Below are 62,174 nucleotides of genomic sequence, written 5' to 3' on the forward strand. Positions count from 1 at the left end.
TGCTGACTGAAGAATCATCTCCTGAGATTGCAGTAATTTGTCTGCATGTGTAGATGGTGGAGATCCACACAAGGACGTACAGCCTTGACGGGGAAACCTGACTTTATTGCTTTTTAGAAATCAGATAAGCAAGCAGGAGTCAAAGTGAGGAGGATGGCTTTAATGTAACAGATAGTGAGAGGTAACATCAAACTATGAGCCCCCAACCTGGCTACAGTACTGTATGCTGGGGCGCAGCAATAAAAAAACAGTTTTGCTGCCATTTTTCTCAGAGAGCCCTGAACTGAATCTGAGATCTAAACAGCTACTCTGATTCCAGCGGTGTTGTGTTGCCTCTCAGTGCTGAAGTGAGCAGCGGGGATTTCTGCCGCCATCGAGTAACGCCAGAGGCATTTTCCACTCAGCAGTGGCTGACCGTGTGGATATGTGAGCTCTGTTTGGCCTTGTGTACCCTTCTCAAAGCGATAAAATTTACACTCTCGACCGGACAAGCCCAACTGGATTATCTTCTACTACATTTGAGGCAGGGACCTGAACACGTAAAAGCTTTGCCTCGCTGCTCACATAGCTGTTCATTTTTTAGCAGTTAGTGATGAACCGAACAAACCCCAGATATACAGTCAACCATAACTTTGTAGTTACACATTTTGGGAAATACTTCTTGCCAATGATTACAGAGACCTTTTTACAGTAAATATGTAGCCAACAGCTGGTTAGCTTAGAGTATGCAGCTCTTAAAATGACTCAAGAGTAAATTATGGTAATTAAGAAACCAAAGTGCCTCTCTTTGGCGAGTGTTATTGCATGTGCGGACATCATGTGTCATACGAAGCTGACAAAATTGGACCAAAATGGAGATATACAGAAGCAGAAGATTTGAATGGATTTCTTAAAATCAAAACATCAACATGAGGAACATCGACAGGTCCGTGTCTGGACTATTTCTGGAAGGTCAGAGGCTAAAACGTGGAGGATTCAAACTCTTTCAGTGTCATTTTCAGACGAGCAGAGAAGAAGAAGTGATTAAAAGTGAGTGTTCAACGCTCTTCGTCTGTAGAGGAAGTGTTCAGCCAGCAGGGAAAGAGAAGAGAGGAAGAGTTGAGTGGAGGGGAGGAGCAGCAGTCAAGGCCTTGCCAGCCGCTCTGTTCTCACGTGGGGTGGCTGTAATTAATTTGGACACTCGGCTGCTGGGTGGCATCAGCAATAATGTATGTGTGTGTGTGTGTGTGTGTGTGTGTGTGTGTGTGTGTGTGTGTGTGTGTGTGTGTGCGCACAGGCCTTTTATCAGCGATGACATCCCCCCGCCCTCCTACTGTATGTTGCCCTTGAGGTGGCTATTTGCATTAGTGTCAGAGCAGGGCACATAAGCTAGCTGACACAAAGACTCACACAGTTACACACACACACACACACACACACACACAAGAATTTTAAGTTTTCAAGATACAGAGTGTTACAAATTTAAGACAATTTCTAATAGAAAGACAACATTCAGTAGGATTAGTTCTGAATGTAATATTGAAGTGTGTTTGTGAAAGTATTCATTGATCTGCTACCTCTGCAGAACTGCAGTTTGAATTTAAAAACACAGCTATTAAAACTACATTAATTCCCTTTCAGGGCCATAGGGGGGCTGTAGGCCTGCAGCATACGCCCGGAGACAGTAAGTAGAAAGTTAAGAAACATCCTATATACACGTCACCAGTCCATCACAGAAATAAACAATTATGAGTGCGAGTGATTGATTGATAAGCAGTTACCCTGACCTGCATGTCTGTAGAGATAGAGGAGAACAGAGCAAGCAAGGCATCAATCCCTTGGTCCTCCTCGTTATGTTTTCCATACTGCACATCTCAGACGAGCTCGGTAAAATATTATCTGGAGAGTAACGTCTCCGTCAGGGTGTGTGAACACCTTATCTAGTTAATGGAGAAGGATAAAACCAAACCCAGAGATCCACCTAATATGCAAAGGCTGCATTATCAGTCATAGGCCTACAGAAGATAATCATTACGCTACATGCATGCTACAGTTACACGTTATGAAGCACGCATACCATTAGGCATATCAATGGATACAACCAATGTGTAGATTAAACAGTCATATGCGTTACTTAGAATAGCTCACTCTTCGGGCCCCAGTGCAACCGGACTGCCAGCACTGTTGATATTTAGATATTAAGTTCAATACTCGCACTCCTTTTAGCTCCGCGTTGGTCTTCACCAACCCCTGAGGGAAATCTCTCATTTAGTTCATTAGCCGGCTGCACTATGCTCACCAAATAGCTGCTAAAACAGCAAAGCTGCAGCTCGTAAAACCCAAAACAATAAGCTGAACTGTTTTATAGTGCGGAGAGGAATCACAGTTTGGTGATAATTCACTACGAGTAAAGGCTTTAACAGACAGGGGGCCTAACAAATAAACAACACGAAAATGCATCGAAACTATTCATGCAGCAGCGATGCAAATTTGCGACACTTTTCAATAATAAGTTTGAATATATTTGCGCAGGCAGAGGATCAACTACCAGGATCCTATTGACCCAGAGCAGCGTCTGTCTGACGTAAACTGTTAAACGAAAGCTACAATGAGCTATTTTATTGAGTTGTTGCCACGTAATATTCACGTTCTGCGTGAAAGTACTCATGACAAAAACAACGGTTCAAAAGAATATTGACATGCAAATTACTCACACGAAACAAATGCCCCGGTGTGTAAAGGCCTTAACCCCTTTTAATATAACATGATGTCTTTTGATCCATATGAGCCATGTAAAATCCATATAAAATACTCATTAGTGCAGGTTTAACTTCTGCAAGGATTGATGGAGTGGAGCAGACGATCTCTCATGAAACGTCATGTAGTGTTGATGACCATCCGTACATCTATATATATCGTATAATAAGGCAATAATTGCAGCCAAGTGCAGTGTAAACCAACAGCAGCTCAGCACTTAAGATGCGATTACAATATAGCAGGCTGTCACATAAACCCAGTACTTTGAGTTCAAATGTTTCTCTAATGCTTAGCTGAGTAGGAATAGCTTAGCTGATGAACATGAAAGTTTAGCTGAAGAAAGATTCTTTCATACGGTGATTTTAGCTTTGCAGGAAGCAAATGCAAATCCATTTCCTCAGAGGGACTCTACAGAGTACACTCGCCTCTTTCCGGTGACATTTTTCTGCTGTTGGTGGCTGAGATGGACGTGTCAGCAGGTGGGTGACTCTCCCCACCAACTCTGCAACTGCAAATAACAATTTCACACTGGTGCACTCAGTTACTTGGAATCTGAAGTTACTTCCATGTAGACCATAAAAGAGCCGGACCTCTGCCCCCACATGGGGAGTACAGCCACAAAAGTCATGATGATGTTGAATAAGGGTGACACAACTGCCATTGATGATTTCAACACACTGCTGTCAGAGTCCAGAGTGAAATGTCTAAGCTCTGCTGCCTTGAACAAAATTCTATGCATCACTTATGAACTACAAAGAAGTCCAGCGTCAAAACATTATGTTCCTGCAGCTACTGTATGTAGAATTTTAGCTTCCAGTCCAAAGTTTTTGTAGCACAGCAATTTAGTATTGCACTTCCTCAAAGTTGGGGCACTCACAAGGGAAAGATTAAAAAAACAGAAGCAGCAGAGGCTGAGACTTTTATCCCCCAGTGGGTCAAGCATCTTAAAACACCAAATCGTGCATTTCCCATAATGCAATTCGATAGCATCTTTTATTAGATCCCATCGCAATGGCACGCCCACTTCTTTCAAAACCTATACCCTCGGGTTTTTTTCCCATTACCGTGATCTTTCGCCAACTTTAACCACACAAGTGCTGGTATTGCCTAAAGCAGGAATTTAAAAACATTTTATTTGGATGTTATCCAGTGTTTTGCAGAATTATCCAAAATTGAAGTTCTTCGGGAGAGGATGCTTTAAATGCATGCTTACTTGTGCCAGAACGGCTGTAAAAAGACTGATAAAAGGTCACTTAAACCATTAACCATGATGGGACCTTTTTTTTTTTGCATTGAAGAAAAATTGAAAATGTGTGTAATATTTGGGAAAATGTGAGTGTTCACTGGCATAATATCTGTCAAATCAAAGTGAAAATGTACCCTTATAGTGCCAGATTCTGGATAACAGGTCTGGCCAGCAAACTAATCTTATGGATATTCAGAGTGCCTCCTAATGGTCCAGTAGGGATCATGACAAGCTGTAATCGAGTGGGACTGCTGTCATTAGTATATCGTGAAACAATTGAACATCCGAGTGTAAAAAAAGTAAATAAATAAATAAAAGGGCAGAAAAGCGGTAGAGCATAAAAGAGGAAATGTGCCACAGTCCTAATTAGTCAACCTTGGGCCGTCTGATGAAGGCCAAACCATCGACAGAGGCAACGTTTGTGCCTGCAGGCGGCCAGAAAGGGGACACACTGACACAAAGATACACACACTCTCTCTCTCCCACATACACACACATGCACAGCTTTAATTAAATTGACAGATGTCAAAGCTCTGATCACGAAAGCAAACCGCCCTCTTCTCTCCTGTCATGCATCCGTCCATCTCTCCTTGCATCCGTGCCTTTTTTCCCCCACCCACCCCGAGCACATGCATGGTGACCTGAGCCACGAGGACAGCGCAGTGGTGTGACAGTTGACAAAGTGATATCCTCTCTTCCTATACCTCTCTCATTCTCACACACACACACAAAACATACACACTCTGTCAGGCACACATGCGAGAAAGTGACTCCAGACAGCTATTGATCCGTTATGTAGTTGATAGGACAGCTGATAATGAACTTCCTGTTGAACAAGACAGCAAATCTGCTCCAAATGTCCCGAGCACATCAACATTTTCTGACTGATGTTTTTCTTTTTTTTTTTTTTTTTTTAAATAGTCTGAAGTGACTTTTCAGAGCTCGTCTTTTTGCAGCACACACACAACGTCAAACTGTTTTAACGTTGTCATCCATTTTAGCCGTGATTCTCCTCAACAAGGACACAGCAGATGGTAGAAATGTTTAAACAGTCGATGCACTTTTCTTACCTCAGCTTCCCCTAAACGATGGTTCGCTTGTTAAAGCACCATAGCTTAAACTATAAGTGATAATGAGCTGCTCTATGCTCTATATCAGCGATTCCAAATTAGAGGTATGAGCACCCCGAGGTCTGCAAGTAGCAGGGCGTATGTGGAAGGATTGTGAATTAACTCAGCTGATTTGAAATGTAGAAATTATGGGTTTTTTTTATGAAACATAAAAGGTATATCCACATATTTGTGTTTGGGAAGAACAGAAAAACCCCACACACAAGTAGGATTACAAACGAGGGAGATGTTTTTCACACCAACCTGAGTCAGCTGTTGATTTTGTACGACATCATATAATCAATTATTTTACATTTTTACAATAACTCCATAGAAACTTAAATATTTTCAAAAGGTTTAGTAACTTTAGATACCATATCTGCATTTCTCTTCTACGCATGTCTGCATGAAAGGACTCAAAGGCTCTCTCTGTTAACTAAGCCAGAAAAGATATTGAAAGAAAACCAGACAGCGAACCATATTGCTGGCAACATGTTTTTCACTGTGGACAAAGACATTCCATACTTATTGTGTGTATTTTCAGTAAGATACATCCTTTATAGAGTTGGGTCTGCATTCGTTCTGTGCAGACTCGGGGTGTGCTCTTTGTCCATCTTGTGTCTGAACAGCAGCATGCATGTTGAAATAAATCTGCCGTTATTAAGAATTCGCAATGTGTTCTGCATGATTCATTTCTTCTTGGTGTGATTAAAGATTCTCACTTTTGGTTGTAAGATCCAGTGAACACTATGTGCTGCAACTGAGACTAAAATCTAGTTAGCAGGCGACAGAGAAATCTAAATACAAAGCTGCAATAGATGAAGACTTAAAATAACAAGTTTTTGTCAAGTGGTAATTGCACGAATTAAACCTGAACAATCCAACTGAAAAATATAGCTCTGAAAAAGATGTTGGTTCCTACAATTGATAATGCAATATTTTGGGACTATTCAAGAGGTAGCCTACTGTGATCTATTCATTAAGATCTGCTAAATGAGGACATTCAAATGCCCAATCCCAATCTCCACCCTTACTGACTCACAGACTTTGAGGCGCGCTCTCGCAAAGTCCGTGAGGGTTTAGTTCTGTCCCGCTGTTAAATCATCGAGTGTTTGAGGCTCTCTGGCAGACATTTTGAGCCCTTTATGAAAAAACATGAAATCAGAGGATATTTATTTATTTATTCATCAAATATTTGATTTCGTCATTGAAGCTGTTTTGACAAAAACTAGTAAATAGAGTATATGAAGTCACCTCTCATCTTGTGAGGAAAGAGCCTGGAAGACATTCAAATCAGAGAGTACATAATATAAAATAAATACCCACAATTATACATCTTATTTTTTGTCGTCATAACATGATATGTTGCAGCAAAGTGCTGTCCCATTCCTATTTACACAATTTCGAGCCCTCACGGTCTCTCACCACTTATCAGGTAAAGTCAGTAAGTCCTTGAGGGTTCAGGGTCTGAGGCTTCAGGGGGGACACTGGGATTGGGCCAAAGAATTTGGGTGCCTTAAAGCCCTCCTGACAACAACAAAGTAACATACTTAATGGAAAGTTAAATCTATGTTAAAGAAAAACTTATTATCCTCCTTAGAGAGCACAGTCCAACTAAAACAAGAGATGATGAGAAAAGGAAATGCAAAAACATAACGCAGGAACAGCAATGCATTGCAAAAACACGATAAAAGACTCAAACTCACCAGAAGTAGAAGAGGGAAAGGGTAGTCCAGCCCACACAGTTGATCCCCAGTCCTCTAATCACTTGTTATGGTCCTCACATCTCACAGAATGAGATGCCACCATAAAGAAATAGCCAGTCACTGATATTTTAGGATTACTCATATGTCTCCCTCCAAAAGCATTTTTCCTTTTCCCCACACCTAACAATTACCTTTCCTTTTTTTCTTCAGGCCACACCCTCTTGCACCTGTGACGCTGGAGCAACAGGTGACATGGGGCACGTTCAACAAGAAAACATTTTGCATGGTTTTCAGATTGAACGACATGTTTCCTCAAAACGGTGTGCAACTCTTTGAGGGACGTTTTCTCTTGTTTGGTGGCTGTTTCAGAGCTGTGGCCGAATCAGCAGTGACGTGTATGTAAACCCGGATTATTAAAAAGGCAGTGTGCACACAACAGGGTGTTCAATGCACCACCGTTCATTAAAATAAACGTTTTGCAAGGTTTTATTGGGGCTGAACGCACCCCTGATCAGTGTTGGCTTCAGGAAACTATATGCGTTGCAAACAAATAAAAGCATGGGTGGCAAGGCTAGAGGATTCACTTTGAAAGGTGTTTTAGCATTCAATCATCTATACATGTATGTGAAGTACTTTATGTTTTAAATTTAATTATAGAACTGAAAAGACAAACAAAGACAAACATGATAATTTCTGCCAATACAAAGATATTTATAGATTTACAGAATTTAAAGAATTGCCTACTTAAGAGTATAAAGAAAAGTGATTGGAGCTGAATCAAAGTTAATCGGATATCTTGATTCAGGTAAACCAGTGACTCCAAATGAAGAGCTGCAAAATGAATCTTGAGATGATTGACAGGAAAACAGAATAAGTATGCAACACAAATTAATTCTGATATTTATTAATGATTACTGAATAATTTTAGCTCTTTGAGCCTCTAAATATTATTCAAATAAAACAGAGGGAAATCCCACTATGGTTGCCCTGGTAGAAACATGAAAAGCAAAGATGATGGGTCAAGAACACATTGCTTCACTTTTAGAGATCACAAATCAACTGTGATGTAACGGGTGGCGAGATGATAATCGTGATTAGGACAGAAAACAAGAAAAAACTAATTTCCTGCTTTGCTTTTTAATTGTTTTTGCAGTATTTATACAAATGAAACCATCTAAAAAGGCAAAAATCTAACTGGTTTGAATTTTTCACAGCTCATAAATATGGCTACCTGCCAGAGGGTCAAATTATTAGACTCACGGAAAGCAGTTATACTCTAAGTACTCACCTACTATATGAGGATGACCCCCCCCCCCCCCTTTGAGTGTCACATTAGCTTCAAGAACAACTTGTCAGGCACTTAGATAGATGACCTGAAGTGTTGATGAGCTCCATTACACTCTCTGAAAGAACCCAAGTGATCATGAAGATAAGGACCTCTTCTTTTGGCTGTGCAAAAAAAAAAATAAAACGACTTCTCTTTGTCTCGCTCTTCACCCTATTGTCTTCTCTCCTCGGAGCTGTTTCACCATTGAGGTAATGGAGCAGAGTCTCGAGTGTGCATGTGACAGGCACAGAGAGTATGCTCTAAATGGCCCTGGCACCTCTTCTGAATACAGAGAGGAGCCCATCAGTCTTAATGTCCAGCTGCCCGTCCAGCAGCAATGACACTACAGTACGGATATCTGTATTGGTGTAAGTGTGTCCTGATGGGACCTTCTGCCAGAGGGGAGCTAATGGGATGTTTTCCTGTCTTTCTCTTTCTCTATCTTCATCCGTCCTTCATCCTTTCTCTCTTACACTTTCTTCACAGTCTCTCCTACAGACAGGCTTGTATCGCTTCACTCTCTGACTGACAGACGACATGCTGCACAGTTAATACTGCACACTGGGCAGCAGCTCAACGGAAATCTTAGATATTCCTGCAGGATGTGCCGCAGCCGAAGACCGGCTTTAGTAAGAATACACTTTATTTTCCAACCTGACTTCATGGGGAAAAAAAAACTGAAACCAAGCAGAATTTTAAAAATGTATTAATTTTGCCCGGCTGCTCTCTCTTCCTTGACGATAGCAAGCTCTTAATCCACTTAGCGGGTTTATTTTTTGTCAGTTAAAAAAAAACCCCACCGGTAGTTTTTAACTTGTCAGATATCATTCACTCCGCCCTCAACAACATGCATAATCTAAAATATGAAAAACATGCCTCTTATCAAAAATACCCTCTAGTGATAGCGAGGAGAAAATAAACCATGCAGACAGGCTCAGATAATATACAGTTCACAGAAACACACACACAGACGTATCTTAAACGTGAATCCATAAATGCAATGTACACGCAGGGTTTCGGAGAGCTTTAGCGGCTGGTTTAATAGACAGGGATTTACCTTCAGGATTTATCATAAGAGCCCTGTAATAGGAGAGACAGAGAGTAACAAATAGTAAACTGTGAGCAGCACTGAGCTCCAGGCGAGAGGAAGCGATGTGTGGGGAGAACTAAATTATAATTTCAAACATTGCTTCCACCCCCCCTTCCTCCCCCCTCCTTCCTCCTCCCTCTCTCACAGTTATTTTCAAGCATCACCCCTCCCCTCCTCTATTCTCACCTCTCCAGCCTGAAGTGGAATTCATACTTCCGTGTTGCAAGAATGAGATCTGAGGCTGAGTTGAGTTGAGACCTCATGTGCCAAATGGGACAGCCATTTTACTGTCAATTACTTCAGGCAGGATTGTAACTGTTCAAGTGTTGTGCTGGCATTGGGCCTTTTTTAAGTTTATTTCCAACGAAAAGTGAAAATAATACATTTTCTCTTAAAGCTTAAGTGCTGTACATGTGAGTTCCACACATGCATAACACACCGCTCTCAGTGTGAGTGATTGAATATGTATGTGTATTTCAAAAAGTATTGTGCAATGTGTTACATCCCGATAATCAATGTATTAGACATTCAATCATAAATGTTAAAAACTGGCATATTGTTTAATTAAAATTCAGACATATTAAAAATGACCTTAGTTCGACTCTTACATATTTAAATCTTTACTCCGAGATCACAAAAAGTTATTACAATTCATCCTGAGGGGGGAATGAATGTCTGTATAAAATAGTAGTTACGATCCATCCAATAGTTGTGGAGATTTGTCAGAATGACAAATACAACCCTCATAGAGGAAAAGTCAGGGGATCAGCAGCGAATGTATGATATATCACCTGGGAACCATGAATAATTGTGCTAATCTAGATGTTGAAGTAACTAGAAACTTAGCTGCTAGTGTGGTTAAAAAAAATCCCAGATATGACACTCTCTGAAGAAGTTCTGTGGATATCATCAAAAACAAAAAAAACAGTATAACGTCACATGTTGCTAAAAGTTCATTCTTAACCTTCCTGTCTTTCAATCGCATCTCTGGTTCTAGAAAGTGGATCTTGGCTAAGAATTTGTCTATATCTTGACTTAACTAGCTCTGTTACAGTGGCACAGATGCTGTTTTAAGTGCATTTTATGCCGCTGGGAGCTGTGTGCTGTTTATGCAACACACTCAAGCAAAACATTGCCTGCAAGTGAAAAAGAGACGGAAGACTGGGAGGACGAAACAGAGATTTGTGTGTGTTGTGTAATCCACGCAGTCTATATAGAAAAAGATGTATTTACTTCATAACCTCTTGTTGCATCATAAGGGGACAACGCTTGTGCACATTCATTTAGGTATCTGGAGTGCCTTTTTTAAAGCATGTACAACAGGCGGCAACCTCCGGTTTTGCTGAGTGAAGCCAATGCGGAAGTGTCTTAAAACTTGCATTCTCTCTACTGACCAGCAGGGGGCGAATCCTCCGGTTGCAAAAAGAAGTCATACTGTATAGAAGTCTTTGAGAAAATGACTCAGTAAACAAGAGTTTATGGTCTCAATCGCTCAAAGTCTTCTTCAATACAGCATGGTGTTCATTTAGTTAATTAAAATAGACCATAAAGCAGAGTATGCTTTATCGCAGGTTGCTGTTGCTACCAGAGCCGCATACGTCATCTCTACGTCAGTCCTCAGCTATCCAAATACGGTAACTTTTGTTTATCGGTTGCAAAAAAAAAACAACATGGCAAAAGTCGTAATCCAAGATGGTAGTCCACAAACCGATGGATGACATCACGATTGCTACGTCCTTTTCTTATATGCAAATCTGCGATGTAAGCATGTTTTAGGACAAACGCAAAATACAAGTTTGAACCTTAAAATGAGCATGACATGTCCCTTTTAAATCACCGTATGAAGTTTAATCTTACATTTAAAGCAGCTCTACAGTACAAGTTCATCTGAGTGCAAGTCATTGGAAACAAGTGTTACGCTGACAAGGTCAGGCTGGGACATTTGATAAGCATTTTTAAATATAACATTACACACACCATATATCCTTTTATATGATCTGTGAATGGACTTCACAGAGGAGGATGTCCCCTTCGTCCTTGGTTTAATGGCTCTGTAAGCTGATAGAGTCATTGCTAAAGACAACGTAATGTGCCTGCTCGTCTCCTCTCTCTCGTTCTCCACACAGTCGAGCAGCAGCAGCACGTATATGCTTGCAAGGCCATCACCGTGATTTCACTGCAGGGTTCATCGTGAGGAAACGACCCATGGAACTTGAAAAGGTGTCGTTTGAGAGTAAATAATATTCCAGCTCTTCATATCACTTCTACAAACCTTCAGGACACGGCAAGCGACATTAGGAAGCAATGGAAAAGGGCAATTTCGACAACAGTTATTGCCAACAATATTTTTACCATACATATGAGTGTTCTGCAATACCCATAATATTACTCACAGGGATATTTTCTAGGAGCAGCCTCAGTCTTACATATATTGGGAGCATTAGTTTGGAGCAGTAACATCCCCTCATATCCAAATACTGTTGACCTCTATTATGAGAATAAGAATGAAACAGTAGCAGCAGCACTAGCAGTTAGCATGCACAACATGTATTCGACTCCATTGAGATGGAAGGATAACGGTGCTACTTTCTTCACTATTATCTGTACTCAGCGGAGGTATTTAGCCTGACAACCCCTTCTTTGAAAGCGATTGATATTTTATACATATTCATGATTCCCATGGTGTATCCTTCTCATGACCTTGCAATCACTGACTCATCTGCAGCGGGTATGGTCTCGCGCACACACACACACACACACACACACACACACACACACACACACACACACACACACACACACACACACACACACACACACACACACACACACACACACACACACACACACACACACACACACACACACACACACACAAAGGGCCTTGATCTGAATAACATGTGCAGCCCAGAGCATTGGAGCCATCAAATGTATAGTTCTTCAGTCAAATCCAATTACTTCTTGTGTGGCTTTGACCACATGGAAGGAGGACGGTGAGCAGAGATGGACGGATAAAAGGTAGAGTTATATCCAGAGAGAGATAATTGGTCAGAATATGTTGCAAAGGGGAAACTGGAAATGTGTAGAAAGCAGGCAAAGGTGAGATCAAAGGGGATACGGACCATGATACAAAGAACAAGGAAAGAACGAAAGACAGTATCTAAGACTAATACCGGCCTGTACAGTTTCAGTGCTGTAAAGTTGATCAAAGCACCACTCAAGTTGTATTTTGTAATGTGGCATAGATACATGTCAGCAAAAGGGAATTCAGGAAGATAGAGAGGGCAAAGGGGGTTGACAAAGATATAGAGTATAGCCAAGGCTACAAAAAAAAAAACATGACACCACTTCTGTGGCCAGCAGATTGTTGTGTTGCCTGCCTGTTTTGATCATTTGAGGTCAATGGAAACGAGTGAATGCAGTGGCCCCAGTAGTGCAGTGCAGCGTGCCAAGAAACTGTAGCTGACTAGGAGGGCATGGGTTGAGCTCCTCTGAAGAGCATTTCAACCAACATAGAAAAACGTTTCCATCAATCGGATAGAAAAATACATTTTTGACTGTCAAGGATGTGATTTAAATCACAGGAGGACCAGCAAGTTTGAAACAGTAGGTTATTGTGGCTGTAATTATTACTGAGGTGGGGGTAAAAAAATAGACAAAGAGTAGGTAATGTTAAAATCACTCCGCCTCCCCTAGAGAAATAAAACCATGTTACCAGCTCTGTGAGGCTGTAATAAGACAAAGTGATGCCTTAACCTACATGCTGATGTCAGCATGCTAACATGCGCTTATTGACAGTGGAGTGCTGCAGGAATGAATCCTAAAAACAGGAAATTAGTTAGCATTTTTCCCTATGATGTAAAAATCATAAAATTGGTGTTCAATTGTAAAGATTATCTTGCTGAACAACACCTGCACATATCATAATCAAAGGGAAACCAGTGCGGTGCTAACCTTCGGGGTTGGCCGACAGAATAATGTCCTCCCTGCAGCATTGAGCACTCGATAAGATGCCGATGTTGACAGCAGGTATGATGTTTACAATGTTCACCTTATTAATTTAGCATGATAGCATGCTAGCATTTGCTAATTAGCACTAAACACAAAGTCCAGCTGAGGCTGATGGGATGTCATAAGGTTTTGCAGAAACGTATTCATAAACTGAAATATAGGATCATTTCGACCTGATAATTGTGGTAGATTAAAGTCAGGAGATCACCAAAGTCAGTCAGATTCATCCTCCAGGGAACTTGAGTGTCTGAAACAAATTTAACGGCGATCCATTCAATAGCTGTTTATATTTCAGCCTGGACCAAAGTGGTGGACCGAGAGACTTACCATCCTCGAGTCATGTCGCTTCCATGGCTGAAACACACAAATGAACAAGTGACAGTACGCAGTTTCAACCACAATTGCACACAGAGGAGTGACAGTATGTCTGTGATGTAAATTGCTCCTGGAGGGACGTATTAATCTGCTGCGAGGCGGTTGTGTGGAAATGTAACACGCCTGTGCAGATTTGGAGGAACACAGTAGCCTTGTAGAGATAACTGTCTCTGTCTCAGGCCAGCAGTGTCACAGCCACTTGGGGGTTTCTGTCACCTCTGATTTTGCACAGACTGCCTTTCTGCACGCGTGTACTTGTGAGTAGCGATTAACATTTAAGGGGTTGATTACAATTTTGACTCGGGAATGGGAGGGGAACAGGAAGCAGATGTCAGGTCTTGCAAATATCAACAACTCTGTCTCTATCTCTCTTTATCTGTCTATCTTCCCATCGAGGCAAGTCTCCCTCCGGTGGGAATACAGTGTTTAGCTCCCAACTTGTCACATTTTGTAGCACTACAAACTGTGCAAACAAAAAAAAGGGGGGGGGGGGGGGGAATCAGTAAAATTATGAATGAACATGCGCAAGTAACAGCAAATCTTTTAACAATCTGACACACTTAATAACATTAATATGACAAGGAAAATGTGGTTTAAACGACAGATATCTCATCAGTTTGGCCGTCATTATACATGAGTTATAACTCAAATTACTTCTTTCTCTTTCTCTGCTTCACTTGCAGTCAGAGTGCATTAGTATGCGAGCCACTGAGTGCAAACTCAGAGTTTTCACATTATGAATATTTCCATTGCTGGATTTCTTTATCTGCTAGTGTCTGAGGGTTGTATCCCTGCTGAGGACAGCAACAGAATGCCGAACGATTGCAATATGCTGGAGATCCTGTATGTTGATATTATCTGTCAGGTATAATTCCTTTTACACCGGAAACTATAGTCGACTGAGAAAATCGACTGCTCGGCCGTCCGTGTGAACTTCAAAAGATGCAGCGTAAAAGTTAAAACAGCACGTGTCTGATTAAATCTCCCAGTTGCAGTTACAAATCTTAAATTTCCTGTGAAGTGAATGGATTAGATAACCCATGAAATTAGCACTAAACAACAACAAGAGCTGACGACTGTTGCAGGCTGTCAATTCCTCTTGCGACACAGCTAGTGGTTATTCAATGTGCTCTAAGTGGAACTTCATTGAATGGCGAGGGAGCTGAATAAACATTTACATATATGCATCTCAGCTGTAGACGATCAGACGCTCTCACAGACGCGCCGGTGTTGCTTTCACATGTGGATTTATATTCAGAACTGACAACAGTATGGATTTCTCAGCCTCTCTCCCATCAAATATACGCTCTGCTCTGACAAAGATCTAACACATCTCCCAACTCTGGGAGAAAACTCGCAGACATCCTTGACACACTGCTCAGTCCCTGCTGTTTTCGATTGACAATGCCGCACTGTGACAGAGAGAGAGAGCAAACTAATACTTGCCATTCAACCAGACTGGATAGCAGGAGACAAGTGATTGCACAGTTGACAGAGGTAATTCTGCACAGATAGGGGCTGGAAGATGAGGTGGTTTAGGATAAATAACAGAATACAAATGCTGCGTGATTGATAAATGCTCTATGACAGCATTCTGTCTTGTGGTGGGAAAAGATGCCATTCTAAATCAATGAATGACAATAACTACAGCAGTGGAACTTTACAGAGGGAGGAGAGGTTTACAGAGGAACAGCTTTGCAAAAACTTTTTACAGTGGCAGGTGGATAATCCTCTCATTAAAGGAATAGTTTGACATTTTGTGAAATGTATTTATTTGCATTCTCGCCGAGAGATACACCGCTCTCATGTACGAGAAATACGAAGCAACAGCCAGCAGCTGGTTAGCTTAGCTTAGCATAAAGACTGGAAACAGGGGGAAACAGCAAGCATGGCTCCGTCCAAAGGTTACAAAATACAGTATGCCTACGGAGCACCTCTGTTTTATCAAACTATTCCTTTAATGCGAGGGTTATCCAACTGAACTGTTTAAGAATATAAAATAATGTGCTGTTGCTTTTCTATACAGGTTTTTGCAAAGATATTAAACATATAACTTGAGCCTTCAGAGGTGCTGGTTGGGAGGATTTTCTCACCTTTGGACAGAGCCATGCTAGCTGTTTCCCCCTGTTTCAAGTCTAGATGCTAAGCTACGCTAACCTGCGGCTGGCTGTACTTTCGTATTTAATGTACAGATATTAATCTTCTCATCAAGAAAGCAAATCAGCATATACATCAGTACATTTAAGTAGGGTGTCACTTCAGAAAAAGCCCAAAAGGAATGAAGAAAATATTCCACTTTATTGTAGATCAGTTTTGAAGGAGTCAAAACATTTATGACCAAACCAAACACAGAGACTCCTGAAAACGAATCGTGGATATTAAAATACAGAGAGCAGAAGACAGAAAAGGACAACAGTACAAAGGCCGAGTGAATTTCAACAAACAACCAAGCAGTGTTGTGAGAAAATGTCATTTTGGCCCCGGTGGATTCCTATCTGTTGGGCTTCTGACATTCGGCGGGCATTTGAGCTCCCGTGTGGGAAACCTATTTTCAAAATGTGATTTCTTAAGCAAATACAGACACCACAAAAGAAGTTATAGTGGCTCTAGCTGCTTGTGGATATACTCCTTACTTTCTCACGTTATTTTACCGTTCTTCTTTCTACTGACGTTCCCCGTCTCTCTGACTCACACTGTGGGAGAAATGAACACGGGGCAATCTACGCTGTATCTCACTGAGGCAATTTTATGGTGCCAAATGAATATTATCTTCACACTGATGCCGCCACAACAGCTATTTTCCTCCATGATGCACTCTAACAACTCAAGTCTTCTTAAAAGCATCACTCTAATCTTCTGTCAACAGCTAGCAGCTCAGATTATCTAACTGACATCTAAAAAAGACCAGCTTCAAATCATCAGAGGCACAGAGGGAGAGTTATGCCAGTGGAAAGAGGAGGGAAACAATCTGTATACAGCCATGACCTAATAAAAAACAAAGAGAAAGAAGTAGAAGAAATGGCTGCCTTTGTGACGTTAGTGAACGACATGGATTTTGCAAGCCTCAGCAGCTGGCTCTGACGCCTTAGCTCTTATTTAACACATACTCTTTGTGGGTTGCTTTAGGATACCTGCAAGACCAGGTCGCCCACGGAGTATAAATGGAGAGGGAGAGATGCTGCACTAAAAACCTGCTTTTCTCCCGGGAGAATACACTGGTCCCCAGGCAAGAGGACTGAGAGGGAGAGAGAGAAAGAGAGAGAGAGAGAGAGAGGGAGAGAAATTGGCAAAGATGTGGAAAAAGGGAGACTAGAGAGAAAGAGAAAGCACATCCCTGACTTGTTCAACAGGCCGGTTCAGACACTGCAGCAGAAATAACATGTTGGAGAGATGGCCGTGGTCTCACTTATTGTTTTGCAGAATGAGTCAGTATGTGCGGCACAAGCAGGACATCTAGTGGTGACCCTGTAACCAGCAGGAGACACTATCACCCTGGACTGACAGTCTGTTTGTATACGTATATATATATATATATATATATATATATATATATATATATATATATATTATATGTATAAATGATGCTGTCGCAAAGGACCTTTGATTGAATGTTATTAATAAAGATTCCTGAATACCGTATAAATCTAAAAATGTATGCAACCACCTAGATAAGCCATGTTTGTTTATGTGATGATGTCAGAGGCCTGCTGGCGTCTTTCTTTTATTAAACTGTGCTGTCTTAAAAAAAAAAAATAAATCTATGCACACTGAACCAATTACTGCTTTTATCAGTTACAAGCAATCTCTGTGTTTTAAACCTCTGAGATGGAAAAATGTGATCAGATAAAATAATTTTCGCTTTGTATTTAGTCTTTTGACAAGCTGAACAGTAGTTTTATACCATTAAGGGCTTGTTGTGTATTCGCACTGAGCTTTAAATAAAGTACATCAAGTATCTGATTCACACAACTTCTTAGAGGCTTTTAAAAAGTGATCTACCTCTTGCGCTCAAATCCTCATTTTTTTGCTCTGAAATGCATCAGTACAACCTAAAAGTAAACCAAGGTGTGTAGCTCATTAAAACTAGATATCCCTTTCATTTCAGTTCTCCAAACATCAGTCCTCATTTGGACGCGCAAACCGTCGGCAGGTCTAATCCATTATGCAGCCTTGAGTCTCTCCCGGAGAGAGCACAGCTGAAGAAGTTTCACCAACACTCCAGAAAGCCTGATGGGCCTTGAAGCTATAGCTTAAGCACTGGCTCACCACAGAGAGGGAGAGGATAAACATGTAGGCAGGGGGGGGATTTATTCAGGGCTTCTGATCAAAGTGGGAGTTCAGAAACCAGATACACCCGTACATTTAAATTCAAGAGATGGAAGGTAAGGGGGAAAAGTCAACTGTTGAATTGTTGTTTCTCTTTTGGCAAAATACTAAACCCACAGCAGCTCCCCTGTAGAGGAACAGAGACCACTTTGTCTGAGTAGAAATGTGAATAACCTACTCCTTCTTTACCACACTCGTTAAGCTAATGGACGAGGTAAAATGACACACTCAAAAAGGCAGTAAGACACCTTTATTTTTTCATTTTTTTTGGAAAATTCAGCAAGCCATTAAAAAGGCTCATACTGGGTATTTTGCATGTTTACACCGTTTGCTACAAATTGCAGAAATGCAACATTTAAATTAGCTTTTGGTCGAACAGTTGCAAGCAGGGACAATTTGCAAAGCTCGCCTCGGTGGTGCATTCAGGAACACTCTGAGGTCCTTGAACGAGCCAAGAGGACGAGTTTGAAAACAGTCCATCTTAATAAAGGTGTTATCGAACCATAACTACCTTCTCTTCACTGTGCTGAATCAGCTACTGTATCTCAAATTAGTTTCAAGCCTCAGCAAGCTGATCTTCGTAGCGTTTTTTATATATCAATATCAATTTGTAGCTATTGGGATGAACAATACAAAATCCATTTGTATGGTAATTGTTCTCGAACAATTCTGAGGTCAAACTGATAATTATTGAAACTTAAGAGGAGAATCAACATTTCAACACTCTATAACTTACAATCCAAAGTGTTATACGTTTCTATATATACACATGAAGGCTTTGTGTAAAAGAACATTATCATTGAATGAGTCTATTAGAGGAACATCCATTCATTGCATCTGAATATTTCCCTCCAGACTGACAATTCTCTGAAGTTACATCATTATTCTGCTTTATAGTGAATAAAAAGAGATAGAAACCGGCTGTGCCACAGTGCCCCGACTTCAGCATAAACATGCCTTTTATAGCTCAACACTCCCATTATTCTTACTCGCTTCCTGACAACGCACCCAATACTCAATAATGAATGACTCATGAGCCTCCGTTACTGCGCAGTAAAAGATCATTTCATTCAGAAAGACGCTTGCCTGTGTGGATGTTTTGTTTCTCATATTCCAAATTGTTTTAATATATATATATATATATATATATATATATATATATATATATATACACACACTCAAAATCAATATCAATCCATGATTTGCTCAGACCACTCGAGTCTTCGCTGGCCTTCCCCTACGTTTCACTGAGCTCTTAGCGCTGCTGTCCCTCTTTTTCTTTGCTTCTTCTTCTTCTGGGTCAAAGTCAGTGTCACTGTCATCTTTTGGTCTTCCTCTTGATCTCGCTGTGCTCTTCCTCACCGTCTCCTTCTCCTCTTCTTCTTCCTCCTCCTCTTCTTCTTCTGCTGATTCAAAGGACGTGTCGCTCTCTGATTGCTCGTCCTCACTTTCCTCATCGCTGGAACCGGTTTTCCGCGCCTTTGATTTTGCAGTCTTAGCGTTTGAACGCTTGCCTTTTTTGGGCCCAGCCGGAGCCAAGCTGACTGCTGCGTTCCTCTTCGGCCTTCCTCTCGGCCTACCCGTGTTCCTCTTTCTACTTTTCCGCACATCTGTTCTCTCCTTCTGCGCCTCCTCTTCCGCGTCTCGACCTTCTTCTGCACAGTCACGCTCACAGTCTGTGCCTTTCTTATTCCCGCTGTCCTCAGCGTCGCTCGCCCTTTCCTCCATCTCACCCTTCCTCCGCTTACGTCCGGAGCCCGACGAGTGGCAACGCTGGACGTGACTCTTCAGGCTCACGTTGTGATTGTAGCTTTTGTCACAATACGGACACTTATAAGGTCTCTCCCCCGTGTGCAGGCGCATGTGGGATTTCAGGTGGCTGGTCTGGTTGAAGCCGCGTTGGCACACTGAACACTGGTACGGTTTCAAACCCGTGTGCACGACAGAGTGCCTCCGAAGATGATGCACGTCTTTAAATTCAATCCCACAAACCCCGCATTTGTACTCCTTCGGGGTTCTGTGATTTGCCAGGTGGATCCTGCGTTTCTTATTGGTGGTGAACGTCTCCGGACAGTCGGGACATTTATACGGATCTCTGTTATCCTGATGGGTCTGCTCATGTTTGAGTTTGTCCACCCTGGTTTTGAAGGTGACATAACAGTACTTACAAGGGTGGTCGTAGGTTTCATCGTGGATCCTGCTGTGATTTTTCAGAGACGTCTCCGTGACGCATCTTTTGCCGCATATGTTGCAGGAGAAGGGCTTTATTTTGTGCTCGCACGTGTGCCGCTTCAGAATGGTGAAAAAGCTTCCGCACTCGGTGCACAGCTCGTTAATTTTGAGGCCGCCCGGGGAATCAAAATCGTCCTCCTCTTCGCCTTCGTCTTCCGTTTCCTCGTCAGACTCCTTCGTGAGCTCTTCGGCCAGCAAGAAATCCTCTGTTGGATTCCATTCCCCATCCGAGCTCACCGCGCCGTCATCGCCTTCCTCTCCTTCATCCGACGGATCGCTTTCTTCATCGCTGAAAGTAACAATCTCAGAGAACGCCGAGCTGCTGGGGTTGTCACCTGTCGACACTTCCTGTGAACAATATTAATAAAACAACTTGGGTAAAGCTTTTAGAAGTCTACACAGCACACATTGTTGTAGCCAGATTAACAAAAATAAGACCCCATCTGCAAAAAGTCCAGGCAGTTTTCTAACTATTAGATAATACTACATCATAATACAGCTCAGCCTTTCTCTTTTCATTTTAGGATGCAAAACGTAACCCAAAATAATGTCCTTGTCCTTTGAGGATGAGAAGGTTCTGATGATACTACAGTCAGAATGTCTGAATACGTTGTAGCACGTCTGACTATTAGAGTCCTACCTGTTGGCTCTCTGGAGTTACTTCTTCTACTTCTGTCAGGTGCTGATCCTCAGCTGTTGGGACGCTGGCATCGACTTGGCTTTTCCACTGGTGTCTGTAGTCACACTGAAGACACTGCTGGTTCAAGATCATGAGCAACCCACAGGTGACCTTCTCCATCTGCAGTTTACACCCACAGGACGGACACGTGCGGCGGAACAACTGGAAGAGGCAGCTTTCATTCACAACATGCTTTCCTTTGATCTGTAGAAGTGCAGCTCTGGAAAATCAGTTAAAACGAAGATTTCAAAAGCCAACCTAATGTCAACTGTCCAGAATAATAAGCACAACTGTAAAAGTGTGACTCACTTCTCCTTGTTCAAATCAATATGCATGGTGTTTTGTTGCACCTGGTCAGATCCAAACATGACAGCATCTGAAGCATCAGGTGAATTTGGTACAGAGACAACACTTGACACGGGACTTGCTTGTGGACCTACAAATGTGACGGTGTAGAGAAAGTTTACCCTCTTCATGTGTATATATATATATATATATATATATTTATTTATATGTGTGTGCAATTTGTAGAGGTTCTTACCTGTCAAAGTATGTATATCTGATTTTTCAGAGGACGTTGGACTATTGAGGTCATCACACTGATGAGCAGAATCAGTGGTTTCCAGAGGCTCCTACACGAATGACAACAGTAGAAGCTTGTACCTCTTGTACTTAAACAAAGGCTACATGCGACACGCTAAAAATGTGTTTCAAAGCATCTTACAGAAAGAATACATTTACAATGCGGTCAAAAAAAAAAAAAAGAGTTGTCTCTCCCACTTACTTCACACAAAGGACACACCTGTATTTACAGGGCGGTCTAGCGGCAATCAAAGGAAAGTGACGCGGCCTCATCGTTAAAGAAAGTCGAGTTAATAAAATAAAAAGACTGGCTCATTTAATCACTATATTCAAACTGAGTATTTATTTTAGGGTGATGTCATAAAATGCTACAACAGACATTTGAAGCTACAGCCGAAGTAAAAAAAACAACGCAGCTTGTTTCTTCTTCTGGAGCGAGCGGGGAGCGAATTTGAGTGGAGCGCGGTGAAATCGGAGTTTAGCGCAAAGCGATATCGAGCGGAGGGAAAATCCTCACCACTCCGCTCCTCTCACATGCACTCAAAGTGTGTGCTTAATAACTGCATGGTGGACGGTTACATTAGCCTGTAGATGTGTGCAGTGGGATGACACAGCCTCTCAATACGTTCTCATCATACTGTGTGTGTGACCACAACAGCACTGCAACGGTGAGTAAATGTGCCGTCAAGCACCTGTCAGTACAAAATCAAAAATACAGATTTTTCCTCTTACCTGTAGTGCTATTCATCAACGTAGATCAGTGGTTCTAAAACCTATTCTTTAATAATGTTCACAGTTAGTGTTCTAATGATAATAACTGATAACCAAAGCATAGCGGCAGTCTACGTAACACTATATCATGATATAACTCAGTCTCTCTCTTTGATCAGAGGATGCAAACGAAACGCAAAATAATGTCCTTGTCCTTTGAGGATGAGAAGGTTCTGATGATACTACAGTCAGAATGTCTGAATACGTTGTAGCACGTCTGACTATTAGAGTCCTACCTGTTGGCTCTCTGGAGTTACTTCTTCTACTTCTGTCAGGTGTTGATCCTCAGCTGTTGGGACGCTGGCATCGACTTGGCTCTTCCACTGGTTTCTGTAGTCACACTGAAGACACTGCTGGTTCAAGATCATGAGCAACCCACAGGTGACCTTCTCCATCTGCAGTTTACACCCACAGGACGGACACGTGCGGCGGAACAACTGGAAGAGGCAGCTTTCATTCACAACATGCTTTCCTTTGATCTGTAGAAGTGCAGCTCTGGAAAATCAGTTAAAATTAAGATTTCAAAAGCCAACCTAATGTCAACTGTCCAGAATAATAAGCACAACTGTAAAAGTGTAACTCACTTCTCCTTGTTCAAATCAATATGCATGGTGTTTTGTTGCACCTGGTCAGATCCAAACATGACAGCATCTGAAGCATTTAAACCTATAAATGTAAATAGAAAGAAAGTTTACCCTCTTCAGATTTATATACATATATATATATGCAATACGTTGAGGTTCTTACCTCTTAAAGTATGTCTTGAATTTTCAGAGGAAGTTGGACTATTGAGGTCATCACACTGAGAAGCAGCTTCTGTGGTTTCCACAGGCTCCTACACACACGACAAAAGTAGAAGCTTGTAGTTAAACAAAAGCTATAAAACAAGGAATCTCTGTCTGTCTGTGTCCTTCACATATCTCGGGAATCGTTGATCCGATCTACCTCACCCTTGTTAGGTGTATTGCTGGGAACCCAAGGACATGCCGTGTTGAATTTGGTACAATTTGGGCACACGACGTGTGACTAAATAAATGAAGAAACTTAGAAGAAACAAGCGAGCAGCGGCTTCGGGGCTCTGAAGACTGAGTCGAGCACGGCGTCTGCAGCGAGCCTTTTTGACTGCTGTTCACTTTTGCAGCTGGATGATGTCACCAGTGTTACTAAACGTGAGCAGCCACACCTTCAGTGATTTGATGCCCCATGCAGTCACCGACTAGCTTGACTTGTCCCCCTTTCTCTAACTACCTTGCCTAACTGTTAAGCTGACACTGGCGTTTTTTCCCCGTGAACCAGAATGCATTTCGACCGTGTGACTGACCGCAAGGAGCTGCTATACTTGGGTATCTTACACAACTATGTCATGGCAGGTAAATCTCTGAGGAAGCAGCAGAACCACTCGCCAAGCATTTGGCCTCTTCCAAACTAGCATGTTCTGAACGGGCACTACACTAGCCCACTAAAACGGTGTTTCTGAGCACCTTAGAGTACCATACATATGTTTTGACTTAAAATAAATGACAATAATATAACAGTCGTTAAATGTGCATATTTAACGACTGCATGGTGAATGGAGGAAGAATCCAAAGACAGAGAACAGTCTTGATTAATTGAAGTAAACGGAGGCGATTTCAACAAACAGCAAAACTATATCTAAACATCTTTCTACGAACTCTCACGCAACTCGTGCAGTATAATCCAAGTCTCTTTTATCCAGTAGTGTGCTCACTTCTTCCCAAACCCAACGCATTCTCACTCAAACGTCACTATTTTAAAACACATCTGCAGAAACAGGTTTGTGTTTGCAACAGGCGCCCTCCTTATCTGGTGTCGCTCTGACGAGTAGTGCAGTTTTCTTCAAAAGTGTGGTGATTGATATACAAATTGTTATTTTGGGGGTGAAGTTAAGAATTCCTTAAAGCTCCTGTCAAAACAAGCAGCATTCAAATCAAGCTGCACAATACACACAAGACGTGGAGTAACACTTGTGAATATTAAAATATATGGCTGTGATTTAGTGAATACAGGCTTCATGTTGTGTGACAGAAGGTGGACAGTAAATATGTATTTAATGAAGGATGTTGATTCGTACAGTTTACAGTCATACATATGTGAATGAACAAAGGGCAAAGTTACTAGTTATAACTCCTAATGCGTCTCAAATATGAGTCTCACACAAAATTGTGTTAATTATATGTAATAAAGAAGTATGAAATCACCTGTAGTGCAAACAAGCAAACCAAACTCCTTTGTACAGGCTGATTAGATTAGAGTATCATTCCTTGAATTAAGAAACACTTTATTAATTAAAAAAAGTGATGTTTGTGTACATGTAATAGTGGCTCTGGCACTGACCTGTTGCCACGATGATTGATCCCTTATTATACACTTATTGACTAAGATGTAGAGCCACTGAAAGCAGCGTTTGTAAATGACAACATGATATTGGGTCAAAGGGAGAATAAACCAGTCAGCTGGATTTGTTGGACATGGACGGGGACAAGTAACAGATGCCACACATCTGTCCACGCAGACTCACCACGGACTGCGGGCTCTCCAGATGTTCGCCGGGCTCTGACTTGACACACACCGACGGGACAGCGTCCGGCTTCAGCCGGACCCACAGCACGCCAGTCACCGGGGTCACGTGTTCAAAACAGTCATCGGTAAAGTGCTCATTGCAAACGGTGATGTCGGTCCAGGACGATTCTTTAAGTCGTTGCCCGTTGACTTCTAAAATGAACTGAACCCACTCCAGCCTCCTCTCCGGGTCCTGCGGTAACTTGAAGCGCTGCGCGCCGCGACGCCCCGAGTCACACCCGAGGACGGAGCACATCCTGCAGACACGTGCTGTCCCTGCAGCTCTTACCGTGGTGCGGACAGCTTTGTTTACTGCGAGAGAACTGGAAGGTTCTGGGTCGACGTTAACAACAGTGGCAGCTAACGGCTAGCCGTTTAGCTAGGGGCTGTGGTGGTAACGGAATGGGCGGGGCTAGGCGGCCAGGGTGGCGTGGTTTGCTACACGGCGTATCCCGGTTTTATGGGATCAGACAGCTGTAGTAAGGGGAAAGTTAAGAGGAACTTTATGGAAATCAAAGCAACCTGGGCTTCCATAACACCTCAGCAGGGCCACAGGCTCATCGCCACCGTGCCACGGCGCATTGATGCAGTAATTCATGTAAAAGGAGCCCCGACCAAGTGTTGAGTGCATACTGTATAATGTACATGGACATACTTTTCAGTAGACCAACATTTCTGTATTAAAAATCCTTTTTTTAATTGGTCTTATGTAATATTCTAATTTTGTGAGATACTGAATTTGGGGTTTTCATTAGCTGTACGCCATAATCATCAAAATGAAAAGAAATAAACGCATGAAATATATCACCTTGTGTGTAATGAATCTATATAATATATGAGTTTCACTTTTTGAATTGAATTACTGAAATAAATGAACTTTTCGATGATATTCTAATTCATTGAGATGCACCTGTATGTTAAATAGAAACATGCACTAAAGAGAATATGCTGCAGTTTTTAGACACTAAAAAACATCCATGTCAGAGGCACAAAACATAAAAGCGTGCAGAGTATGTGAAATACATAAATCAGTCAGACACAGCTAAACAACAATAAAAGACAAGCATGCAGGTAGATGACCGACCGGCAATTTCAAGACAGACAGACGAGGGAAAGTTCAACTCGGACAGAGAAGCGGTTACATTCTAGTGCTGACAGAGTTGGGTACTAACTAACCATTTCTTTAATTGAGCTTTAAATTAACTGTATGTTTGTAGTTCTCTAATGGTTACTGGTTTGACCAAATCACTGATACTTTAATGTCACTTGGAATCGTCACCAGAAAGAGAATTTGACAGCACCTGTCAAAAGTGATTTTGGTCACACTACACTATAACAGTAAAGTTATTGAATATTATTTCCAATAAAAATGCACTAAAATGAATCAAAGTCATATTTTTTCAAAATAGCAGTTGTAGTACAACAAAGAGGAGCCCATTGATGTATTAAGTGATTTTGGGCATGCTACACTTATCAACAGTAAAGCTATTGATTATTATTTTCAATAAATATTCACTAAAATTAATCTAAATCATATTTTTTCAAAATAACACTTGTAGTACAACAAGGAGGAGCCCATTGATGTGTGAAGTGATTTTGGTTACATTACATTGCATGACAGTGAAGCTATTGAATATTGTTGTAGTAGGTATTTTCCGCATTGCACTTTGTAGACGGTCCCTGCGCACTCGTCTCGCAGCCGGCCGCTCATTGAGACCAATGCCGATTGTCCAGCTCGGAGGAACCCGTAAGGCGGCCCGTTTTAATTAAATTAAGGTTGTAGCTTGTTGTCTACCTCACTACGGTTACAGGGAGGTATCGTTTGCATTTTAGCAACGTTTCGTTAACGATTTATTGAACCGGGAAGTCCGAATCTGTCAATATCTTTCTAACTTTACCTAAGTCTGCCGGTTCTGTCTTCAAAAACTCCACCAGTGTCGACTCTCCAAAATTCTTACTTTACACAATTTAATAAATGTATTTGTTGACTGTAAATTAAGGTTCTCCTGATTTAACAACCTGTGTCTCCCTGTATAAGTGTGTCAATTACCTCCCGGTGGCTTCAGTTCTCCTATTTATTATGTTTTTTTGTGATGTATGTCATGTTATTTCAAACTAATTTGCAATCATAAGAAGTGTGGTCTTTGTTGGTGAAATGTTTCTGATATACAAAGAACAATTACTTATCGTAAAACTCCAAAAATATAGTAGAGTAAAATCTTTTAGGTGTGTTTTCTAGAAACTACAGGTCTGATGAGGAAAGTGGGAACAGGTGTGTAGGTGGGAGGGGATGTCATGTGACCAGGACTGGCAGGTCTGGGGAGTGAGCAGGGGCTGGAGAGAAGGACAGAGAGCCAGGACGGGCAAAACCACCAACCCACTACAAAGTCTCTGCCCTCCCTCGAACTTCTCAGACAGTTTATTTCATTTGTAAAAATGGAGAAGGAGATTTCACTGCTTTTACCACATCTAGACCACATTGGCTCTTTCAAAAGACACCATACTTAAACTGTGCAACATTGGACAAGATAATCCCAAATAAACCAGATTATTTAAGGCACCGCTCCGTCTGTGAGATGTGTCTTTAGTCTCTGTGGGATCAAATAATCCAGATTTGATCAGGATAATGTTAGTGGTTTTTAATCTGGCCCTGGTCCAATGTGGTCCATATCTGTTTTTGCACTGTCATAAAGAGAGTAAAGGTATCATATATTTGCAGGTCGGTTTAGGACAGCATTGAGGCTTTACCTAAAGTGTTTTACACGTTTTCACATCAAATAGGTGCAAAACAGATACTCGGTCGTTGTAAACTAAAACTAACTTTCCCTCAACTTTCCTATAATGTATCGGAAGTTCACCCCCATGTGAGCAACTTGTAAACACAACATTCAAAGTCGGCCCCTCCTTCCATATTTATCTTAAACTAATTATCACACATCTGTCCATCAGAGGACAGGACAACTCCTCGTCGCTCCTCATCCTCATCTTCATCTTCAGTGCGCGTCACTCTGGTTTTGGAACGAGCTTTGTGCGCTTGGCCTTTCGCTTTGCGCTATATCTGCGTTTCCGTAGCGTCCTCTCCAGTGTGAGCTACTGATATGCAGAACCGGGACGACACCAGCAGATGGCGCTGTTGAACTAAGAAAAATGATCGCCACAAGTTCAATTAAAGGGTCAGTTCACACCAATTACAAACACGTTTCCACATTTGACCCTCGTGGTATTTAACCATGCAGATGATTTTAGTTTTCTTTACATTGGCTTCGTATTCAGTACACAACAGTATTATGAAACATTTACAACAGGAACCTAACATTATCCCACTTTAATCTATTTACACATTTTGAACAGGACTCAGAAGTATCTTGAAATCAAAGTGGCACTACCTCTTAAAAAAGTGAAAAACAATGACGTCTTAAAAGAACCGATCCTAAGAGTTCATGTTTAGTTCCTCATAATACTTATTGTTAAAATATATCATAGAAAACATACCACTTCTGCAGGACACTATAAATGGTATTTATCTTAATAAGTGCCCAACTCAACTTTACTTTTTTAATGTTCAGTGTCTTCGACTTGATTCTTTCCTGGTCGTCCCTGAGCTGTTACCACGGTTCTGGCTGCTCTCTCTATTTATTTTTTCTGGGTCAAAACCCGGGTCACCATCAGAATGTTTTTCCCTTTCTTCTTGATCTGCTTGTGCTGGATGAGACTTCCTCACTATTCTCCTCTTCCTGCTCTGTCGGGTCAGAGGACACGCCCCTTCGGGTCGGCTCGCCCTCCGTTGCTCCGTCGCTGCAGCGTGCTCTCTTTGACTTGTGCTCTCGAGCTCCGGCAGTCTTACTGTTTGAACGCCGGCCTCGCTTTTCCCCCAAGCTGCCTTCTGAACTTCCCTTCGGCCTTCCTATGGGCCTACCTGTGCTCCTCCTCTTACGTTTTGGCATAGCTTTTCTCTCTTCCTGCACCTCCTCTTCTTTAAGCCCACCACCTGTGCCTCTGTTGTTCTCCTGCGCGTCACTCACAGTTTTGTTTCTTTTACCCTTCTTCCGCTCTCCTCCAGAGCCCGGCGGGTGACGCTGGACGTGATTCTTAAGGCTCACGTTGTGATTGAAGCTTTTGTCACAATGCGGACACTTATACGGTCTCTCCCCCGTGTGCAGGCGCATGTGGGATTTCAGGTGGCCTGCCTGCTTGAAGCCGCGTTGGCACTCTGAACACTTGAACAGCTTCTCTCCTGTGTGCACGGCCAAGTGTCTCTGGAGATAACCTCGTTGAGTAAAGTCAATCCCGCAGATGGGACATTTTAACTGTTGGGGGCCTCTGTGATCCTCCAGGTGGATTCTGCGCTCCTTATTTGTGGCGAAAGTCTCTGGACAGTCGGGACATTCATAGGGTTTTCCTTGAGTTAGGTGGCTCTGCTCGTGGGTGATTTTGTCCACCTTTGTTTTGAACGTAACGTGACAGTATTTGCACTGGTACTCGTAGTTTTCGTCGTGGACTCTGCTGTGAGATCTAAGGGCTTTCTCGCTGACACATCTCTTACCGCAATTGTTGCAAGAATAGGGTTTAATCTTGTGCTCGCATGTGTGAGGCCTCTGTTTATTGAAAAGCACCCCACACTCTGTGCAGAGCTGGCTGCGTTTGACAGGAGGTAGAGGATCATCATCATCTTCTTCCTCCTCTTCATTTTCCTCCTCAGATTCATCATGAATCTCGCTCACCAGCGAGAGCTCCTCCTCTGGACGCCAATCCTCGTCTGATTCCTCCGTTTCGTCCATGGGATCACTCTCCTCACTAATAACGGGGGCCATCTCAGACATGTCGGTGATACCGCTGCAGCTGTCGTCTGCTGACAACATCTGTGAAAGATTTAATGACACAAATGGGATTGAGTAAAATGCCACATCTTCAAAGTCCGTACACGATGATTAATACTGCCAAACTAATGCAGGGGTGACTCATCAATTCATTTGGTCCAATTAGTGTAAAATGCCAATCACCACTGCCCAGAGTCCAAGGTGATGTATAAAAATGTCTTGTTTTGTCCAAAACCCAAAGATATTCAGTTTGCAATGACATTTGAGAAGGAGAAGCAGCAAAACCTCCCATTTGAGAAGCGGGAAGCTGAGAAATCGCTGCATGTTTTCACTGCTCGTTAAATGACTTTTGAAGTTATCCAACATATCCAAAATATATAATCATGAAATTGTCACATATTGGTCAGTGTATATGGTGAATGTTTTTAGTGTAAAACCTTCCTTGGATGCACAAACAGACACAGTGTGTTTGGATTGTAGCACGTCTGACTATTAGAGTCCTACCTGTTGGCTCTCTGGAGTTACTTCTTCTACTTCTGTCAGGTGCTGATCCTCAGCTGTTGGGACGCTGGCATCGACTTGGCTCTTCCACTGGTTTCTGTAGTCACACTGAAGACACTGCTGGTTCAAGATCATGAGCAACCCACAGGTGACCTTCTCCATCTTCACCTGAGAGCCACAGGACGGGCACTTGTGGCTGAACAACTGGAGGAGACGCTTTTCATTCACGACGTACTTCCCTTTCACCTGCAGGAGTGCAGCTCTGAAACACGAGTTTCATTAAGATAGTGAGATGCAGCTTTTGAAAAGCTAAACCTGGTGCAATCAAAGTACACTCGTTAAAAGATTATCTTACTTCTCCCTGATCATATCGAGGTTCACAATGTTTTGTAGCATCTGACCATAATCAGACATGAAAGCGTCTGGAACATCACTTGGCGCTGGGCTTTCTTTGGCAGCTGCAAATTCAATTGAACATTTATTATTCACATGAAAACACTACATTGGAACGAATATTATTATCTATTTTTATTAACACATAAACATGTCAAGTTCCTCACTTGTTGAAGGCGGCCCTGATTCACCAGAACAGGAGGATGGACTATCACATCTCTTCACTTCTTCGAAATGAGAAGAAACCTCTGTGGTTTCCTCAGGCTCCTACACAAGGTAACAGAGGCAAACGCGTGTAGTTGTAGCAAAGACCGTCCGTGTGTTGTAGTAACAACATTTACCAACTGCATTTGATATTTGGTGCTATATTTGTTCTGTGGCTCTGGCCTACTTTCTAATGGTTCATTTTAATCATGTATTCATTTAATAAGCAATTAAAACCACTTTGTGAATAAAAACAGTGCGCTACACATAGTGAGAGTTGACTCCGCCCTCTCAGCCAGATGTGTTTATCAAAACAAACCAGAAATAATATAATGTCAACATTAGTCAGTGGCTTTTGATTGATGTGCTGTGTAAATAAGAAGGTGTAACTTGTGTATTTCTTTGTACTTGTTTATGATGTCGAAGCAGAAGCATCACATATTCTAGCCTCACCTGGCACGGCTCAGGTTCGTCTGGCTCTGACTTGACGCACAGTGACGGGACAGCGCTGGACGTCAGCTGCACCGTGCCAGTGCCAGTCCGGCTTATAAAACTATCAACTTTGAAATGGTGTCTGCAAACGGTGATATCAGTCCAGGACGATTCTTTGAGTCGTTGCCCGTTGACTTCAAGAAGGAACTGAACCCACTCGAGTCTCCTCTCCGGGTCTTCCGGTAACTTGAAACGTTGCGCACCGTGGCGCTCCGAGTCACATCCGAGCACGGAGCACATCCTGTTCTGTCCTCCAGCTTTAAACGCGGCCGACCGGCTTAATGTTCACGGGGACTGGAAGACAGAGCTCGGTGTGGACTCCCGACTCAACGTGCCAAACGGCCAGGAGCTAACAGCTAGCCATCTGCTGGCGGGCGGGGTTTGATGGCAGGGTTCGCGTAGTTTGGTATCAGGCGTATCCCGGCCCGTCGCGCTGAGGTAGCTCTGATACAGGAAGTGTTCCCCATGGCCGCGAGAGCACGCATGTGTTCAGTAGAACGTGCGCCCACATTACTACGCCCCGATTTGACCTGAATAAATGTAAAATAACAACAAGTGGATTGTTTCATGTATTGTTTATTAATGTTTTATCAACGACGTATCGCAAAGTAACACATGGCTCATCTGTCAAAAATAAATATAATATATATAACGTTATGATATAGACGTATCAAACATTATTCACTGCACTGAAGTGAGGATGTCATCGAAAAGGTTCTTTTGAAGAACCTTCAATCATGTTCAAATCTACACCCAACCCTTCTGAGGGTCAATGGTTTCACACATACCCTAACCCTGTTAGATGTACACTGAAGTAAATCTAACTCTTCTCAGGAGCACGTGAGACTGACTTTCCAGCAGTTCAAAGATCAATCATCATTACATATTGCAGTATTTTAAGTATTAGAAACTTACAACAGAAAAGAATGCAGGCACTTAACATCAGCCCTGTTTAATATACTTGTATCCACTTTGACCATTTGATCAGGTAACAGGGTTCAATAGTATTTTCAAATCAAAGCGAGAGCTTCTCTTAAAAAAGGTGCAGTGTGTAGAATTTAGGGGGATCTATTTTCATGAACAGAATACAATATTAATAAGTATGTTTTCTTAAGTGCAAAATCACCTGAAAATAAGAATCGTTGTGTTTTTATCTTAGAATGATCTGTTTGTATCTACATACAGAGCATGTCCTCTTCTGGGATCCGGCCGCCATGCTTCTACGGTGGCCCAGATGGACAAACCAGACACTGGCTTTAGAAAGCACCATTAGCGGTTTCACTTTTTTTTTTGTGTGTCTGCCACCGTAGTTCTACTACACACTTGCCACATGGGAGCAGTTTCAGTTGTTTGCAATCTGCCTCCTTTATCAGCAGAAGGCGATGAAATGTCACCTACACTCTGGCCTAGGTGTAAGTGCTTTGCCCGTCTCATGAAATCAGTCTAATATCCACTTTATGTGGCTCCTTTCTTTTCAGTCGTTGAAAACCAAACTCATTCCTTCAGCTCAGTTCATTCTAAGAGTCGCCTTTAAGATTTCTCCGTGGTCTTCCCCGACGCTTCCCCGAGCTTTTACCGCTGCTGTACCTCTTTTTCTTTCTTTCTTCCGGGTCAAAATCACAGTCACTATCAGAATTGTTTGGTCTTCCCCTTGATCTCGCTGTGTTCTTGATCGCCTCCTTGCTGCTCGCCTCTTCCTCTTCCGCCGAATCACACGTGCCGCTGTCGCTTGGCTTGGCCTCGCTTTCTTCATCTCTGCATTGTGTTCTCTTTGACTTCCGCGCTTTCGGTTTTCCAGACTTGGCGTTTGAAGACTGGCCTTCCTCCGAGTAGCCTGGTTCATGACGCTTAGGCCTTCCAATGGGCCTACCTGTGCTTTTCTTTTTAGGTCTATATATCATCTCCCTCTGCGCCTCCTCCTCCTCCTCCTCTGTATCCTGCTCGTCCTCCACATTGTCCAGCCCTGAATCTGCACCTCTTTTGTTCCCATTATCCTGAGCATCACTTGTGTCACTTGCCCTTTTGTTTCTCTTCTCTTTCATCCGCTCACGTTCAGAGCCCGGCGAGTGGTAACGCTGGACGTGACTCTTCAGGCTCACGTTGTGATTGAAGCATTTGTCACAATGCGGACACTTATACGGTCTCTCCCCCGTGTGCAGGCGCATGTGGGATTTCAGGTGGCCTGCCTGCTTGAAGCCGCGTTGGCACTCTGAACACTTGAACGGCCTGTCTCCCGTGTGCACGGCCAAGTGTCTCTGGAGAGAAAGGGGCCAGAGGAAGTCAATCCCGCAGATGGGACATTTTAACTGTTGGGGGCCTCTGTGATCCTCCAGGTGGATTCTGCGCTCCTTATTTGTGGCGAAAGTCTCTGGACAGTCGGGGCATTTATAGGGTTTTCCTTGAATCACGTGGATCTGCTCGTGGGTGATCTTGTCCACCTTTGTTTTGAACGTAGCGTGACAGTATTTGCACTGGTACTCGTAGTTCTCGTCGTGGATTCTGCTGTGAGTAATCAGGGCTTTCTCGCTGACGCATCTCTTACCGCAAATGTTGCAGGAAAAAGGTTTAATCTTGTGCTCGCATGTATGAGGCCTCTGTTTATTGTAAAGCACCCCGCACTCGGTGCAGAGCCGACTGTGTTTGACAGGAAGTGGGGGATAATCACCATCTTCTTCTTCTTCTTCTTCCTCATCCTCTTCTTCTTCTTCGTCGTCTTCTTCTTCGTCGTCTTCCTCTTCGGTTTCCTCCTCAATTTTCTTTATCAGCACTCTAGCACGAGAAGAGCCGTTCGCTTGCTTCCAATCGTCGTCTGAATCCAAGTCCCCCTGATCACTCGATTCATCGATTGGCTCGCTCTGCTCATCAATAACTGCAACAATCTCATGGGCCCCTGTGGCCCCAGCTGGCACAGCCTGTGACACAATGACAAGGAGCGGATGAGTAGAAACGTAAGCCTATACGAGTAGACTGTCTTGAGTATTACAACTGAAACAAGAAGACAGTGCAAGCAGAGAATGTATTATGATTCTAACCAAACAGTTTATAAAACCCTCAACATAAGGCTTAGACAATACTGAATAGTGTTGTGTGTGTGTGTGTGTGTGTGTGGTTTTCTTATCGATACTTTCTGGATACTGTCTAAATAAGTTGTCGTAAGTCTGACTATTAGAGTCCTACCTGTTGGCTCTCTGGAGTTACTTCTTCTACTTCTGTCAGGTGTTGATCCTCAGCTGTTGGGACGCTGGCATCGACTTGGCTTTTCCACTGGTTTCTGTAGTCACACTGAAGACACTGCTGGTTCAAGATCATGAGCAAGCCAAAGGTGACCTTCTCCATCTTCACCTGAGAGCCACAGGACGGGCACTTGTGGCTGAACAACTGGAGGAGACGCTTTTCATTCACGACGTACTTCCCTTTCACCTGCAGGAGTGCAGCTCTGAAACATCAATGTAGATGACAAATATTAAAACCGCAACCTGATGTGAAAAGTAGCCAAAGCAAGCAGAAAGTTAAGAAAACTTACTTTTGTCCGATCAAATCAAAATCCATATGTTTTGGTTGCATCTGGCCAGATACAAAAGCGTTTGAAGTATCAGTTGAACACGAGACGACCTCAGTCGGGCTTCCTTGGACGGCTGCAAATGAAGTTTAAAGTGTGAGAAAAATCCTTCAACTGCGCTTCATTTTCAAAAACACATTTTTTTTATAATCAAACACTTTTACCCATTGACTCTTCAGAAAAGGCAGTAGGGCCATCACATGTTTTAAGTTGATCACGCAGACAAGCAACTTCTGTGGTTTCCTCAGGCTCCTACACAGAGTAACAAAAGTAAAAGCTTGTAGTTGTAACCAAAAGCAACAAACAAGTACATTAAAAACTACGTGTGGTCCATGTCAAAGTACCATGTGTTTTGATTTACTTCACTTCCATTCCCAGCTTTGGAAAAAACAAAACAATGTGTTTAATTCTTCTTTTTTTCCAACCACTTGCCCGATCAGGCATGTGAGCTGCTAGATTTACCAGCCCGGCATGCCACTTAACTTTGGCACTTAACGGGCTAGCCTTATTATTGAGCCCTGCATAGCACCGCTGTGTGGTAGCTAAAATCAATGACACGCAAGAACACAAGACGTGGATCAGCACTAACAGTCAGTTTGCTTTTGAAAGAAAAACACATGTGGATCTGCACCTCCTTCATATTTAGAGTGTAACAGGTGTTAACCGTGTTGCCTCTTATGACTCTTATATTGAGTCTCAAATGTGAGCCCACGAGGGAATAAGTCAGACATGCAATAAACACACGAAGCAACAAATGAAAACGCGTACAGTATAAATGCCTAACCTGTGCATCTCTCTTATTTACGTTTTTGAAATTAAAGACAGAAAAAAATGATGTTACTTGACAATAAAATTGTAATTCTGCTTTGTTAGTGCGTCTTAACTTTATTTGATAAACAAGTAAACACCTACTTGTCTATCTGTGGTACAATAGAACAATTCTTTGACTGTAACAGTACTTGCCAATAAAATTCACTTAGTTTAGGCTTCATGTATAGAAACAACCCCAGATCAGATGTATATATACTATAAACTACATATATATGTCAAACATTAGGTGATGATGGTTCTGATGTTTAAGTGAGATAGAGACAATGTTTACAGCTGTCAAAGTAGACTCACCACACATGTTGTCTCTTCTGACCGGAGACACAGCGATGGGACAGCACCGGGTCTCAACGTCAGCTGGACCTTACCGGTCACACCCGGATGGTTCCGTGTCCGGCTGTCAAAACAGTCATCTTCAAAGTGTTCGCTACAAATCGTGATGTCTGTCCAGGACGATTCTTTAAATCGCTGCGTGTTGACTGTGGCGAGAAACTGAACCCACTCCAGCCTCCTCTCCGGGTCCTCCGGTAACTTGAACCGCTGCGCGCCGCGACGCCCCGAGTCACATCCGACGACGGAGCACATCCTGGAGACACGTGCTGTCCCTGCAGCTCTTACCGTGGTGCGGTCCGGTCCGCGTTTTAAATGTTCATAAAGAGACGGACAGACTTCACTTCCGACCCCAACGACAGCGCTAAGCTACATTAGCTAGCCGTTGTTGCGACGGTAGTGATGGCGACTGGGTGGGCGGGGTGTTATGGAGAGGTACGCGCGGTTTGTTGTCAGGCGTACACCGGTTAGTGTAGCTTCAGTCTACTATGGGAGTCGAGATGTTTTCTATTACTAACAAAACTAAAAAAAACCTGCAGACCAAAGGTGACGGTTGACTTGTTACAGAAAAAAATAAAGTGTAAAGTCATTGACACTAACTACAACTATAGCATGACAGACAGCCCTTCACCGTTAAAGAAAAAAGACCCGAGTGGGGCCTTTGTTGTAATAGTCCCATGAAAGTTTCAAAGTGCAGACGCGTTCTGCAGGCCCGGGGCTGCTCCAGTAGGTGGTGCTGTTCTACTTCAAAAGGGTTGCCAGTTTCTGACTATTGCGATATTTTACATCACTTCTGAATTTTCATATGGGTAACTGGTAGGATTTCTTTTTCTGTGTACTTTTGTTGATAATACCCTTTATATTACCGTATTTTCCAGACTATGGAATTTGGAATGCATATGTATGTATATTAAAGACTTTCCCACTATAACCTTTATTTAATCAGGGACGTCCCAATAAGATCAAGATTTCATTGGCAAGAGAGACCTTACTACCTATGAAATTAAACAAGATACTGAAGAACAATAATATATTAGAATATATTAGAATATGTGTGTGTGTGCATGTGTGTGTGTGTGTGTGTGTGTGTGTGTGTGTGTGTGTGTGCGTGCACGTGTGAGTAACTTTGTAAAGCAGTTAACAGATCTAATCCCCCCCCCCCCCCCCCCCCAAGCCAAAGAATGAAGAACACATGTTTTTCAGGAGGTGCAGCATTCGGTGCTTGCCTCATGTTTAGTGTCTCAGAGGATCTGTAAATGTGAATAATCCACTAAGAGTCATTGAATTCTTATAACTATTTAATGTCTCTAGGGGCATTTGTCAGGAGGTCAAAACATAGTCCAGTTATTGACGCATTGTGCATCATGTACATGTCTAGTAATACAAGTTTCTTAAATGTTCCATACAGATGATTTTCAACAGATGAACAACTTGTTAAGAATCCCCAAATGTATAATTAGTCTGCACGTATGAGCAATCACATGGCCATATTTTAAACTCTTCGGTAAAATGTTTTTTGGAATCTTTCTTTTGAAAATCAGTAGACACCCTGGCCTGGCATCACATCTTACAGCACTAACTTTTCACTGTGGCTGAAACATGTGCTCAGGGTCATGTCTGTGGTTTCAAACATAAGGCCCCTTAATAACAAACAGGAATGCCACTCAAAACTGCAGGCTTGTGTGTAGCAGGTGGTGACAAGTTACTCTCCTGTGCCCCTCTGGGCAAAACACACATATAACTAATATCCAAAAACATAAAGGGCCTTCCGACAAGAGAGCGAAATGATTGGGCTTTTGTGGATTGACATACTGAATTACCACACCAATGTGAGTCGAGGACAGTCTGCATGCCAGTTGCCTTACTTTGCCTTAATTTACTTACTTTGCTTACTTTGATATCATCATTCACAGCATATTTGCTGAGTGTGTTGAAACTTCAAAGGCTGATGCTCGGTAGGAATGTGCTGTTAAACTGTAAACATCAGGAGGGGGCAATAAACCCGTCAGTGCACACAAACAGCCAGTGTGAGGAGATCATTTCCACGGTTTACACAGCAACAAACCAGTTCCTTTCATGGTGATCACTGTCAATATGAAGCTCCCATGTGACGGAGCCCGAGGAAGGAGGGGAATACCGTTCCAAAAAGTGTAGAGAATTAAATATTCCTGGTTGATTGAGCACAACAGGAATTTGACCCCTGACTCCCGTTTACGTTCTATCCTCCATCCTATGAACTGTGGGAACAAGAGAGAGAGCTGCAGTCGAAACACGTTAGCTGCCATTCACATTCACGGAGGAATGTTGGCGAGTCTTCACAATGTTGTCAGTCATTACGCCAGATAAGAGCCCTGAGTTCATAAATAAGATTGATGGCATACCACCCGGTCCTGATCTGTGTTTTCACACACAAGCTTCTCTGTCAGAAGCACCCAGCACTGTTTTCCTTCTTTGACATACCTGTCATGTTTTAGTATGTGAAGATAAAAGCACCATCCCACTGGACTGAAAGCTCCCTCACTGGCAACATTTCAACCCAACGCAGGTTGTTGAGTTGTGTTGGGTCGAAAAGCATCACCAACAAGGTCAAATTGCAGCGTGCGGATACTTTTCTCTTGGATTCCTGTGATGTTTTGATACTCGCCTTCGATTCCCGCTAAGCTTGGATGTGGATGTGCACACAACTTTATGCCCTCGTTTAACTTATGTCTCGACCGGTCTAACACTAAGAAATTGTGATGTAGTAACAGAGACATTCAGTGTTTTACTTCCTCCCTCCACGGGGAGGTCAGAGCACTGAATCAGCACCTCTGGAACTGTTGAGATTCAGTGTCTTACTCAAGAACACTTCAGCAGAGAGGATGCTTTGCAAGGTTAGTGGATTGTGAAAACACATCCTACACACACATTCAACATTCAAGGACTACTGCCCAAGAGGAATACAGTAATGTAAGAAACATCATAGCCAATTTCATCTAATTTCTTCTCAAAACAGGAATAGTTGTGCAATGAATGTTATCTGAAGAAAATATAAACAGATGAACATTATTTTAGGAAAACTACAGTTAATTTATCGACAGAGCACATGAGGAAATGTATGTCTGTCTCTTTCAAAATGGCTGATAGTGTGTGATACTTTAAAATAGGACCCATGGCAAACATTTGATCCATCTATTCTATTGTATTGCTGCTGTTGACTGGGTTCCCCCAGAACCACAATACATTGGTACATTTTTAAAAGCACTCGTTAAAACAGAAAACATTGACGTGAAGTCAGTGGGAACAAACTGACTGAGCACCTGTGAGATATGAGAACAAGCATACCAGCTGGTAGGATGAGGGCTAATCACTTATCAATGATTAATCAGCTGATCAGTTGCAAGCATTAGTAAAAGCAATGTGGTTGAACATTGTAAAAAGGAATTGTCTAGGGGTTTATCCTTTGTGGTAATAATCTACTAAATGGTGGTAATAAATGTATCAATGCTCATGGATTTCTCATTTTCTAATAAGCCATCAAGTAGCCTTTTCTAGTTTATTATTATTGGCTTATAACTGATCAATTGGTAATTTGTTTAACCTAAAGACATTAGTTACAACTTGATAACCCCTTTATTAAGGGAGCCTGTTTTAGAAAGTGATACTGTTGCATTTTGTAAAGGTATTAAACCAAAACAATCAAGATGGCCCAAAACATTTGGGGAATAAAGCAAGCAAATACGGTAGTGTGACGTGTTTTCATCGTAACAAACCGAACCAAATATGGAACCAAGAAGTCACACTACTCATTGCTCCACAGTTATGAATTAAAATGTGTGAAATCTTCTCTTCCACAGCCATATTTCAGATTTCACACACGTTGCACTCAGAACGACAACTGCTAAAACCTCTCAGTGGACCTCTGATGACACTAAAGCGTTCATTGTCATTGTCATTGTCCTGCTGCATTGTGAAGTCTCATTGTCAGCGCTGCACAACCGCCCCAAACTGGTACAAGTTGACATCTGTGGCGCTATGTGTGTGTGTGTGTGTGTGTGTGTGAGAGAGAGAGAGAGAAAGATCCATCCTGAAACGGACACCACATAACAGAGCTGTCCATTCTCTCATCTTCACATGCCACGGGCACATCCTGAAATAATTCATAAACACCTCTGGGTGCGAGCTCAATCGGAGGCGATTAAAAGGGTTTAGGAGCGCGGCACATGTCAGCAAAGGTTGATGGAGGCTCACAGGCATTTCAAAAGGCATTCGAGGCTAATCTGGGAGAAACCTGTCTTTGTCACTTGTAGGGTTACGTGTCCCTATGAGAATGCGATCTATGTCAAGCACGCTCTCCATGGCAAGAAGAGAACAAGAGAGCAGGCCACCCGAGAAAGTTGAACCCAAAAGAATGCAGCTCTGGTATTCATTAATGAAGAGCCCTCTTCTCTGTGGTGGAACAAGTGCACAGGAATGAGGAGGTAAGGTGAGAGGAAACAGGAAGACAACATTTACCGGAATACTTTTTTTTTTAAACAATTACAAAAATGTTTTGCAAATGAAACAATTCTCAAGTCAAAGAGTTAATGTATATTAGAATATTTTATTGCTTTATGAAATGTTGCATGAATTCAACTGAAAAAGCCTTCATATTGTTTGAAGTTCACAGAAATGTCTGTTTTAAGTCAACACTTGGTTGGTTGTGTACAGCTTGACATGACCGCGATTGTCGGCACATAACTTACAACAAACATACATAAAACTCTTTGGCAGCAGGCTCAAAGCACTATCATACCTAAAACAACAACACAAACATCTGTATAAAATATAATAACAATAATAATAACAATTAACCTGTTTGTTAGTTCAAAGCTCACAGTACACAAAAAAACAACAACACGATGTAGTTTTCAACTTGTATCCTTACAATGGTGACCGGACCAGCAGAACCACCACACCAGGAAACACACTCACATACTGGAACCACACATGCAAACATACTTACAGAAGGAAAAAGTCATCAGAGAAACAGATGATGAAATCAACACCATGACGCAACACCCTTCCAAAAATGACAAACAACACCGCGTCTCGTATCGGTTTGTTTTTTAATATATTATGCAGCTCACCGTTCACACACCTCTGAGCCTTTGCAGAGCCAGCTGCTCAGACTTAGGAGACTTGGGACAGTGAGAGCATTCAAATCAGCAGTGTTTCATGTGTTATAAGCTTAAATTATTGAACAAAGGGAAGTCTTCCAAACAGATAAGATCCATGTGATGGGAATGAGGTTACTCAGATTGACTGTTAATTTTGGGAGCCGAGGGGAATGAAGGTCACATAGATAACCTTTTTTTTTTTGAATATTTATGTAGAAGAGCAGGACGCTTAAGTTAATATTTGGGGAATGTGGAAACCAGGTAAGATAAATATGTAGCTTTGTAATTCACTGGGTTGGGAGAGGAGATGAAGGGGGAAATAAAGGGGGGGAGCAGCAATTACGTATATATATATATATATATATATATACACACACATATATATATATATATTTATATAAATATTTTGGCATACACTCTCGGTTGCCCAACTACAATCCACAATACTGTCCAAGTACCTCAGAGGATTTGTCTTTTCTCTTCCAGCTGGGCAGACTGCCTGCAGCTGTCCAGCTCAGTTAGAGGGAGTGAGTCGGAGCACAGCTCTTTCCCTAAAAATGTGAAAACAGTCCATTTTTTTCCGTGCGTTGGCCTCTTTCCACCACATTCTTGCATCCAATATTTAATCCACTCTCTATTCAAAGACTTGCACTCTTCACAGATTCTCACAATTGTTTTTGTCCTCATTCGAAATCGAACCCCTCGGTTCTTTAAATGAAGATTTCCACTGCCTCCGACTCCAGCTCATCCAGGCCTCTGAAGGGGTTTGAGAGCAACTTATTGGGTGCTGCTTTGTCTAAGGAGGGGGAAAAAAAGAAGATAATTAATAAATATATAAACGCTCTGTGGCTAAAACAGTGGAAGAATGTCCTAAACAGAGCTCAGCTATCAATGACTAAAGGTTCACAGAGATTTACCACGCTCAAACAGATCACTCTGGTAAATATGCTCAGTCAACAGATCCACAGTATTTCCTAACCATGCACATTCCTCAAAGCCCGCATTATGAACCATGACCTGGATGGCTGCTATCTCATTGGCTGGTTAAGAGGCGGCTTTGGTTAATCAATCTGAGCATCCATGAAGCCGAGGGCCCAAACTCCTTTTATAAAGAGAGCACTTAAATGCTGTGTGTGTGTGTTTTGTGTAGTGGAGTCTGAGCCTGTGAAGGCTTGTTTATTCATGAGAATTATTTTGTCATTCAAGATTGATACCGAGAGCATTATTGGATGGATTATTGGCCCTCGTAAACAAACACACTATTTGATAGATCACTCACCGCTGTTGAGCTTAGTTGTGCTGGCGGCCTCCTTGGCTTTCGTTCCCGCCACCCGCCGTTCTAGCGTTCCAGGTTCACACTGAGTGGAGAACTGACAGGCTGGCGAAGTCTGATCGTCTGAAAGACTCTTACCTGAAAGACAACCGTATCTGTCAGCAGTGCTATCAACTCTTACCGATTACGGAGATAACATTTTTTACTTTTTTAAGGACTAGAAGAGAAGAGTATTTGACTGGAATATTCCATGTGTGAGTGTTTGAGCGGGTAATGTAAGAAGTACAGTAGGCTGCTTCTAAAGTTAGTTATTTACAGAAAGGCAAGATTCTGATGCTCACCGCTACTCCTTGCGTTGCTCTTGGCGGTGCTGATGGAGGAGTTGGAAGAGGCTGGTCGGAGAGGGGCCTCCGCTATATTCAGGAGGTTTGTGCGGGGACTTTGCTCGTCCTTCCTCCCTTGGTCCTGATGCAGCCGCTGGTTGAGGATCTTGATCACGGCGTCCTTTTCCAGGATCTGAGCGTAAAGAGCGCGGATCCTGTTCTCCATCTCCTGATTCCTGTAGTCGGCGACTGGCAGGTCCTCGTTGAAGCTGTTGTTAGAGGAGTGGCAAGGCGAGTGGTTAATGATGGTGGTGTCTCTGCAAAGGAAAAAGATAATGTCCTGGGCTTGACTCAAATTCAAATGAGCTGGGGAAAAAAAACACGCGTACGTAGGATGTCCCGGCAAGTGTAAAGCAAAAAAGTCTACGATGTTTACCTCTGGGCAGCGGCCGTGGCAGCCACCTCCATCGCAAACTGCCTCATGGTGCTCTCTTCCAGGTACTTCTGCTCCCAGCGCACCATGTCGGCCTCAAGGGCCAGGATTCTCTCCTCGCGCTCATGCAGACGCTCTTGGAGGGAGCCCATGGTCACTCCTGGTGGCTGGGACTGCCTCTATAGGTGGAGGGAGAGAGGATTTAAATCAGGTGGCAAGGGACACTAAAGCTACTGAAAGGATACAGTACAGAAATCAGGCTTTTTGATTGTTTCCTAGGACAGAATATGTACCTGTTGCGCCCTCATACTCCTGAGCTCCTGCTCTAGTCGTGTCCTCAGCTTCATCTCCAGGGTCTCCCTCTTCTCACAGGTGGACTGTAGCTGGGCCAGCGCACTCTGAAGTCGCTCCACCTTCTCCACATAAGCCCTCTTCCTCCTCAGCTCCTCCTCGAGCTGGCGACCTCGTCCGCGAGCGGCGTCCAGGGCCTCCTCGAGCCGCTTCGCCCGCAGGCTCTGCTCCTCCGCTGTGGATCGGAATCGCTCCAGCTCCCGCTCTACGCGCTCCCGCTCAGAGTTCTGCTCCTCGTCTGAAGCAAAAAAAGGAAGAGCAAAGGTTGGCAGGTTAATCGCATGTTTGATGAATGTGGTCATGATCTTAATAGTAGTTTGGGCACAAGTGCTCCAAATCTGCCTGAGGTTCTTTTCTCAAATACGTATCAGCTTCAAGCCATAACTTCTCCCTCCTGAGTCCAACCACAGTAATAAGCACCAGAGTTGCTACATGGTGGCCAGTGTTCTTCATTTAGCAAAGCACTCCTGGAATGCTGAGAGGAAGAAGGAGGAGGAGGAGGAGGAAGGGGGGAGAAAGCCGCCCTATCCCTTTGACCCACATAGCACAGGCCATTCCTCATCAAGGCCATACAAACACCGCCACTCTGCTTGAGTCCAGTTCCTTAAACAGACAGCATAAATCACACTAACAACAGGTGGGCGAACCGCATTTCTATCACTTCCACCGCTGCTCTGTGATTTAGAGCCTGCTCGTTTCCCTTTGCAAAGATGCGCGTGGATTGAATTCCCTATTATTAAGCCTCCTCACCAAATAAGCGGAGGTTATGCAAGAGAAATTCCTGCATGCAGGACTCCCTTAGCTACAAAAAGGGCCCCATGCTATGCTACGATCCGATCCAATCAAGCATGTTGATTACAAAGGAGGACGCCACAGAGAGCCGCGGAGAGGAGAGCCAAACCGAACGGCACACTCACTTTGTTCAAGGAGTTTCGCCATGATGTGCTGGTTATGGTCGGCTGCTTCGACTTCTTTTGCGACGTGCGTTCTGGCATTTTCCAAGTTTTCTGTAACGCAGCAAAGTTTTAGAATTAGACTTCGCTGTGAAATAGGTCTGGATCTGATATCACGGTAGGATACTTAAACGTGGTATTGTGTGTGGCAGGAGTTCATACCTCTAAGGTCTCTGTTGAAGTCCTGCAGCCTCCTCATCTCAGCCACTAGCCTCCTCCTCAGTGTCTGCTCCAGGTTTTCCCTCTTACAGCTGCCCTGCATCAGTGTCTCATAAGCCTCTGAAATACGCTGGATCTCCTGCTCCAACTGAAAAAGGGAAGAAAAGAAGAGGGGATGGGGGGGGGGGGGGGGGGGGGGGGGGGGGGGAGGGGGAGGGGAGGGAGAGGAGCACAGAAAAGGAGAAGAGGAGGTTGAGAAGAGGAATTTTTGGTTAACCTACTTCACATGCCAGGGAGGAGCTGGAATGTTGATTCATGTTGTTACAGTGCGTAGATACATTATGTACGACAGGGTACATATGCGACTGTGTGTATACAGTACACTCAGTGTGTGTGAGTGTGTGTGTGTGCGGTATAATACTGAGAAAGAATTCAAGCCCGCACCACTCCCTGTGAGACTGATTTATATCTACATTCCTGAGGGCTGATGGCTCTCGTTCCAGGTGTATGAGTGCACAGGAGTGTGCACGTACACAACACACCACAAAGAACAAGTTAACATGTACACAACGACTCTCTCACACACACACACACACACACACACACACACACACACACACACACACACACACACACACACACACACACACACACACACACACACACACACACACACACACACACACACACACACACACACACACACACACAGAGAGAGAGAGAGGTCTGGGAAGGCTGCCAGCAGAGGGAAGGTGTGCATGCCTGTGCCTGGGTTGTGGAAACGGCAAAGAGAAACCCACCATTATAGCAGTCACACAGGCATGTTTACTCAGGGCTGTGGCCTGACGGGGAAAAACTTTCCAACCCTGGCAATTATAATTCTTTAAGGCTGAGACAAGGCAACGGCCATGTGACATAACTCCAGCAGAGAGCGGAGTGGATTTTTGTAAAGATTGGCTGAGGTATCCAATGTCTCCAAAGCTGTTGTTCCACCACGTTGATCAAGAAAAGATGCTTATCTAAGGCCTGTTTAGTTGGAGAGTCCATAAAGAAAATGGCAGGAAACAGGAAGAGAGACGGTGGAAAAGGTGCCGTTTGGTGGAAAAAACAAAAGAGACCTTTCACTTTTTACACAGCAGCCCACCACCTGCCACAGACCCCCAACCCCCATCAGCTGTGTGTGCGGGTCACAGCCCGATCAACTGCTGTCTGACAAGCCCTAGATTAGGCTGAAAATCTATGGCCTCCCTGGAACTAAAACACACACACACACGCACACACACACACCCTGGCCTCCACAAGGTCAGCTCCACAATGAAAGGAGTGTGTAAACACAGTAGCAGGCTGTGACCTCTGTTTGTGCCTCTGTGGTATGGAAGGTAGCAGCTGCTGATCTCATCTGTCCCGTCCAGATGAGGGAGTGTGCCTGGAGTTGGACGTTCGGGGAGACAACTGTTGACCGGGGTTGGGTTTCATAGACAGGTGTGGGGGTTGGAGGATGATGTCTGGCTGATCAGCAGCTAAATAACTTTGGAGTGTTTCCCTCTGAAATTGAGCCGCGGATGTTGTGGCAACCCCTCTTTTTTATATTGGGCTTAATGGGTAAAATGAAACTCCCCTGAATGAAATGAAAAGCTAGCTGGAGTTTTGTATAGATAAAAGACTTTCTCTCATGGATATCCTCTCCTTACCTTCTGAATACGGCCAGTCTTTTCCCGGTGTGCTTCCAGCTCTTGCCTCAGCCTCTCATTCTCCATCAGCAGCAGCTCCACCTGGTTGGGCTCCTCCAAGCCAGCAGGTGGCAGGCCGGTGAATGTGCCGTAGCAGGGGACTTCAGCTGGCTGACCCGACTGGACATACCTAAGAGACCATACCATTGCTGAGTGAAAACAAACTCGTATCTTAATTGTGCATCTTAATTAAAAGGCGGATTCAAAACATTTAGGGCGGCCGGCTTAAGCTATTTTAGAGCAAGGCATCTGAAATATCGCTCTCTTCCCATCTATCAAGGAGCAGACAAGCCGACTCCAGAGGCTGTAAATAAAAGCCTATATGAGGAACATACTTTTTGTAAAGGCATCCAAAGCAACACAAGCATGTGAAACTATCCTGTTCCACTATGCCAGGCATTACAAACACCTGCAGGGCTGAACTTGTTCTCAGTATTCCAAGAAGCAAATTGGTACGCAGTCCACAGTGTGACTCACATTGATAAGAATGTGTTTACGCATGTGAAACACAATGACGGAGTCCTGGAAGGTGAATGCCAGTCTGGCTCAAGTACAAAAACTACACCACAGAATATGATGTCACGTTAAAGTGGTTGGAAAAAAACAAACAGGCAAACATGATTATGTCCTCTGAAGTTGTCTTTGTACCTGTGCTGCTGTGTCTGCACCGGCTCCTGGACCTGGTGAGGGATAAATCCGTGGCCCTGGATGGGGGCCGAGTACTCTGGAGGCGGGGTGCGCTTGTCCAGGCTCTGCCTTGTGCTCTGGAGGCCATGTGGCATGTAGTAAGCGAGCTCTGGGTAGCTGTGAGAGGTGCTCTTGATGGCCTCTGCTTTAGCCGCTATATCATTCCTGTCCAGAGATATCTGCATGCAATGCTCACTGAGTGAGCGCACATGGCCGCACTTCAGCTCCATCAGATCTGCCTCTTCGTGGAAGGCCCCCTCATGCAGGAGCCCGTCGTGGAGCTGACTGGCGGAGCCCGTAGGGGCCCAGTGAGAGGCCAGATATTGAGAGTGCACCTTGGCCTGCTCATAAGTCGGCAGCTCCTCCCCGTGCAGCTGGTAGAGCTGGTAGCCGCTTTCTGAGTGGTGGTAGTCGCCCTGGTGCTCCTGGCCCTGTGGCTCCTGCCTCGCAGAGAGCTGAGGGAACGGAGGGTCCTCCTGGGTGAGGCTCTCCAAAGAGGACCGTGGGCTCCTGCCCATGTCGCCTCCACTGCTGGGTCCACTTCCACTGCCTCCACGCAGGGCCTGCTGCTGGATGGCTAATAAGGTGCGGGTGTCTGTGGGGTTTCCATAGCGTAGCTGCTCCTGGATGAGCCGGTGCAGGACCGTGCCAGACGGCTCTTCGGTGGACGACATAATGCTTTGTGTACGTTGTTATCTTCTCTACAGACCAGTCGAACTCTTTCTTATTTTGAAAGTATTTAAATAAGTCGTCTGCGAACCTGGAACAGAGCAGAATGAGGGAATAAAGTACAATCAGTCAAACATATAGAACAGGAGACAACTGAATATTGATAAAGTCCCACACAGATGAAAGGCCGTGTTTGAGGCATGTAGGCCTTGGCAATAACAACAACACTTGCTACACTGACTTAAACATAATAAAGACATATCCTTATTTATATTAAATAAATACAAGCTTCCTGATTAACGTTTTAGCTCCATAATGTGAAAACAGTGTCGCTTTGAGTCTAATTCGCCAACAGCGACAACACAGAGATGTGGAGACATTTATCCACAGCAGGCAAAAAAAAAAAAAAAAATGCATGCGCTAAGAATTCCAATCTCACGGGGGAGCAAAAGCGCACAAAAGCGCATTGTAAAATAACTTCATCTCTGGTCTTATAGCACAATGGTCGTCGTAAAAAAAAACACCGTACATAGCGTTTGATTCCCTCACAACACACTACAATCTCAAAAGTTTGAAACAGAAGTTACGATGGAGCTACTTTCTTCGTGTTTGTGCTCGTTGTTTTTTTTCTGTTGTGGCGAAGGGAGAGAAAAAAGAAGCTCTTCTTACCAGCTCACGCTCTCATCGTAACGAAACGTTGTTCTCGATCTCGACGTAAAAAAAAAAAAAAGTCAGAGTAATTCCTCTATTTCCATGAGTTTCTTTTCTTCTTCTCTCGAGTCGAACGTGTCTTATGTTCCTCCTCCTGAACGGGGCTGCCGCGCTCCTCTCTCGCTGTGAAATGAATGTGGAGAGAGCAGGCGGCGATAATAAGTAACCGAGGAGGGACTGAGGTCGGAATGCCAGGAATGTAAAACGCGAGGTCCCTCTGGGATCAAAAGCGTAAAACCACACGGGAGGTGGAGGGGAGGGGGAGCGCGCGGCTGCAATGCGCTTGAGCATTCCCGACGAGGAGTTAAATGAAGTATATGATGAGGCATTATGAGCTTTGAGAATGAATGCGTTTATGCTCCGCGAAAGGGAAAGAGATATCTGTCTTTCATTCTATGCGCAATAGCTCCTTCCCGCGAGGCTTCACAGAAGTTGTCAGTGGTGCTTGCACTGCTTTTGTTTCTCTGATGGACTCATTCAGTGATAGGAGAAGTATTCAGCCTAATTGCAAAAGTGTAAAAAAAAAAGAGAGAAAAGGTAAAAGCTCTGCATTAAATATGTGACTTTACTGGACAGAAGTATCAGTAAAAAAACATGTCCTTCAGCCCCCAAATCAGCAATACATATTTTCATACATTTTTATGGTTTTGGGGTGAGTTGCCCAATTTTGGAGATATCGTACATAGAGATGTCTTCCTTCTCTCCGTTATAATAAGACTACATGGCACTTGGCTTGTGGTGCTCAAATCCCCCCAAAATACATTTGAAAAAAACTCAACAGCGATGTCTCTTGTCCAAGAATCCATGACCCAGTTACTCAAGATAGGTTACTTAAAATAATCCAACGTATTTATGATTTTGGGATGAACTGTCACTTTAGGAAATGTGCAAAATGTCCCTGTCAAAGCTATATGATTATATCGTTGGATGTCATCATTGAATCCCTTAAAATACATCTGAAAAGTAACTGTAACTATTGAATAATCGCAGTGAAGTAAAAAAAGAAAGCAAAAAAGAGTACAATCATTTTTCTTTAGGTAGTATAAAGAAACATAAAATGGAACTGTTGACCTAAAAGTAGAATTAGGTCAAATATATTTTTACCTTGGACCTTTAGTTTGATGTATAACCTAATGGGTGGAGCTAATTTAGTATATTCTAAAAACTGTATATATATAATATTTTATTTTGCATGTAAAGAGCTGTAAAACGCACAATATTTCTCTCTTAAAAGTATTAGTCGTAGTAGTGCATACAATTGACATATACTCAAGTAACGTACTTGAGTAAATACTTAATTGAGTGTCTCTCTATTGTCTTGCTAATGTACCGTTTGTGTCTTATATGTGACATAGAGGAAGGGAGAGCGCTGACCTTTGCACTTCTAGAATTAGGTTGCTTGTAATTGTGTTGTCTGAGAGGATTTCAAGCTCCTTGCATTCACTGCAGGACACTATGGATGAGTGAAGCTCCTCTTGTCTGTGAAAGTATGTTGACGTTGTGCATGCCTTGATATGGTGTGTGTGTGTGTGTGTGTGTGTGTGTGTGTGTGTGTGGGTGTCCCTGTGTGGTGTGTGGCAGCTGTCCACTGGAATCCGAGGTCTGCGTGTGCCCCATTACTACACACAGTGGCTCTTTGTACCCAACATCACACTACGCGGTGCAGAGCAGAGCCTGGAGAATGTTACAGATGGGCACAGATCTCAAACACGCACGGAGAGGTTGTCTTCCTGCTGAGACCGGGTCACACACAAAGACACAACACGTATGGATGGCTGGACAGTCAGAAGGATAGTTAACCCCTCTTCCATTCACATATTAAGTCTTTTAATTAGTCATTCAATTTCTTTCTGTATCTTCTCCAACATGGGGAACGTCCATTTTTGTTTTCTTGACGATTAAAACTTCCCACCTCGAGGGAGAAAGCAAATCTTTCTGGCAGGCTTTATTTCTGTCCGAGCCAAAAGACAAGACTTAGCTATTTATTACCCGCTTGAAGCTAAATGCTATATTGAGGACTTTAGACAGGGACTCATGACTTTTACTGTGGGCCCTTTAAATAGCAGAGATTTTAGTCATAACAGACCAGTCATGTCTTTGAGCTGTGAAGGGACAGAAAGGAACACACAAATAGAGAAGTTTACAGATGGCATCCGTCCAGAAGCCTCCAGCAGACAAAACACAAATCGGAGAAATCAAAGCACTATAGTCATTGATTATTGTACAGTATGTGGCCACTGGCCTCAGGCTGATTATCTCATTAAACCTAAAAATCCATAGACACATTGAGTTGGTGTTGAACTGACGATGGTGCCTGTCCACATCATCTCTCTGGCCCTTTCCTCCTTAATTAAACACACACACACACACACACACACACACACACACACACACACACACACACACACACACACACACACACACATTCCCGTCATGTTTCAGATGCTGCATACTAAAATGGGCTCTTTTTAAAAAGAAAAAACATGCAGACACTGCGTCTCTGTGGGCGGCGCTCACATGGAGGCGACTGGTCAGCAAAGTGGAACATGTTTGCATTTCCCCGTCAGATCCACACTGTGTGGAGAAGCACAGTCTCCACCTTTTTAAAAGTCTGGTCGTGTCATTTAACACCACCTCACTACTTCCTCTACTCCTTCTGTGTGTGTGAGTGTCTCTGCTGGTGGACAACGCCTCTGGCCGTTTTGTCCTCCATTGTGCCACACTTCCTGTGAACTTCCAAAGGAATGCAAGGCTGTCCCTCTAGAAATTAAGGACGCTTTCAAAAAGTCATTACAGGAGATGAAAATCTAAAATGGCCACAAACATTCCTCAGTGACAGTCTGTAGACGACCCCAAAACAGACAAAAGTAACATTTCATGAGTTATTCCGTGGTTGTGCAAAGAACAGTGGCTTTGAGGAAAATAAAACATAATTGTGTTGTTGCTTTACACAGTAAAATCATATTGCTCTTGAGGTTTTGGTGGAAACATGAGCACAAATGAGGCAACAGTGAGAGTAGTCAAACTACCAGTTACTCAATTGGAAACAGTCTGACTCTAAATTTACTCATCTGAGCCCTGTGTTAAAGTCAGAATAAAAATGTCTTTGTCAAAGGGAGGGAGGCAGGAAGACAAGATGTGTGTGTGTGTGTGTGTGTGTGTGTGTGTGTGTGTGCTTATGGAGTGCGAGCCCTTAAAGGTACAACTACTGTTTCTGTTATTGTGAATAACTTTACTCAACGTTATTGATTTTATAATTCATCAATGTGCCTCCAGTCCAAAGTTTAAATGAAGTACATAATAATGATATAATCACATTACACACACAGTATGTCTACTGCAGTTTTAGTTTGTCTACATATTGTACAAAATGGATTTGCTGTTATCCTGGGGATTTTAAGAAAGTTCCACTTTCATGCAGTTTAATATTAAAATAGTTAAAAACCAATTGACAGTTTTCCTAAGGCTCCCAGGTGCATCTGTGTTGTAAATAATGAATTCATTACTCATGTTTGGACTTGCATGAACTGGATTGTCTACTTCCTCACTTTCATCGTACATCTTTCAGGCAGACCAAACGGGCAAGAGGACATCCTGTCTTCACACACAAACTGTCTTTCATATTGTTAAATGGCCTCATTTATGAATTGTGCTTTGGTTGAGCTGGTTCATTGACGTATAACTACAACTAACGGGAGGTCACATGTAGACATTGCCATGTTTTACGATGCCACAAGCCGAAAGAAAGGTGGGGAACCACTGTCTTAGACTTCCCAGAGTGAATGAGAAAATTAAAGAGCTCAACTTAAAGCTGTCATTTTCCATCGACTCATCATTATTGTGGAACGTAGCCTCTTTGAATATAATATCAATTCAAACACTCTCCCTTCACTGGACACATATAGTACGTATAAAATAAGAATCATACTTTCATCTGTACCACGAACCAATCCTTATATCTAAATTAAGTTTTCCTTCTAACCAAAGATTGTTTGCGTCAGTCCTCATGTATAGATTTGAATAGCACACGAAGAAGAGAGCTTTTACTTGATTTAGCTGTTTAACCACATCAAGACATTGAAAACAGTCCGTCTCCCAAACAGTTGAGTTGACTACTCAATAGGCTTGTGATAAACGTAACCCAAAGCACATTGTAATTAGGATCTATTTTATGTATTGTACTCTGGGACGGTTTAAAATGAGCTGGAGTCATTATGGATTACATATCAGGACACATTATGTTGGCTGAAGGCTGTTTCACTTGTCATAGTTTAGATACGTGATTATGTAAAGAAAGATTTGCCGTGTTGTTAAACTGAGGACGAAACAACAAGATGTGTGACTTCCCTGCCTCTCTTTTTGTCTCTATGTCTTTTTGTTCCTTCGTGCATTTTAACGTCTAAATTACTTTGGACTCGGGGATTATCTGACAGTGCGGTGACCGTATCTGGCTTCAGAGAAGAGTTAAAGGGACTGGATAGAACAGGATGTATGTTACAGTGTCGGACCGTGTGGGAAAGAATGACACAGAATAGCAGACAAGGTCATCTGATACTGCAGGATTGGGGAGGAATGTAACTGATAGTGTTGGAAGGAGTGGGATGGATTCCTCTCCTTGGCTCCCACATCCACGGACGGCTTCCTCATTCACACAGTACACAATAGACAAGGAAGAGGTGCGCTGCACTCAAGTGGCATCCTGTTCTCAGGAAACCACTGACGATGAGCTTCCCATGTCTTCGTGTTTCCCAACAGCTTGGATCGAGATGCTGGGGGTTGATTTCCAGATGAAATGATGTCGAGGAAAGCAGGGAGAGCATGATTTGACCTAATTTCTCTGTTAGGACACCTGTGAAGAAAAATAAATCTTCCATTGGTTACATGTTTGTTTAAAGTAAGGAGTCAAAAATAATCTCCGCGTGTTGCAGCAAGTCGAGTTGCATTGAGTGGGAATTTCCAGACGTTCATAACAAACAGACTTCAGACGTGAGTCACAAAGAGATGAATCTGTCAAGTGTGGAAAGATGACAAAACAGATGTGTGGTGCGCCATTAGTCAAACAGTTTGACTCAAACAAGAAATAAAGCGTTAATTAGTGAAATTTAAAAGGGCTAGTCGACAGATTTTGTTACGTTTGGACTGAGCCATGTTAGCAGTGTTTATGCTAAGCTAGGCCAAAATAACGTTCCCGATACAAACAAAATTGCGTCATCAATAACATTTTGAGGGAAACAGATTTTCTCCCGGTTTACTGTTTTTGTTACATATCACAAATACATTTCTAATCGTAACCTGCAGAATCAGTGATAGAGAGAAGGTCGAGGTGGAATCAGGGGGTCTAACATACACAGGACTTTCACACAGGAGGCCGCTGCTCGTTTCTCGAGTGAAACCAAAAGTCAACGTTGGCTTGTTTTAATTTACGTCTGTAACGTACATAACATGACAAACATACTTAGCTCAAGGCAAACAATTGTGTTTTTACAAAACCTAAACCACATAGTTTTATGGCCTAAACATAACCAAGTAATTCTGTTGGGTTTTTGTTTTGTTTTTAATTTACAATGTTAACTACGTGTTCTGCAACCGTAATCCCGCAGAAAATATGATTCCCTTGAAGCGTAATTAGGAATCCAGTTTAGATGGGCAGAAACGTAATTTTTTAGAAGACAGGGTTTGGATATTTAACATATACGTATACAAGAGAGTGATATTGATCTTCATCGAACACAGCAAGAAAGCAAACAAGCCTATTTCCCAAAGCGTCAAATATTCCTAACCATGACTCAGTAATATTAGAATGTACAACTGACGACAACTTATTATAGTATTAGATATTACAACAACATTAATATCATGATTTAAATGTCAGCTATTTAAAATTGCTTCCTTGTTACTGTTATGCTCAGGTGATTTCACAGAGACCACATGCACCCAACCCTGCCTGTCTGCAGAACCGGAAAATCCACATTTTTCTCCTCAGTCATGATATCTGAGAAGTCTTCTTGTGTATTGTGCTTTGCTGCGTGGAAGTCAGTGTTACCGGCATCCAAAAAATAATGGATGACTCAAATAAGATCCAACTGACTGAACTTACACAACACACTTGTTGTAATAGTACAAGACACCTGTACAACAGAGATAGCTAGCAAGCTAGTTAGAGCAGATATTCAAGAGAAATCTCAGATGCTACACAATAAAATATTACTTTATGTTCTGCTTTTTCAAACTTTAAGAAATGCCTTGTGACACTGGCTGTCCACTCCTTACATCTACTGTTGGGCGGTTGTAATTGTGACTTTTGTCTTCCGGACCTTGTTTCATCGACAACCCTGTTCAACACACTGTAGACTTTATGGGAATTTTGTGCTGATGGGTCATAAAACGCTTACATGTTGCACCTTTAACACCACGAGATTTACATGTTGACATCGCCATGGCAATTTAACTGTTTCTTTTTAGTCTCAAAACACTTTGGCCTCTGCTCTCAGACATATTACTCACACAGCGCTCAGGGCAAATAGCTGAGTGTCACTGTAATGATGATCCCTTTTCCATTTTTTTCCCATCCCCTTATTTCTCCTGCCTCATTTCTGTCAGTTTTCTTTGAGTTAACACAGCGTAGCGTTGCACCAAGTTAACTGTATTTCTGGTATGTGTCAGGAATCTTGACAGGTGGAAAAGGTGTCATTGAGTTGTACAACAAAAGCTAGCAGCCACAAAACTAGCAGCCAGAAGCGTGTTCATTTTGTAGAGTGACTAGCATTTTAGTTTTCTCGATCTACTTAAGTCTCAGTCATCCCGATCACTTTGGGCAAAGCTGCACCAAACTGTGCACCGTTACTCTGAGGCATAGCTCTTAGGCCCCTTATAAATACCAGTCCCAAGCTGGCCTTTGGAGGTGTGAAAACATTTTGCAGCCATCGGCCCCAGAGACAACATGCCGACTGCAGACAAATGACACAGCAACAAGCCGCAACACCCCGTCCTAAAACAGCCCTTAGTTCCATTCCAGCGGTCGGCTGCCGTCCTGGGAGGTCACCAGAATGCCAGTCATTCATTCGGGCCCCAGCATGTGTGCCCCCAGCAAATAGCTGTGCTCCTTTGCTGCTGAGGCTGCACATAGCATGTGATCTGATGGCTGGCTTTGGCCAGCGGCACCGTGGAAAGAGAGAGAGGGAGAGAGAAGCTCTGTGTACGGGCTCAGCAGCGGGCTCAGCAGCTCTGAAAATGTACCAGGGGCTTTCCATGGCCCAGAAACAGTGAATGTGGACTGGGATGGATAGTGGTGGGGGGGGGGGGGGGGAGTGTATAGTCAAGGGTGAGTGGAGGGGTCAGCAGGTAGGTGGTGGACTTAGTAGGCTGGTAGGGGGTCGGGATGTGATCGGAGGTTGATTTGAGCCCTCATCTCTACGATAAGCATGAAATGTGATTACGATGTTACATTTTACAGCTGACTAGTGACTAAATGTTAAAAGACGTAATATAGGATAGGTCAATGTTTGACCTGCAGATTTAAATGTATGTCATTATAAGATAGTTACACTTCTGACATGTCGTACATTGAGAACATGCCCTGCTGTTGGCAACACATCTATAATACATACCAGACTGTGCACTCCTACAACTGTCATTCTGATGTTGTGTAATACTCCATGGTTACATTGTGCAATGTTACACACTAATCCATCAAGCTATGAACAGTCACTGCATCCACTCTGCATACTTGACCAAATATCAAGCCAACTGAAGGGAGATCTTGGACTGACTGATTTTGTCTGAATAATACTTTTGAATAAAGGGACTTGGATGTGTTATTTGTGTATTTACTCTGTCTTATTAATTACTTCCGTTCAATACTAGAGCCCAAACAATACATTGGCATGGCCGATACTATTGATTCATGTTGGCTTGAGTTGGAGGGATCCTAACTCAAGGAAGTTTATTTCAAAAATACCTTTTCGGCTTATGTGTTATTGTAAGATTCTATTTGTCTCTCAAATATCAAAATTGTTTTTTATCCATACTCTTCTTTCATACCTCCTAACATACATGATTTACACATTTAGACACGTCAAAGCATTCTCTCTCCATTCCTTTCTACCTCTTACTTGTTTTTTCTTACATCAATTTTAGACAACTTTTTAAATTTTGATTAAGTTTTTCCTTCATTATGTTGTATTTTCTATGAAAACTAACTTCAATGTTTTCTTATTTTTATTTGCGTCTCTTAAACTAAACATTTTGTTGTTATGTCTTTAGATGCTATGTGTCTTGTTTTTTTCTGTAAAAATAAACAATGGAGCCTAATATTGTAGGTGTCTGTTACGCATCTCGACTTGACTCATCGACACTGGGGAGTAGTTTTTGTCCATTATCTACCAGCTTCGGCGTGACTGCCAGTAACCGATGATGATTCAGCTGTGAGATATGTTAATGGTTGCAACTGAAGGCCTGCATGTGTCTGTTGACACATAGAGAGACTATTGTGTCGGCTAAAAGAAGGGCATTGTCTTATTATGCACAGACTGTCTATTTTTATGGGTCTGGGGGGGGGGGGGGGGGGGGTATCTATTCTGAAACTAATTCAAAGAGCCACTAATACCAAATGGAAAAAGAAAAAAACATTTGACTCGCTTTAAAGTTAATGAAAAGTCACATTGTGCATTGATCCAGATAGATAAAGCCGTCCGTTGATCAGTTGTCTGCACTGTATAGATAATATTCTTGGATAGCAGACAGACACAATATCATTGCATCTCTCTCGCTGATTGGCATTATTTGACCAACAATATTTCCTTATTACATCCAAACACAACTGACCCAATTTCCTCAATGTTAAAATGGTTTTGTAACTAAAAGAAGCAACTATGACTAACAACTGTGATAACCGATTCTTCTTTTTACTCTGAGTGACACGTGAGACGATTTTGTACGCTCTGCTTTGGAGTTATCTGATCTATTTTTTTTAATGCCCCACATGTCCAGCATAGTGACACAGCTTGAGTTACATCTGTTACACTAGCTTGAATCTATTCAGAACGAATCCATTCAATGTGGAGAAAACGATCATGACATTATGACACCATATGACACTGAGGTCAGTTTTGTCCTAAGATGACCTTATCTTAACTCAGAAGCCTGGGTTCTGCACATTCACATGCCAATATACTTATGTACACTGGCCAGCAATCGCAGAGACTGATGAAAGCTAGGCCATTTTGTCCCTGTTTATATAAAATAGATTCATTAGTAAAATTAGTAACATGGTAAATAAAAAGTAAAGTAAATAAACATAATAACTACCAGCATGTGAATAGGCTACTCTGCAAGTAGGCCTGTGTTTTCAAACATTCTGCCTGAGAAGTTTCTTAAATCACTACTAAGTTATGACTCCTTGATAGAAATGTTTTAGGAGTTAGGAGCTCTCTGAGAGTCTTCTCAGGATGTTTGTGAATATAGCCCCAGGAGTTTTACATTGAAACGTTTTTGAGGATTTAAAGCAGCCATAGGTGATTTTTTTTGGATACTTTTTGTTGGGCAGCGAAAGAAGATGTGAAATATTGTCACCTCGTAAAAGGAATATGGCAAACATGTTAGCGTACACATCCAGTAGACACGGAACAAGCACGTTCGAGTACGCTTTCGTTAGAAGCAGGTAAACATTGGCTAAAATGCAAGTGCGGAATCCACCATTCATCGTCTGACAATGATTTAGCTGTTTATTGTTTTAAAATGAGCTTGTAAATTAGCGACTTGTAGTACACGTCTTTCCACTCCAACCATGATCTCACATCTTAAGTTCCTAATCGGAGTGTAAACAACGAGCAGAGCACAGAAAAGGGAGTCTTGGCCCGGATATCTGCTTGCTAAACCGGAACCTCAGAGGCTTACCCGTCATGAGACTGATAGCTGATGGGTTCCTAGATTGCTTTAACTGTGTCTGTTCGCTGTTTGGTGCTGGTCAATTAGTGTTCAGTTGGTTTTTAGAGCTTTTTTTTATTTTTATGAAAGCTGTTGCAAACCCGGTTGATGCTTAGTGACACTGAATCAGCAGTTAAGCTGCCGGCCGCAAAACCAAAACAATGATCAGAAAGATGCTAAAATGCTTTGCTGAGGAAAACTGCTGATGATTGGTGATAATTGATTTTTGGTTTGTCACTACGACTGACCCCTTTAACATTACACATAATAATTTGACCCACTGGTCAATAGTGCAGCTTTAAAGTGCTGCTATGTAAATTTCGAGAGAAGAAATTCCTCCTCTTACACATCAAATCTTAAATTCATATGTAAGAAAACACACCCTTTCTCAATATAATAGACCCAGGATTTTTGCTGATGCAGCTTTCGTTGGTCTGGTATGACCAGCAGCTTGTGGTGGCTAATGTTAGCTAATAAAAGCTAATTTTATATATTGCATAACGCACATTACTGGAACACTTTGCTGACTTTATGACTCCACTTGTGCTACTGTTGCAATGGTTTAGCATGTTAGCATAATGCTACACAGTGGTTTAGCTGCTGTTTAGTAAAATGCTTTGTTTGAGGAAGCTTTCCTGGCTCAATCTTCTGTAAATGATGTAAAAATGCATGAAAAAAAAGGACAAACATCTGCTGTACTGAAATTATTGGCTGTATCTGCGTCACCACTGTCCAGTTCACAGTTTGCTGAGGGGTGCTCGACATCTGCTAACCTCCATTCCTCCTCATAATTCTCACTTGGGACGGGGCATTGATCACAGGAGACGATGTTAGCACTGCTGTCCCAAAGGAAGAATGCAAACACAGAAAAGTGCTTCCAAGAATTCCCAGTTGAGGACATTTCTGGAATGTCCTAACGAGGTTCCTCCGCTGTGTTTACAGTTCCAGCCCAATGGCAACCCTGCAATCTAGCCTGCCAGCGTATCATTATCTGGCCTCCTCACGGGACACAGAGAGAGTTAGAGGAGTTTTCTTCTCCCCAAGCAAAGCTTCGGATGTTTGTCTTCAGAGCGGACCGTGTTGCTCTAAACAGCAGGGGAAAGACAGAGACAAGAGGAGACCACAGACAGTGACTTCATGAGCTTTACTAAATTGCCATAAATCACATCAAATTAGTGATGTCTAGACAAATAAACAGATGCTGGGTAGCCGCTGTCATGCCAGATTAATCTTGCTGCATTGCGGTTACTCAGTGTCTTAGTTCTTGGCTGTGCGGTGAAAAATGAAAAGGCATTATTTCATTGTAAAGCCAAGCAAAGTGATGATTGTTTTTGACTCATACCTCATGTCGGGTTACAGATTGAGCATCATTCACATTAGGAAAGAAAGCCTGACCCTTAAATTTGACTAAAAGTGGAAACTTCATGTCGGGAGAGAGAAGAGGGTAAATGTTTCTTGGCAGAATGGGAAAAGCATGTGACACAGCTGTGTTGGTGGTGGTGGTGTGTGTGTGTGTGTGTGTGTGTGTGTGTGTGTGTGTGTGTGTGTGTGTGTGTGTGTGTGTGTGTGTGTGTGTGTGTGTGTGTTGGCAGTGGGTTCACCCCCAGCTAACAGTATGTTCTGATCTACTTCAGTGAGATCAGAAACACAAATAAGAACTCAACAGATCACTCTTATGTAACATGGGAATGTTGGACCTGGACCATCTCATCAGATCAAAACGTCTCAGAGTGATCTATGTAACTGGATTGTTATTGTTCATGAAATAATCTGTAAACAGCGTTGTATCTTATATAGCATTTGTTCGACTGCTTTATATACTGTTGGGTAGTTTCACCGAAAACAATGTGTCATATTTTGTGAATTTGATAATCTGCAATATTATTTGATTAACTTACCTGCCAAGTAACAAGCAACTATAGCTGTTAAATAAATGCAGTGCACTCCTATTTACAGGTGTTGGGTTGAACTACTGGATATATTAAATAAAGTATTATTTATTAAGACAAAAGAACACAATAACTCAAAACCCTGTACTGTACAAAAGATAGCTCTACGTATTATTATCACCATTCAATAAAGCAACTTAACCAGCAATAAAAGTGGGTTGGATGGGAATGTGTTGGTGGTGTGTGTGTATCTTTTTTATCTTTTTCCATCAATATCACATCTTTTAAGAGCAAAACAAGTCCTGTATTCTGTATAAATTGACAATAAAAACGACCCTTGAATGACCTCATCTTTAGTTATGAACATATTTCACAAATTTTGAACATATTATGTAAAAGTAAACGAAAATAATTTTGTTGTAATCAAACTTTGAATATTCAAAAAAAGCATAAACTCATGAATAAATGCAAATACAACTTTAGTTGTACTGGAAACAACTTCTAAAGTTTGTTTTAGTACCATGTGCTCTTATTACGCAGAGAAGTTACACATTCTGCTGTGAAACTTGTGCTTGGCAATGGAGGGCCTCTCGCAGTTTCCTGCCCACAACAATGATAAGAATAAAGAGCTGAGGGCCCTGACTGGAAGTGGTGCAGGCTTCACCTCACTAAAAACCCTTAGCCCATCGGTGGCCCAGCAGGAAAACAAACTGGACAGCCGCCCGCACTTATAGAATGCCAAAAAATGTGAGAGAGGATGCCCAAAGCGTGGGAATTTCACCTATCATAGTTTTCCAAAGACTTCCAGGCCTGTGACCAACAGAGTCGTAACAGGATGTGTGTGGGTGTGTGTTCGAGGAATGTAACCTTCACACTGACAAAACGGAGTGTTCATATGCGTCTCACTAATGTTATTCTAACTCTCGCTTTGTCACTTTCCAAACATTTAACTGTCATCTGAGAAACACTCAGTCTCCCAAAGTAAATGTAAAAAGTATTCATCAGCCTGATGAATATTTCCATACGAATAACTACATTCAAAATATTTACGGGGGGGGGCCTTCTTGGACCAGTTTCTAGGCGGGTTTTGTTACCATTGGACAGAGCCAGGCTAACTGTTGCTGTTTCCCCATTTCCACTCTTTATGCTAAGATAAGCTAACCGCTGACAGCTAACTGCTAACTAACAGCTATTAGCAGTTAGCTACATGTTCTTCTAACTCTTGGAAAGAAGGCGAGAAGCCGTCATTTTACCAAAATGTCAACCTATTTCTTTAAAAGAGCAACAGGCGAGAGGGTGTACAAGATGGCTGAGGCCTTACACAAGATATTACTAATACTCTTGATAAAGTCTGTGACGTGTCTGCCTCATTAGACATCATATAGGAATGCAGTGCGGCGGGAAATGAGATATTTCAGATTAGATAGAAGATACGCTGCAACGGAGACGATGAGCAAGAATCAGGCCTAAAGCGAACTTTATAGTTATACCAAATGTCTTTGTGATTACACACAAGATTGTTTGCACTCAGACCTCTAAATGCCAGGAAACTCATGTTTTTGTGTGTAAATGGGTTGATAGAGTGACCATGTTACAATTTATTTTTTAATCATATTTCAAAAGATCGACGGAAAGCAGCAGTTCACAGAAAAGGAGTCATATGGTATTTATAGTCCGTGTGAAGATCTTTGACTTAAATTGGTAGTACAAGAATGGAGAAATATTTGACTGCAAGTAAAAGTCCTGCATTCATGATCAGTTAAAAGTAAAAGTTCTTCTGCTGAGACAGCAGAATGGCCCATTTTAGAGTGTTACTTCATTGGTATTGCTAATACATCGATGTGTTTGCAGCATTGTAAGTCTTAAAATACAGTATTTCCCACTTGGATGTAACAACGTAGAATCATAAAGTAGCCTACACTGTAAATGATCGAGTATAGTAGAGGACGAGTATTTCTAAATTGAGTAAAGTAATTGAGTAAACGTTATTACTTCCCAGGACTGCTCTGTAAAGATAACCTTCATTAAAACGTGTTTATT

The 62,174-nt window shown here is 42.5% G+C and overlaps 3 protein-coding genes and 1 pseudogene across 5 annotated transcripts; all 4 read right to left on the minus strand.

Moving 5' to 3' along the window:
• Positions 1 to 17,908: 17,908 nt before the first annotated feature.
• Positions 17,909 to 25,320, minus strand: LOC142956841 (uncharacterized). Of its 2 annotated transcripts, XM_076098598.1 has the most exons (8): positions 24,730 to 25,320; positions 22,938 to 23,025; positions 22,775 to 22,856; positions 22,427 to 22,685; positions 21,379 to 21,469; positions 21,147 to 21,273; positions 20,799 to 21,057; positions 17,909 to 20,506 (listed from the first exon to the last, which is right to left on the minus strand). In XM_076098598.1, exons 1-8 carry the CDS (start codon positions 25,024 to 25,026, stop codon positions 19,133 to 19,135), a joined length of 2,577 nt encoding a protein of 858 aa, XP_075954713.1. In that variant the 5' UTR covers positions 25,027 to 25,320; the 3' UTR covers positions 17,909 to 19,132. The 2 variants fall into 2 exon arrangements, with proteins under 2 accessions (XP_075954713.1, XP_075954714.1); XM_076098599.1 differs by lacking the exon at positions 24,730 to 25,320 and having other exon boundaries at positions 21,147 to 21,469; positions 22,427 to 22,627; positions 22,938 to 22,994.
• Positions 25,321 to 27,977: 2,657 nt separating this feature from the next.
• LOC142956390 (uncharacterized) lies at positions 27,978 to 31,577 on the minus strand (annotated as a pseudogene).
• Positions 31,578 to 31,737: 160 nt separating this feature from the next.
• LOC142956389 (uncharacterized) lies at positions 31,738 to 36,309 on the minus strand. Of its 2 annotated transcripts, XM_076097951.1 has the most exons (5): positions 35,859 to 36,309; positions 34,901 to 34,988; positions 34,701 to 34,812; positions 34,355 to 34,613; positions 31,738 to 34,089 (listed from the first exon to the last, which is right to left on the minus strand). In XM_076097951.1, exons 1-5 carry the CDS (start codon positions 36,147 to 36,149, stop codon positions 32,695 to 32,697), a joined length of 2,145 nt encoding a protein of 714 aa, XP_075954066.1. In that variant the 5' UTR covers positions 36,150 to 36,309; the 3' UTR covers positions 31,738 to 32,694. The 2 variants fall into 2 exon arrangements, with proteins under 2 accessions (XP_075954066.1, XP_075954067.1); XM_076097952.1 differs by lacking the exon at positions 34,901 to 34,988 and having other exon boundaries at positions 35,859 to 36,000.
• A 4,153-nt stretch (positions 36,310 to 40,462) lies between these two features.
• On the minus strand, positions 40,463 to 49,067 carry LOC142956402 (angiomotin-like 2a). The gene is made up of 10 exons (XM_076097969.1): positions 48,280 to 49,067; positions 46,903 to 47,701; positions 46,216 to 46,384; positions 44,528 to 44,672; positions 44,330 to 44,419; positions 43,355 to 43,650; positions 43,065 to 43,240; positions 42,647 to 42,945; positions 42,312 to 42,443; positions 40,463 to 41,828 (listed from the first exon to the last, which is right to left on the minus strand). The coding sequence occupies exons 2-10, from the start codon at positions 47,613 to 47,615 to the stop codon at positions 41,743 to 41,745; spliced, it is 2,106 nt and encodes a 701-aa protein (XP_075954084.1). The 5' UTR covers positions 47,616 to 47,701; positions 48,280 to 49,067; the 3' UTR covers positions 40,463 to 41,742.
• Positions 49,068 to 62,174: the final 13,107 nt, after the last annotated feature.

The sequence above is a fragment of the Anarhichas minor genome, unplaced genomic scaffold (assembly GCF_050575085.1).
Source record: "Anarhichas minor isolate MPS153535 unplaced genomic scaffold, ASM5057508v1 ptg000024l, whole genome shotgun sequence".
Taxonomy (NCBI): Eukaryota; Metazoa; Chordata; class Actinopteri; order Perciformes; family Anarhichadidae; genus Anarhichas; species Anarhichas minor.

Bases quoted from the DNA above. Each gene is read 5' to 3' on its own strand.
- LOC142956402 (XM_076097969.1), bottom strand. From the start codon at position 47,615: ATGTCGTCCACCGAAGAGCCGTCTGGCACGGTCCTGCACCGGCTCATC. The intron at 44,673-46,215 runs GTAAGGAGAGGA...TCCCTTTTTCAG, and splicing joins AGACTGGCCGTATTCAGAAG to TTGGAGCAGGAGATCCAGCG. The intron at 41,829-42,311 runs GTGAGTGATCTA...CCCCCTCCTTAG, and splicing joins CACAACTAAGCTCAACAGCG to ACAAAGCAGCACCCAATAAG.
- LOC142956389 (XM_076097951.1), bottom strand. From the start codon at position 36,149: ATGTGCTCCGTCGTCGGATGTGACTCGGGGCGTCGCGGCGCGCAGCGG. The intron at 34,813-34,900 runs GTAAAAGTGTTT...CTTCATTTGCAG, and splicing joins CTTTTCTGAAGAGTCAATGG to CCGTCCAAGGAAGCCCGACT. The intron at 34,090-34,354 runs GTAGGACTCTAA...ATTGTGTCACAG, and splicing joins TAACTCCAGAGAGCCAACAG to GCTGTGCCAGCTGGGGCCAC.
- LOC142956841 (XM_076098598.1), bottom strand. From the start codon at position 25,026: ATGTGCTCCGTCCTCGGGTGTGACTCGGGGCGTCGCGGCGCGCAGCGC. The intron at 23,026-24,729 runs GTGAGTCTGCGT...TCGTGTGTGTAG, and splicing joins TGGAGAGCCCGCAGTCCGTG to GAGCCTGTGGAAACCACAGA. The intron at 21,274-21,378 runs GTAAGAACCTCT...TCACATTTGTAG, and splicing joins AGATATACATACTTTGACAG to GTCCACAAGCAAGTCCCGTG.